Below are 71,752 nucleotides of genomic sequence, written 5' to 3'. Positions count from 1 at the left end.
TGCTGTGCTCCTGAGTTTGGGTTTGGAACTGTAACAATTTCAGACTAATTTTGGAAGCTCACAAGGAACAATGCTAATTGGGATTTACCACCTGTTAGCGTTTGCATGCGGAACGGTCCCTCAAGGCTCCTGTGTTGAAAGGCTGGTCTCCGACTATTTCGGGAATTGTGGAAACTGTGGGAGGAGGGGCCTCCGAGGAGGAAGTTGGTCCCTGTGGAACCCTCTTTGGTTTACTGTAAGCCTGGCTCTCTGTCTCTGTCTCTGTCTCTCTGTCTCTCTCTCTCTGTCTCTCTCTGTCTCTCTGTCTCTCTCTCTGTCTCTCTCTGTCTCTCTGTCTCTCTGTCTCTCTGTCTCTCTCTCTGTCTCTCTCTCTCTCTGTCTCTCTCTCTCTCTTTCTCTCTGGCTGATGCCAACCTTGAACTCTCTTTGTTGCCTGGTCTGAGCTTGACAGCCTAGTACCCAGACTCGTGAGTACTTAAATCACAGGCATGTGCCTCCAAGCCTGGTTTGTGTTAACTATTGATGTTGTGAAATGCTATTTTTCATTTCTCACTTACGTTTTAGAGTCTGCAAATATTTGAACAGTGTGTTCCTAATTCATTCAGAACACACATACGTATATATTATACAGGTACACAAGTACACACACACACACATACACACTTGCGTCTTTAAACTCATCTTGCATCAGCTGTATTCGGAGGAGCCAGATGCTGAGCTGAATTACTTTTGTTGCAGCCTAGTTCGAATCGAAAGACACAGGTGAATTAAACATGATAGAAATATGTGCTCTCACCAAAAACTACACTCCTTAGCCAAAGTCTGTGGTGGATTTCTGCCAAAATAACCTTCAGGGACTGCATGTGGCATTCTGTTCTGTAGCTTTTTTTTGAAACATCTTTATTTAGTTCTAAGTTGGAGCGGTTTATTGTTAAGGACAGCTATGAGGTGAGAGTCTCCCTTTTCTTTTCTGCTGGGCTCTTTCCTTTCTTCTTCCAGACAGGGTCTCACTTTACAGATCAGACTGGCCTCAACCTCAGTTTGAAACCTTTCTGTTTCCGGGAGCTGAGTGCTGGGAGGCACATGCTAACCCACGTGCCTAGTTAGGTACCTCAAGTTTTTTTTTTTCTCTCTGTGTATGTATGTGTGTGTCTGTGTGTCTGTCTGTGTGTCTGTGTGTCTGTCTCTATGAGTGTGGTATATGTACACATGTGTGTCCAAGTGCCCACCCCTCTGAGGAGGCCAGAGGAGATGTCAGGTATTCTGATCTACCATTCTGCCTGTATTCCTCTGAGACCTGAATCTGAGCTAGGCTGGAGGCCTCATTGATCCTCCTGTCTCCAGCACATTGGGTCACATGCTTGTGGAGCCAGTCCTGGCCTTTTCCATCGTTTCATTAAAGGGACAGGTATTCCTCTGATCTCTTCAGATGACTTAATATGACCCACCTCCCTGAGGGGTGGTCCCTTGGCCAGGTAATTGAATGACCCAAATGGACTAACTCTCAAGGAAAGAGACAAGACATGTCTCCACCCAGAGGTGGACTCCATTCTTCACTGTAACGCATCTATAGGACACAGACCTTAAATTCAAAGATGCAAAGGAGTAGAAAGAAAAGAGAGGAGCAAACATGGAACATAATCAGTACCCAAAGGGAAATGGACTAACTCTCTTGAGACAAAATAACAGACTTCATGAAATTGTTAGTACAGATAATGACATTTTATAAAAGATTTTGTTGGGTCCAGGGGGGTTGTGCAAAGATGGGAACAGACCACCAAAGTCTAATAAACCAGAAGCAAACTTTATTCCAGAAACAAGAAACCAAGAAAAAATAAAAAAAAAAAATAAAAAATCTCCATGGGGCACAAAAAGCTTATCAGCTAGCCGAGACCACAGCCAGAGATAGATTTTGTAAGGCTGTGGCAAAGGCCGGTTTCTGAACCCACCTTCTTATATTAGGGGCATCAAGCATTAGGTCTGAACAAAGAAATTTTTGCACTCTTGAGGTAAAACTCAGATACAGATTTCCTTACTTTACAATCTCCATTAACAGAGTTTTTCAGTTAAACTAGTGTTTGCACGTAATCTATTGCCTTCCTTGGTCCTTCCAGGTGGTGTTTACTGAGCCCTGTGCTCTCCCCTTTGACGCTGCCGGTTTCACATAGCAGGGAGAATGCATAACCCACAGGTCACATATCTATTTCCTAAAAGTTGACTCAGCTCATATCCGTAGGCTAGCTCTCAGTTTGCAGAGAGCTGTTTTGGCCTTGTAAATAGAGCTATGGGTTATAAAGCGGAGTAACCCACTGTTAACAGTTAATCCTCAAGCTGCTGAGAAAGCTGCTGAGTCTGTTCTCATCCTCCCAGGCTTACAACTTCATATTTCTTTATTTCTACATTCCTATTTCTGGAATCTACATTTTTATGTTCTTGTTCTTGAACCCTTCAATTTCACAAAGACAAACATAAGCACATACATCTGTAACAACAGGGCCCCTGATTACGTGGAGCACAGATTGGCAGCATTGAAGGCAAACGAGGCAATTCAATTTGTAATCTTGTCCTCTCAACAGTGGAGAGAACAGCTGGCCAGAAGTCTTGAGCATCACTATAACCCAAACGGCACCCAGAATGCTTTGGCAACAACAATACTACGTACTTTTTCTCAAGCCCATTCTCTAGAATATACCGTACCCTGAGCCACAGAACAAGCCATAACAAGCTAAAAGAATTCATACACAGTCTCTTCTGACCACAATGAAATGGAATTAAGATAAATAAATGAACGAAGTTTGGGAAATTCACAAACATGTAGAAATGGAAGAATATACTCTTTCATAAACAATGGGCAAAAATTTAAAGATCACAAGGGAATTTAGAAAGAACTTCGAGACAAACCTCAGCAAATACATAACACGGTAGAATGTAGGGGGTGCAGCTAACACAAGGTTAAAGGGTGGGGGAGGATGATGGACAGAATGGCAGAGGGAGGGGCCAGGGAAGCTGGCTGATAGGAAAGCGCTTGCCAATCAAGGGTGAGGACCTGAGCAAGACCCCCAGAAAGCACATAGAAGCCAGATTTGGTGGCACATACTTTTAAACCTATTGCTGGCAGAGACCAGCATATCTCTAGGGCTTACTGGCTGGTCCATTGAGCCAACTTAGTTAGAACTTGGCCCCAGAGAGAGAGAGACTGACCTAAATAAAATGGAGGGCTTTCAAGGAACCTCTGCCTTACACAGCCAGTGCACGCATACATATGTATTGTCTCTCTCTCTCTCTTTCTCCAAGACAAGGTAAGTTCCAGGACAGCCAGGGCTACACAGAGAAAACAAACAAAAAACAAACAGATGAAGCTGTAAAGGTTCCTATCTGCATTTTTCTGTGGGGAAAGAAGGGCCTTGAGAGCGGAGGCATTTCCGCTGATACACTCACAGGCCCCTCCGACAGAACTCCTTAAAGCTTTCTATGGTGGTTACATGTTTGCTTATGCCGCACAAATCAAGTATTTGGTTTAGATACAGGAAAAAATAATAAAGCAACAAAATATGAATGCCTAATTCTACCGCTAAATAGAAAGAGAGCTCCCCAAATAATTAAAGACATAAGGGTTGGGAAGAAAAACATGGGAACATCATTATTTCTAAGTAGAGGAGGACGGAGCCTCCCACTCCCTCCCTACAGATGTTCAGTCTGAGGTTGGCCTGGGTCTGGGAAGGAGTGCATTCTTAAAGAACTCTGAAGTTCTAATGTTAAATGGGATTAGCTGCCTTCCCATCTAGAAAAGGAGCTGTTGTTTAGCTCTGTAAGTGCCTGGGCTGTGAGCAAGGCCAAACTATCAGGGGTCAGGGTACTGAAGAGGAGATGCTATGGGGCTAAAACCTGCTTTCTGGTTACACCACGAGAAGACAAGCATTGGTCTCCCTGCCTCCCGTCCCAGGAGTCCAGGTCCTGCTCTGGTCATTGCTCTACATCCGTTCACACATCTCTCGGGCTAGAGAAGCTGCAATGGCAGGCCCACCTCAGAGCAAGAAAAGCACCATTTCCCTGGCCATCTGGAGTGGACACCGCCACAATGAGGCATTACCCACGAGAACTGGAATCTCTCAAATGTTAAGGGCATGTGGCTTAAGGGGTCCCTGAAGGAAAAAATGACAGAGTGAAAGAGCTTGGAAGTGTGGGTGGAAAGGGAGACGGGGTGCAGTTATTGGTCTGCACCGATGACACGCAGCTCCGGCTCTTTGTTTTGCTGTTTGACTAGCAATGTTTTCATGCTGTTCACTTCTGTAATCCCGGGCCTTGGCAAGCTTGAAAAGTTTTGTAACTATTTTTTTTAAGCCGTGACTTTACATGTTAGTTTTATGTTAGTTTTAATCAAGTATCCCTAGGCATGTCTTTTTTTTTTTTTTTTTTTTTTTTTTTTTTTTTTTTTTTTTTTTGGTTTTTTGAGACAGGGTTTCTCTGTGGCTTTTGGAGCCTGTCCTGGAACTAGCTCTTGTAGACCAGGCTGGCCTTGAACTCACAGAGATCCGCCTGCCTCTGCCTCCCGAGTGCTGGGATTAAAGGCGTGCGCCATCACCGCCCGGCCCCTAGGCATGTCTTACAGAGAAATTGTTTTCTGATTTCATAGTACAGACAATTTACACCTGTGAACAGAAACCCCTGAAGAGCAGCTGTCTGCAGGGACCTGGAGAGCTTGGAATGTTGCAGGTCCAGAGACTCATTACCGCATGCTAGGGTGCAGGCATTATGCTGGCCCTTGTCACCTGGCAAGATAAACTCAGGCAGTACCCTGGCCAACCCAGGGTCTCAGATGCAAAAGTCCCTTTAAGAGACAAGCTCCACCCACTCCCAGTTAACACTTCTGAAGAGGCAGGTTGGTCTGGTCCTTGTCTCTTCTTCCTCTTTTTCTCTGTATTTCTCTTTCTCTCTTCCTTCCCCCACTCCCTTTATCTTAATAAAACTTCCACATAAGATCTGCCTGCAAGGCACGTCTGTGTCTGTTCCTCACCTAGTGTGGGCTGTCACCCCAGTGTGTTCCCCCTGCCAAGGTCTCTCTCCTACCTCTTTACAACACCTTATCTTGGGCCAGTTCTAGCCCTTGCCCACCTCTGTGTCAGAACTAACATACTGAGACTAATAAATAAAAAAACCTTCCGAGTCTATTGACTCAGCAAATGAACTGGCTTCCACCACCCCCAAAAGCTAAGAATGTCCCAGATAGTATCTTAGTTAGGGTTACTTTTGCGGCAACGAAATGCCATGACCAAAGTAAGTTGGGGAGGAAAGGGTTTATTTCATTCACATATAATAATTAATTATCAAAAGTAGTGAGGCCAGGAACACAAGCAGGGCAGGAACCTGGAGGCAGGAGCTGATGCAGAGGTCATGGAGGCAGACACAGACAGATCTCTGAGTTCAAACCTAGCCTGGTTTATAGATAGATAGTTCCCTGAGAGCCAGAGCTGCATAAAGAAGCCCTGTCTTTGTTTTTGTTTGTTTGTTTGTTTGTTTTTTCTTTTTAGAGACAGAGTTTCTCTGTAGCTATGAAGCCTGTCCTGGAACTGGCTCTGTAGACCATGTTGGCCTTGAACTCACAGAGATCCACCCGCCTCTGCCTTCTGAGTGCTGGGATTAAAGGTGTGTGCCATCAGCATCCAGCTGAAACCCTCTTAAAAAACTTGGGAGAAAAGGCCACAGAGGAGTGGTGCTTACTAACTTGCTCCCATGGCTTGCTCAACCTGTTTTCTTATAGAATCCAGGACAACCTGCTCAAGGATGGCCCCACCCACAATGACCTGGGCCCTCCCCCATCCATCACCTGTTAAAAATAAGCCCTATAGCTTTGCATAGCCTGATCTTATGGAGGCATGTTCTCAATTGAGGCTCCCTCTTCTTTGATGACTATAGCTTATGTCAAGTCGACATAAAAAAAGAATCAGGTTGACAGAGTCAGTGCAGATAGCATCTTGGGCCTGTAGAAAAGCCCCTCCAATCTTACTGTACCCCCTCTCTTATGTACTCATCAATAAACCTTAAAGTTGCCTTGATTTATGACTTTCCTTGTTCTGTGAAACCATGAAACTGCTTCCATGTTGGCATATAGAATTTGGGGGTAACCTATATTCCTGAGCCTCGGTCAGTCAAAATGGCTCCAGAATAAACTATCCTTACTTCTCTTTAAGATGAGAACTGTGGTTTTGGCGTTGACACAGAAACGGTCTCTCCAAAATCTTTCCTGACCGCCTGATGGCTAGTGGAGTTGGGTAGATGTTTAGATAATTTGTTTACATTATTACCAGTCATGCTCTGCCCCAGGTGAAGCCCCCCAAATCTGCCTTGGGAGCAATGGCTACAAACCATGATGCATACATACAATCCCTCATCCTCACAGGGAAAGACCAACCACAGCAATGCACTCCTGCCATCTTAGAAGTCAGGGAGTGGCAGGAGGATCGGAACATCATCCTTGGCTACATGAGATTCTGTCCAACAAAAGAAAGAGAACATCCTGACACCTGAACCACTGAACTGAGTGCACAGGACAAAGGCGGTACGGCTTTACTTATATGAGGTGCTTTTTATCTGTCAGCATCTCATTACCATAACAGATACCCAAGATAGTCAGTTTACAAAGAGATGGGGTTGACTTTGGCTTGTAGTTTTGGAGGTTCAGTCCACGATCAGTCCGTTGTTTGGGCCTGTTCTGGCAATGATGGTTCCTTGCATGGCAGAGTCTTACTAGGCTCTGGTTGGGTTAACTCAGGGGACTAAGATGACAGTCAGCTGCCACCGGGGTGCCCTGAACCACTGGCTCTTGAGTTTGTTGTCTTATGTTAACGAGGCTAATGAAGTATATAACAGAGAAGAGTGGGCAAGTTGAAGTACGTTTCATTAGAGAAAAATTGAGAATTACTGTGTGTGTGTGTGTGTGTGTGTGTAGTGTGGGATGTAATCGGATATACCATCACGCTACCTTTAATGGAACTAGATGGAGAATTGGGTAATTTTTATTTAGATTGGTCATTTGTTGAGCACAGCAAGGGCTGAACCAATGAGTATATCTTAGTTACTGGTCTGTTGCTATGAAGAAACAGACACAAGCATATCTTAGTTACTAGTCTGTTGCTATGACCAAGGCAACTTAAAAGTGAAAGCATTTAATCAGGGCCTTGCTTACAGTTTTCAGCCTTTGGAGGACACGGCTCCATAGACTGAATACTGCCCACAAGGCCTTGCCTCTTAAAGGTCCTGCAACCTCGGTGGTTTCAAGGTAGGGGCTAAGCCTTGAACATGTGCAGCTTTGGAGGATACTTAAGATCTAATTTAGCTTGTGTCAACAAGAAACAGGTACTGCTCCAAAGAGAATAAGAGTTAGTTCCTTCAGCAACCACGGCCCGGAAACTTCAAGTCTCATCTCACCAAGTAAGAAGCTGCACAAACTCTCATAGTCTCAGAACCAAAGTCACCAGTAAATTAATGAGAAGGCAGGCACACCGGTGCGGACATCAGGTGGGTTGGTCACAGGACAGCAGGGATATCTCTGCTCTAGGTCTCGGAGTCTGTCTGACGACATTTTTAGCTTGAGGGTTATAAAAGCTAGTGACCTACTAATTACTAACTAATACATTCCAAGGGTTTTGCATGATAGTCAAAAGGATACTAGGTCAAACGCAGCCACCAGTGATAAATGTCTACTAAAAGAGCTAAAGGTTCTAAGCAGCCAGTTGATCTGCGGAATCTTTAACCTAGATACAGCTTTATTTCAGGAGATCTCGTCTCACATTTCCATAGTCAAACTCGCAGAGGATAAAGCAGAATAGAGGTCACCAGGGGATATGAAAGCGGGAGACACGGGACTTAGTTCCTAATGAGGTCAGAGTTTGAATCTGGAAGGATGAGAAAGACAATGACAATGGCTGCTGGAGTCTGAGCATACTGACTGCCACTGCTATTTAAAGTGATAGCACGGTAAATCTAATACTATTTATGCATACAATGCAAATGTGTGTTTTATAATGGGAAGCTGTATCTCTTTCAGGCATCTGCTTTATCATTAAATATTAATGTCAACAAGGGAAAATAGATAATATCATTAATCTGTTATGAACTACTTCCACAGTTCATCTTTTTGTGATGATTTTTTAAATCCTTTATCCATTGTCTCAGTGCCAGGATCTTTTAGAAGATTTAACATAGTGCACAGGGACCTAGGGAGTGGCTGGGAGGGGCTTTGCTAGTCTTTCATAAACAAAAAGCTTGGTGGTCAAGGAGAAACTGTAATGTGCTGCAGGGTGGGAGCAAAAAGCTACCGAGCAACGGGAGAGGGCTGGTGTGAACTGCAGGGTGGGAACAGAAACACCACAGAGCAACGGGAGGGGGCTGGTGTGAACTGCAGGGTGGGAACAGAAACACCACAGAGCAACGGGAGGGGGCTGGTGTGAACTGCAGGGTGGGAACAGAAACACCACAGAGCAACGGGAGAGGGCTGGTGTGAACTGCAGGGTGGGAACAGAAACACCACAGAGCAACAGATGAATCCTGGTGCTATCATGCCCAGTATAACTTTAAAAAAAAATAATTTATTTTTATTTATGTGTGTGTGTATGCATGCGTGTGTGTGCGTGTACATGCACGTGTGTATGTGTGTATGCATGTCTATCTGTGTGTGTCTCTGTCTGTTTGTGACAGACAAACATATACACCACACAGACAGATACATACATACACACAGACATATACACACACACATACACACAAACACATGCAGACACACAGACACACATACACCACACACAGACAGACACACCACACACACAGAAAGACACACACACACAATACACATATATACACACACCACACCATCAAGTATTCACACATGGGGTATTAAGTGACAAGGGTGGGGACAGGAGGAGTTGGAGGAAAGCTCCTGCAGTCAGTCTTGGAGTTTGTTGGGAAGGGCAGGGTCACATGAGCCAGGGAGGACCAGGGGTTCCACAGTGACAGAGTCTGAGGGACACACGGGTAGTGTGGGGACTGCAGGCCTGACTCCAGAGAGGTGGGAATGGTCCTGGATTTGATCTGTTCACAGGACAGTCAAAGAGTCCTAGCTTCCTTTTCCACGGTAGCAGCTTAGAGCTTGGCAGAGGTAGGAGAGAACAGACTGAACATAGAGACTATGCAGGGGCGGGCAAGTGGTAGCCCTAAGAAGAGGGAGAGGCGATGCCACGATGCCCTGGATAGAACTTTCTACCTGGAGGTGAGGCCAGAGAGGGTCATCCCAGAGCACTTAATCCCAGTGGTGCTCTTCATAACAAAGTCAACTTGAAATAGTTCTCAAAATAGATCAAGGAAAAGGGAGTCTAACAGATTTAGGTTTCTGGTGGTGACAATGTCATTGCTTTTCACGAAATATTCCAAACCAATTATCTAAAATATTTTCAACAAGTCTTTTGTTTTTGTGCTGTCTTTGTTCCCTAAGCTCATGCTGACGATGCTCATTACAAACCCACCAACATATGCTGTCAGAGAGCTGCAAGTGAAAACAGAAAGAGACACCACCCATGGGCACACCAGATGCCAGACTGCTCCCCTCCAAATGCAGCAACTGCTGGGAAGGCAACATGGTACCAAACCAGCCGTGTTCCACTGTGTGATCCCCCATCTCATTTGGGCATTTCACCCAATGAGCTACGAGCGTATACCTACATGGAAATCCTCATGTGGATGCTTGCAGCAGCTTTATTCATAATTTCCAAAACTTAGAAGAAAACAAGAAGATTCACAATAGGCAAGTGTATAAGCTAATCCATCTCCATCATGGAATACTGCTCGATGCTAAAGGAAATGAGGGTTCAAGCCACAAAAAGACATAGAAGAACATGACCACATTGCCAGCTTGAAAAGCTATGTATTGCTTGGTTCCAATAAGAAGATCAGTGGTTGCCAGGAGTTACAGGGGAGGGTAGAATGATTAGACAATCATGCAGTCTCTGAGAACTCTGATCTGCATTTTGGGTTCCAGGGAAATATGTCTTTGTAACACACCCAGAACGGACCTTCAGTGAACCGTGGGCATTGGTAAGTATTGTTATAAGTTCCAGGAGAGAGAGAGAGAGAGAGAGAGAGAGAGAGAGAGAGAGAGAGAGAGAGAGAGAGAGAGAACACCTCTCCTTCTGAAGCATCTTGACAAGGCAAAATTTACTCCTGATGGAGAGGCCACACTGCAAGTAGAAAACACACCAGTGCAGGAAGCACACCAGTGCACACCAGTACAGGGAGCACACCAGTACAGGGAGCACACCAGTACAGGGAGCACACCAGTACAGGGAGCACACCAGTGCACAACAGTACAGGGAGCACACCAGTACAGGGAGCACACCAGTACAGGGAGCACACCGGCGCAGGAAACACACCAACGCAGGAAGTACATGCACTTTTTATTCTGTCTCTTCCCCATTGTCTGCTCATGGTCTTTGGCCACTTTTGGCTTACTTTAAAGAGAATCAGTACTGGGGCTGGAGAGATGGCTCAGCAGTTAAGAGCATTGTCTGTTCTTCCAAAAGTCCTGAGTTCAATTCCCAGCAACCACATGGTGGCTCACAACCATCTGTAATGAGGTCTGGTGCCCTCTTCTGGCCTGTAAACAGAATATTGTATACATAATAAATAAATAAATATTTAAAAAAAAAAAAAAGAGAATCAGTACTAAGGTGTTGAAGGGGAGAAGGGATTGGCCACTTTAATCCAAAAATGTACCAGAGTCTTTGAGCAAGCAAAGGTTTTATGGGGTGGGAGGGATCAAAAGATTTGAATTCTTTGTCATAAAACAGTTCTATAGTGTTTGATAGAAAAGAGTCTTGTTTAACGTGTTTTAGAGTTCAAAGCATCTGTGTATATCCCGGTGTGAGGTGTTGGAGGATGAAGACAACCAGGGGTCATGCCTGTAAGGGTGGGGTATGGGTAGGAAATCATTGCGCCCACTTCTCTTATTGGTACCATGAAGCTAGCCCTTCTCAAAAACAAACAAACAATAAAAACATCCCCTCCAAGTTTGAAATCGTTATACATAAGTGTAAACCCAACCGTTCAGAAGTAGGGATGGGAGAATTGAAAGTCAAGATTATCTTCCCCTAAAAAGTCCAAGGACAGCCTGGGCTACTGGGAGATTTGTCTCAAAACAAACAAAACAAAACAAAAGAACCACCCCCCCAGGACCAAGTTCAGTTTAGAAACAAACAAACAAACAAACAAACAAACAAAAAGAAGCTCTGTTGCGTTCTCAGAGAGGGTAGAAAGGATGCTCTGGGGACCAGGACTCCACTGAGAACATCGTGGTCACCAGGGGCTTCAGGGACCTCAGGAGTGTGCCGCAGTAGCGCAGACCAAAGCCAGGTGAACTTAGGGCGACCCTGGGACCTGATCCTGGGGACCAGGGAAGCACGAAGTTTTCTGGGTAATAAAGCACTCTTTCCTCCCTCATTTATGTGTGCATGTTCAAGACGGTGCGTGCCTCTGGAGGTCAGAGGTCAACTTCCAGTGTCGTTCCTTGGGAGCCAAATGCCTTGTTCTTTGGCTCAGGGTTTCTCACCGACCTGGAGCTTGCTGGGTATGCTGGGCTGGACAGTGAGCCCCAGGAATCTGCTTGTCTATGCTTCCCCGAGACAGGGTGTGTAAGCGCACGTCCCTACTGAGCTTTTTTGAATCCTGGTTTTGGGACTCACACTCAGGGCCACGCTCAGCCTGTGGACAGTGGCTCTTCTGTCGTTGGTCTCAGTTCTGATACAGTCTTTCTCTACCGAGGCCGACAGCATCTCCCAGCAGTGCTGGCGTGACATTGGCTTCTCATGTTGCCATTTAGCAGCCCCTCATCCCTCCGTAAGGACCCAATTCTTTAATTTTGAAGTCCACTTATTTGATGAGGCAGCTTCAGGGCAGATATTTAGGCTTCTCTGATTTCCACATTCTCGGCCCAGAGGGTGCTGGAGGGCCAACTCTCATTAGAAGAGAGTCAGGGCTGCAGACTCCTTCAGGCATGTTTTATGGTTGAGCTCAGACCTTGGCAATGAGTTTCCTGCCATTGCCAAATGAGAAATGACAATTGTGGAGCGTCACTTTTTCCAAAGGATGCTTGCATAAGCATCTCAACGCCAAGTGGCAGGACACATTTTTTCCCCTGTACATCACTCTTGTGTGAACCTGACACATTTTTTCCCCCTGTGCATCACTCTTGTGTGAACCTGGTGGGCTTGATGTGCATCTCTGACAAGTGCTCACAGGAAGACACCCATGCACAGAGGTTAGCATGAGGGTGACATGTGTCTCTGCTTTGCTGGAGGGGAATCCAAAGGAGCAGCTGTGGCTGGGGTGAGCTGGAGATTGCAGCTGGAAGCTGCCACTGAACCTGCCAGGGAGGCCAAGGAAAGGTTACATATTTCCTAAGGTTTAGTTACAGAAATCTCAGTGCAACTGTGGGTGGTTGGAAAACCCCAGAGGCTCATCAAACCAAGCTAAGTCCAAAAGGAGCACAGCGATTCACTTAGTGAAAGGCGTTCCCGTCAAGCTCAGCAAACAAGGAAGGCATCAGCTAAGCAGAATAGCAGAGGCTTCGTGGAGAGATCCCCCTGAGGTCCTCAGCAAGGAGGAAACGGGCAGGAAGAGCTGCATCCTCACAGCTTTTGGACCTTCAGCAGTGTTGTTGGTGTTCTGAGATCACAGGACAACCCCTCGTATTCCCAGGAGATCACCCAACATTCCTGACAGTCCCAAGTCTGGGACCAGCCAATTCTTTTCTTCCCTCACAGACTTCGTCTCTGACAAACTGGGTCCTACAAGGCTTGAGGATTTAAACTGGAATTCCTAAATTCTAATTCTGGCATAGATGGACCTAGCTGTGGGACAATAGAACCAGTTGCTCAAGTTGTAGGGTCACTTCTGCCTCTTGAAAATAGTATTTGTAGGGAAATACAGTTCACAATCCCAGGACATGGCAGTGGATTGCCTCTGGCATGTTATAGCCACTTTCACTAAAGCTTGTCAGCAGGGCTACAAAGAAACTGGTATCCTTGATAAAGCCAACGGGAATGTGAAATGGTGCAATTATTCGGGAAAAATAAATTGTGTTTCTTAGAAAGTTAAGTCTAGCAGATGGAGAGATTGCTCAGTGGATAAAAACACGTGTGCAGCCATGAGGATCTAAACTCGAACCCCGACACCTGCTAATGTGCTGAGCACCATCTTGAGTGTGTCTGTCACGCCAGTCTCATGGAAGAAAGAGACAAGAGAATGGCTGGGACCTGAGAACTGCCATCTTGGATGAAAACCAGGCATTCCAGGTCTAAGGAGAGACCCTGATTCAAAGGAGCAAGTCAGAGAGTGATAGTAGAGGGAGCTGTACACCATCCTCTGACCCAGATTTAAGCATGTGCACCTGCACACACATGTGCACATATTCAGCCCCCACATGTGCACATATACAGTCCCCACATATGTATACATATATAGTTCCCCACATGTAAACACATGCAGCCATCCACATGCACACATATACAGCCCCCCATGTGTGCACATATACAGCCCCTACATGTGAACATATGCAGCCACCCACATGTGCACATATGCAATCCCCACATGCGTACATATACAGCCCCCATGTGAGCACATATACAGCCCCTACATGTGAACACATGCAGTCCCCACATGCACACATATATAGCCCAACATGTGTACATACACAGTTCCCCCCACATGTGCACATATACAGCCCCCACATGTGTGCACATATTCAGTCCCCCCAAGTGTGCACATATATGGCTCCTCATGTGTACATTACAGTCCCCCCATGTGTACATATACAGCCCCATATGTGCACATATACAGCCCAGCATGTGCACATATACAGCCCCCACATGTGTGCACATATACAGCCCCCCACATGTGTACATATTCAGCCCCCACGTGTGCACATATACAGCCCCACACATGTGAACACATGCAGCCACCCACATGTCCATCAGTCCCACAAAGCTTGAGGCTAGTGTCTCCCTGACTCTGACTGGCGTCTTGTGCTGACCCTGCCTTGGCCAGTCATGCGGTTGGGAGATGTGACGCCCTAAGGGCTTGTCACACATTCACCTCACATTTATACAGTGGACAACACCGGGGTGGTCAGTGAACAACTGATTTTTCAGGAAACTTGGGCACAGAAAAAATAAAAAGGACAGTTTTCTCCTGTAATATTCTCCTAGAAACATACTCTGCCAAAATTTTTTATGCCGTATCTTTAGGCAGATGGATGACTAAGGTTTATTTAATCCCTACTGTGCACATTTAGGTTACTTCCGGTGTTGTTGGTGTTATCGGCTATATGTCAAAGAACAGCCCGACACCAAGCCTGGCTATGCTCTCAGTCACTGCAGAGCAGGTACCGGGGTTTATATGGCGTATGGTCCTGGACTCTCACTGCAGAGCAGGTACCAGGGTATTGGGGGGCACTAGACTCCCCTTTCCTTGGCCACATCTCCCCAGTCCTCTCGTCTTCTGGAAATCTGTCCCCTCATATACCAATCTCTCAGCCTCCAGAGCTTGGAACCTCACTGAGCTGTGGACTATCAAACAAAAGTCTCATTTTTGAAAACTGGGTTAATTTCGCTTAAAGGAAAGCAAAGCAAGAATTTGGAAAAGTAATCCCCAAATGACGATGCCATAATGTTTCTAGTGCCCGGGCTGTACCTGGGGTGTAACAGTGTTATCAGCTGATGATGAGAAAGCCGGGCCTTCTCACTCCCTTCAAGGTGGCCAGAAACTCACACCATGTGTTTGTGGTAGCCACTGCTGCTATAACAAAGAGGTCAGAGCAAACTTAGCGTAACTTAAAATCGTGTTCTATCCAAATCCTTTCAAATGTCTGGTAAAAAATGGCAACTGTCGGAAATGTTCTTAGCCTGGGGCACGATACCTGTGTAGACAGCAATGATATGGACGGAGTGTGATTGTTTAGATAATGTGCCTACAACTCCTGTGCTTGGTTCACTGGTGCAATGCTCAGAGGTGGGACATTTTGCAAATGACTGGACCCCAAGGGCTCTGACCTAATCAATGGATTGATTAGGCCAGAGATCCAATAATGGAGTCATAATTTGAAAGTATGATTTGGAAATGGCAGAAACTAAGATGTAGGTCTAGACTGCAGAAGCAAATCACTAGGGGTGTGGTCCTGAAAGGCACGCTTGGTCCCTACTTCTTCCTTTCTCTCTCTGCCTCCTGGCCATATGGAATGAGCAAAGCAACAGCCAGTGACTACAGACTGAAGCCTCTGACACTAGTGGTCAAAATTAGTCTTTCTGTGATGTGTTAACTTGGAGTCCTTCAGAGAAATGCCCAGGAGTGGCAAAGTTGGGTAATACGGTAGATCCAGTTTTAGTTTTCTGAGAAACCTCCGTGCAGAGTTCTACAGTGGGTAGACCAGCAGGTACTCCAAGCTCAGTGTATGAGGGTTCCTCCTTTGCATTGATTTGCTTTGATGTCTTTACCATACAGGTGAAAGGTGGATTGTTCAGAGCATTATCCATGCTCACTTCAACAGCAATATGTGTGTGTGTGTGTACATATATATCATATATTGAGAATATTGAACTGGGCAGTGAGCAAATGGGTTTCTAGTGGTGCTCTTTCTGTTGACAATCATACAGAAACCGGAGGACGTCTTCACCCAGCGTGGGTGGTACTACTTCCTCAGTCTGTGCATCTGGGTCTTCAGTGGCAACGAAAGAGCTCATGAATAAAATTAAATAGAACACTTTGTAGTTGCAAACCAGAGTTCTTGTTGTCAAGAACCTTTTAGAAGTGTTTGTGAGTTCATAAAATTTAGCAGAATGAGAATTAATAGCTTCACGTGTCCAGGAAATTGTAGAACTACAGTTTTTCCAGTAATAGCTTACAAGCAATATATTCATATCCTGCCCTGAGTGACAAGCTCAGCTGTCCAGGGACAAGTTCAGAGCCCAGAAGATATGTTCAAACGGATTCCCCATCCTGCAATGTGTCTGCACTGTTCAACATAGCCTTCAGAAATGAGACAGAAATATTTATGTGTTAGGAGCACTTTGTCAGGAAAAATTCTTCAGGGGGTTTACAGCTTTCTGATCTTCTGGAGAAAATGCTAGCTCCCTGTTCTACTCTCTGATGCATCAGGCACGTCAGAGAGAATTTTGCATTGGGTACCGCATTGAGGATGACAGAACACGGTAAGATTCGGCCCCACCACTGAGGATCTCCAGTTCAGCGACTGGAAGTGCCAAGGCAGTACCATGGATGTTCCACTGAAACAGAACATCTCAGCAGCAGGAGGCTTCTCTGTGCTGAGTGTCAGGGAGCATGGCTTGGGTATGAGGTATCCCCCAAAGGCTCACGTATGGAAGGTTTGGCCCCGAGCTGGTAGTTCTAATCACTGAGAAGTGATTAGGTCATGGGCTAATCCACTGACTGATTGTTGTTCTGATGGAGGCATCGGAAGGTGATAGGAAGTAGGATGTAGGGGCTGATTGGAAGAAGTAGGTCACCAGGGATTAATCTCTATTGCCCCACTTCCCCTCTGGCTTCTGTTTCTTGATGGCCATTGCTGAACAGCCACTAGGTACTGTAATAGTCTGCCTCGTGGAGCCATAGAGCCAGACTGATGTGGACCAACGTCTCTGAAACCACAGACCGGAAGTCCTTCCTTCTCTGAATTGTGGACTGGAAGTTTCTCCTTCTCTTAATTGTTCTTCTCCAGTATTTGTCACTGTCATGAACATAGCAAAATGGTAGAGACTCGGGTGCGGACCATGATCACTGAACTCTAGAATCTGGGGGTGTCTTGGGGGGCTTCTTGTCTGCTCAGAGAACTTTGGACTCTGTGATACGGAGCTAAACCTACATTGCCTTCAAGGCAAAGGAAAACAACTTCATGAAGATCTGCGTAAGGAAATTTGTTATGTGTTGGGAAGAATCACTGTTCCATTTCTCAATATTATGACTCCAGTGTTTACTCTATGGTAAGGGAGTGGGGAAAGTAGCTTAGATTCCAACCTGCTTAAATCAAGTTGATATGCACCCTTATCGTACTGCCTAGATTGTACACTTTTTTAACCCATAGAGCTCCATCCCCTGCCCTCATCAGGTGTACCAGTTATTTTGGGTTATAGAGAATCTACGCTCCCAGGAAAAGGGCACAGTGAAATGAACGCTGCTGGACCTCACCGTTCCTGGCTTTGTGCAGCGTACGAAGTGCACAAAACAGTGTGGCAGTTCTGTGTAGAGCCGTCAGTCGAAGGCTCTAAAGAGCATTCTAATCTCTGTGTTCAAAGAATGTTAAGTGTTAAAGGGATCCCTTTATTGTGGAGTTACATTTTTTTTGTTTTATATACCTCAAAAATGCTAAAACATAGTAATATATTTTAAAAGTCACAAAGTAAAACTTAACCCTAATATTAATTTTAATATCAAGGTTTGCTTCCCATTTTTCATAGGTTTGTCTGTTTTTGTTTCTTGAGACGGTTTTCACTATTTAGCCTTGATTGTCTTGGCTTGCTATGTAGACCAGGCAGGCCTTGAACTCACAAAGATTTGCCTGTTTTTGCCTCCACCACACCTGGCCTACATTCCTCATAGTTTTTATTCCTTAGTTTAAAGAGAGAAAAAAGAGCCGGGCAGTGGTGGTGCACGCCTTTAATCCCAGCACTCATGAGGCAGAGGCAGGCGGATCTCTGTGAGTTTGAGGCCAGCCTGGTCTACAAGAGCTAGTTCCAGGACAGGAACCAAAAGCTACGGAGAAACCCTGTCTCGAAAATAGAGAGAGAGAGAGAGAGAGAGAGAGAGAGAGAGAGAGAGAGAGAGAGAGAGAGAGAGAGAAAAGAAGATTGGTAGAATTGTCTTCCCCCCAAAAGAGCACACCAGTTGGTTACCCAATATGAAATGGTCAGCCCTGAAAACATACATACAAAATAACTATACAGAATAAGCAGGGTATTTAGGAATATATGTGTTTACACACACACAACAACAACAACGATTAATGATAAAGGAGACCATGAATCTGAAAGAGAGGAAGGGAGGGTATATGAAAGGGTTTGGAGGGAGGGAGGAGAAGGGGGGAAAAGATATAATCTCAAAAAAAAGTTTACTTTTAAAAACCGTGTCTTTGTCTCCTCTGTCCCAACAATTGCTTACTGGTGATGTGGTCGCAGGGAGGTGCCTCCTGAGTTTTGTGAGTTTTGGAAACTTTCTGAGTCTTACAATCCGTCGTCCTCCTAAGAAAGGGGTGATACCTTTTTGCTGCTTTTTCTTTGTGGCAGGAGGTGGGGGGTCCTCACTACACGGCCTGCTCCAAAGTTCCCCATCATCCTCCTCATCTTCCTGAAGGTGGCATTCCACACATCCCACCATTTAACCTCAGTCTCTTTCCTATTCTCCTTCCTTCCCTAGCGGGAAAGGGAAGGCACTTCTTACCACTCTGGAGGGGCTGAAGCCTGTACTCTTTTGTTCCTGTGCTCCGGAACCACTGGCGAGAGGAGACCTTTCCACACTACTGCCTCTGAGACCATTCACACAGCCACATGTGCGCTGGGGAAGCAGGAGGTGGTAGGATTCCCTTGGAGGGAGCTTGTGAAAGGATGTTGTGATTGGCTGGGTGGTCCCCCAAACCTCCAGAGCCTGCTGTATTCAGGGAATACTTATTTGTGGTATATCCGAAGTGCATCTTAAAGCCGAATTCACTTTTTTTTTTTTTTTTTTTAAATTCTGGGAGGCAGAGTAGCCCAGAACCAGCCACAAAGCCAAATTTAACTAGAGACTTTAAGAATAGAGTAAGCTGGGACGCTAGTTCTCTAGAGGTCCTTAGAGAATGCTTAAGCCAGAGTGAGAAACAGCCTGAGAAGTTAGGGCACAGGGCAGCATGAGGGTGTCTGGATGGGGCTTCCAGAATCCCGCGGGAAGTGCTTTTGTCTGATGAATGCCTGGGCGAGAGAGGCCCCAGCTTTTTCAGAGCCCTTCAAGGCTGACAATACCCCGCAGGACTCCGGGCACGCCACCCACCGTGCACACTCTTTTTGCTGGAGAAAGGTCTGGAGAGCAGGGTCTCACGCATATACCAAGGGCGCATGCAACACCGACTCTAGCTGGTGAAAACGCTTTGGAGAACCTTTCTCCTGACTGTGTTAACGCTGACAGCTCGTCCCTCTTTACTTGGAGAAGAAAGCCCTCAAGTCCGGCGCAGTCCGGGTGGCTGCAGTTTGATCCCTCGCTCCCTGGAAGGGACAGTCCGGGTATTGCCGACCATGGTCCCTCACTGACCCCATTTCTTCTCCCCACACCTTGAAACCTCTCTCCCGGAAGCTGGGAGGGATCCTAAGCTGAGGTCAGACTTGGTGGAGAGGATGGGGATGAGCAGAGTGCAGCAGCCTAGAGGGTGAATGGGTCCAGTGGGGTCCTGGGAAGGGGCAAATGCTGCGGCTAAACAGGGGGCGGCAGTCTAGGAAAGAGGGAAGAAGTGAGGCCATCCAGAGAAGCGAGAGGCTTAGTCTTGGGGAAGAAAAGTGGAGAATAAAGTGGAAAGGTGGCCAGGGTGGGTAGGTCGTAGAAGCCGGGAGCGGATCCCCACGCAGCACCGGGACTCCGAGGACGCTGTGCCCGGAGGCCAGTTTCCCCTCCCGCAGCCCCTCCCCCTCTCCGCCCCTAGAGCTGCGGAGCGGCGACTGGAGCGCCGGGCTGGCGATGTCGCGGGCCGCGGGCGCGCGGGGCCGGGCTGCACGATGCGGGCGCTGGCGGCGGGGCGCGCTCCTCGCCTTCGCCGCGTGGACCGCCGGCTGGGTGCTGGCGGCCGCGCTGCTGCTCCGCGCGCACCCGAGCGTCCTCTCGGAGCGCTGCACCGACGAGAAGAGCCGGCGCATCCTGGCCGCGCTGGTAGGTCCCGCCGCCGCATTGCCCACTGTCGCGCGTCCGGGTTGGGTTCCCAGCCACCTTCCCCGGGTCCTTGGTCACCGCGTCACCTGTGATGCTGCAGTATCGTAGTGACCAACCCAACCGGGGGATGGGGTGATCAGGGAACACCCGCCAAAGCGAGTGGAGGTCCCTGTGCGTGCGTGAAATACCTAGGCAAAGGACTAGGGGTCTGCTGTGGGGATCCGGAACATCCCTCCCCTCTTCTCCAAAATTACTTTTGAATCCCGGGACAGTATTCCGGCAGGATATCCCGAGCCTCAGCTCCAGAAGAAAGTTTGCGGGCGATTCCTGGTCTCTGGTGCCAACATCCAGTTCAGGTGGCCAGGTTTGGAGGATACGCCTCCTTCCTGGGCTACCTCGTGCGCTAGGCCACCGCCCTTCAGTGTTCCCACCTGGGCTGCCGGATCACACACCCCCCCCCCCCCCCCCCCCGATCAAGCCCTGTGATTACTATTTGGACTTCTCCTGGTGACCTAAAGACAGGGCTTTTGGCTCTTCGGGTCCTGAGGAATGGAGGCAGAATCTTAACAGTCAGGGAAACAGCGTCCCCTGCTTTATCATGATCCCCTAAAGCGAGAGGGTCAGAGAATTTTCTCGTCAAGCTGCTCCTTAACCTGGCCTGGCAGTTGTGGACAGAAAGAAACATCGCATCAGCGGACTGCTGAATGCCTGGGCCTTCCTCCCTGAAGGAAAATGCTCACACCCCCGCCAGCACCCCGCCCCGATGCTGCCTGGTAATCCCTGCATAACTTGAGTTCGGGCAGCCCTGACAGACCTTTAGGAAGGAGGAGAAAGGAGCCTGTACTTGCTTATTACCAGTGATTGTTCACGTCCGAAAATAGTGACCACGTGCTCATTTGGTTTGAAATCTCGAAGAAATGCTTGGGGGCTTTTCAGCACACTTGCTTATAAAGATGTTTTTGGTTTTGTTTTCAGAATGTGAGAATTTCGAAGGGTATTAAGTACTTTTTTCTAAGGCTCTCTCAAAGGAGATTGGAAAAATTAAGCAATCAAAGCATGCTTCCGAACTAAAGGATGCTCCTGTCACCGTGTTAGCCTGCTTCCTTGACAGGAACATGGACTTTCTGTCCATGGCTCACAGCTTAATTGAAGTTTTATCAGGTTTTAAGTTGTAAGATCTCATTGATTTTTGTGGTAGCCATCTAAAAATCCCTTTGCCTGTAGAGATCTTCCCCTGCTATTTTGGTGACGCTGGCTGACTAAGACAACAAAATTTAATAGTTTGGCTAAGACCCAGGTCCCATTTATAAACTTAATATAACCTTTTAGATTAAAATAGGAATCAAGGCCCGTTATTTATTAATTTACCTTTGGTCATGCTGAGAAAGGCCCAATGGAGGTTAAACTGACTGATAGTATTTAAGTAATTGGTAGTCATAATTTTCCCAGCATTCCAGGCTGTAAATTAAGACCAATTTGGTTTAGGAGTTTTACCAGTTTGTCTTTGATGCAGCCATGTGGGATCATTTTTAGTATGACAGACATTTTTAGTATGGCAACTCTCAATCTTAACTCTTGCCAACGCTATTTCTCCAGTTTGCTGGAGTTCACACAGGTGGACTGCTGGGGGGAGCATTATGGATGACGTGTGTGAGTTTTTCACACAGCAAATGCCCTTCTTTACCCTCGCGTCTCCTTTCGTGATGCCTTCATTCTGAATTTGCTGGTGAGAAACTGAGAAAGTCCTCGGACTCAACTTTTACCTAAGACCCTAAATTAGGACAGACTAAACTGCCAGGCAGCTGCCAAGCAGAGGCTGGCACTGTGGCTTCTGAGGACTGCATCTGAATTGGGCCTCTGTGTCCTGGCTCCCCCAACACTTTGCATTTTCCTGGCTTTCATCCTACATAATAAAAGCGGTTGTTATTTTTCTGACTAGCCTCCAGACTCTCATTAGCTTTCACTCCGAGTACCCAGAACACACAAGACATTAGAGCCAAAGGGAGGTTCTCTCTGGCACAGCCGGGAGTCCTGATGAGTCTCCCATGCCTGCAGTCTGTGTTCCCAGGCCCCAGAGTGGCAGGTGGCATTGCTAACTGGTAGGGGAAACATACCTGCAGAATACAGCAACCAGGTGTTAAAAGGCTGACTAGTGGATGGGTGAGGGTCTGCAAGTCCCCCTAGGGTCTCCAACATTCACAAAGACAAGAGCTGCCTTTGGTTTGTTTTGGAAGCTTCAAGCCCTGGGTTCCCTGCGTCTTCCCTGATCCCTTTGTGTGACTTTTCAGTTCTGCTGCAATTGAGGAAGGGGCACTCCTTTTGGGTTGGATGTGAGGGTGTTAAAGCCTTATTTCTCCAGGGAACTGTGTGTTGAGGCTCTGTGGGATTGAGGAATGGCTGGGGGCATAATCACTGACACCCCTAGGTTCTGCAGGCGAGCACCTTACAGAGCAGAAATGAGAGTGGAGATGCTCACAGCCAGTGACTGTTTGTGTCTACTCTGGCCAGCAGCATGATCAACATACAAGCCTTATTACTGCATTCTCTCAACAAACTCTAGGAAGTATTTGCTTTTAGAACCTCCCATTTTGCAGATGGAGAAAAAAAGCCGGGGAAAGCAACATAACACTGTCTTGCTTGATAAAAATTAATATGTTGAGGATCTAAGATGCTATTCTGTGCCTTGGACAGTAGAGCCCCCAAGATGGTAAGAAGCCTCTAAGCTGCAAACTTTGAGAAGCAGTTTAGGGGATTCCTCACCCTCCATAGCTGCTACTTCCAAAGCCTCACAATCTCCCCATAGATTGTTGGTATGGGGAGACAGTTAGGTGCTACGGGATTTAGTACTGTTGTTTCTTTCTTTCTTTCCTTCCTTCCTTCCTTCCTTCCTTCCTTCCTTCCTTCCTTCCTTCCTTCCTTCCTTCTGTTTATCAGTCTTGTAGGTGATCCGATCTCAAGTGGTCAGCCCTGGTCATGTACATACGAGCAATGCCAAATATACTCCATAAGTTGTATATCCATGTATGTTACATAAATACTATGTATGTTGTAGTGTATAGGCTACATAAAGAAGAGGTTATACATTTGGGAAGGGGACATGGCAGGGGTTGGAGGGGGGAAGGATGTGATGGTGTGTGTTTGTGTATGCCCACAAGAAGCACAGCTTTGCTGTGAATTTTGTTACTATAGAACTCTGCCAGCCAAAGAGACAGGGTGCTAGGGAGATGGCTCACTGGTAAAGCACTCTCCTTGCAAGTATGAAGTTCTGAGTTCTGGCAACAGAACTCACGTAAAAAGCCAGACAGGCATGGTGATATAATGCTTGTAATCCTAGAAGTGGGGAGAGAGGGAAATAGTCCAATTTTTAGTACAGACTTAAACAACCTGTATTGAAACAATGGGATATGCTACTAATAAAATATCCCAGTCATTAGCACTCACATAATGAAAGTTTTCAATTCCCCTTTAAACTTGCATTTTGTACGTTGAGTTTATTGGTTTCTGATTTGCTGGACTGTCTTTCTCTGTCTATCCAGTAGACACAAACATGCCAAGCTCCAGAGAATGTGGTTTAGCTCTGGTAATTAGCCAACCACAGGCAAAAGAGTTCCCCATGTGTAGAAAACAGGTGGGAGCTAAGAAACAAAGCATGCATCAGACACAAAGTAACAGAAGCCGCTCTGCAATAAATGCACTGTGTGCAAAGCATGCATCAGACACAAAGTTACAGAAGCTGCTCTGCAATAAATGCGCTGTGTGCATCAGACACAAAGTTACAATGGCCGCTCTGCAGTAAATGCACTCATGTATGCTTCCCAGTGCTCCTTCTAATGTGAATTTCTCTTTCCTGGATATTGAGACGTTGCAGTAGCTGGCAGGTCTGGGGGCCTTTGGTCACCCCACTTCACATCCTGCCCTTTCTGACACTGGACTTCTTAGCAAGCCAGAAAGCAGCAGGCCTTTAGGCTGTTACAAACTCAGTAATGACATCATCTTTCAAAGTATTTTCTGACTCCTGTTTGGAAATTGCCTTCCAAATTTGCTGGGGTGAATATCCCGGACATTTCAATAGTTTTTGGGTTATTTCATTGAGGAAGCAGATTTGTATATAAAGCAATAGGCTGGTGGGCATGACACAGACAACACTCCCATGGTGGTTTAATGAGAGCTGGGAGCAGAGAGAGAGAGAGAGAGAGAGAGAGAGAGAGAGAGAGAGAGAGCAGGATTGAGGACCTTTTCTAAGAGTATGACAGGAGGTTGGGAAGCTCGTCAGTGAGATGCAGACAGAAAATGACTTTTCTGGCAGTGTGGTTGGTTTGAGCTAGCCTCAAACTTATGGAAATCCTTCCATTCCAATTTCTCTATAGCTAGGATCAATATGCCAAGTTTGAAATAGCATTTTAAAGACTTTCTTGTGTGTATGTGTGATAAGTGTGTGTATGTGCATGTATGAGTGTGTGCATAAGTATGTGTGGCATGTGTATGTGTGTGCATGTGTATGTATGAGTGTATGCATGTATATGTGTGTGCATGAGTATGTGTATGAGTGTATGCATGTATATGCATGTCTATGTGTGTGCCTATGAATATATGTGTATGTATGTGTATATGTGTGTATGTGCATGTATGAGTGTGTGCATGAGTATGCATATACCCTACAGAGCATGTGTGGAAATGAGAGTGCAGTCTTGGGTATTGGCCCTCACTTTCCACCTTCTTTGAAACAGGGTCTCTATTGTTTACCCCCATGTATATCAGAGATTCTCCTGGTTCTGCCTCCTTCTTACTATAGGAGCCCCGGGTTACAGATGAGTACTAACACACCCAATGGGAATGTAAACTCGGGTCCTCACGGCTGGGCTTCAACATTTTACTCACAAGTCATCTTCCCAGCCCTGGGACAGTGCTTTGGATAGACTATTCCAGTCTGGCCTCAGGCCGGTGCTTTAACTGCTCTTCATTCTGAAGCACCTTTTCGCTTGGTGCTTCGTCAAAACTTGGCTGTGACAGAACTGCCCTGTGCTTTGTTGCCTGCTGAGCAAGGTCCCTTCACTGCTAGTGCTGAGGTCAGTCCTTGTCCTGCAAGAGAAAGCCCTGACCCTGCTCTTCATAACCAGCTCTGGGAGGCTGGAGAGTGGAGCGTGTAAGGCCCAGGGCCACATCGCTAGGGATGGTGCTTCTGACTGTTGGACCTTGTGACACCTGCGACCCTGGACAATGTCGTCATTGCACATGCTTAGAAACAAGCTGCCCAGCCTGTGAGGGGCAGAGCCAAAACTGCTGTGTTCCCTTCCTGTCCACGCTGTGCACACTCTGACATTGCTCAGGAGTCTCGAAGCTTGTCATGTCTTCTGTGAGCTGAATCTGGGCGCTGTGGTGGGAAGGTGGCCCCATGAGACCTCACTCACAAACGGGCTAATTCCAAAAGGTGTCTATCCTAATTTGACTGTGTCAAGGTGGGGGACAAAGCTTCAAGGCCTTGTTTCATGGATTCACTGTCTCCAAAATCTGCAGGTGTCTAACTCTGGTTTGTGGCAATGATAGCTCAGTTTAGAGGGGAAGAGGGAGGGTCTTGGTAGCCAGGTCCCTTGCCACATACACTTTTTTACTTATAACAGCTCTGTGGCCTGGCTGAGAGCCTATCCAGGACTGTTGCCTGTGATCTTGTCTCCAGGGCCTTAGGTTGCACCAGGGACTGGCTCCTCTGCCCCTTTGCAGCACTGTGAGATTATGCAGTGCCCAGCTCAGGCCTTCTCCTTTACCACACATGGCACTCTTCAATTCTGCCACGTACTTCATGCAAGAGCATTTTTCAATTAAATTACTAATGCAGTAACATCGGAGAAATGCTTGTGGAACTGATCCAAGGCACGTTTGTGTATCACACAGCATCTCTTGTTTAATTTGAAAGAACTCAGGAAGCTATTGCATTTTCTTATCTGGTTCATTATAGTGATTTGAGACTATAAATACCAGATAAAGTGGGGGAAACACACACGCACACATGCGCACACACGTGTGTGCACACACATGCACATACACACACGCACACACGTGTGCACACACACATGCACACATACACACACGTGTGCACACACATGCACATGCACACATACACGCACATACACGCACACACACGCACACACACACGCACGCACACACTCACACTGTTATATGACCACATATCCTCATTTACCGGTTGTCCCAGTACCTTCCTAAGACCATCAGGGAAGGCCTCCAGAAGCCTGACTGGCTGTTCCTTACCAGAGCATTATGGGAACACATAAGCAGAGAGACTGACCCAAAAGTTTCTGACATTTCCATGCCCACTCCCTGCCCCCATGCCGAGGAAAGAGGCCCCAGAGTTAAGGTCAATGGACAGCATTTCTTCTGCATGAAGTTAAGACCCAAGAACATACAGCACACGAGCACAGCTCTAAGAAAGATTGTTTTAAACAACTCTACCTGAGTACCTGTATACAGTTGCATTATGGTTGTTGGTTTTCCAGACATAAAAATCCAGCCAAGAGGCTGGGGAATGTCTCAGCGGGCAAAATGCTTGTCCAAGCATGGGGACCTGAGTGTGTATGCTCACTGAAAGTCAGGCATGGGGGCATGCACCTGTGAACCCAGCACTGGGGGTGAGCAGAGACAGCAGATCCTGGGTATCACTGGCCAGTTGGTGTAGCCAAAATAGTGAGTTACAGTTCATGGAGAGATCCTGAAGAAAAAAAAAGGAAAAAAAACCCACAGTTGATCTCTGGCCTCCACATGCACAGATGCATAGGCATACACACGCCACTGCTACACCATCACTGTCTCCACCATCACCACCACCTCCTCCACCATCAACACCACCACCACCACCTTCACCAAAACTCTGGGCATACGGTGCCATTCTCTAGCTGGGAGATCAAGTCCAGCACTTTTTTCTGTTTTAAATTTTATTTATTTTATTTCATTTCATGTATTTGAGCATTGACTACATTTATGTGTGCACACCCCATGTGTGCCTGATGAGTCAGAAGGGGGTGTGAGACCACCCAGAACTGAAGATGGTTGTGGGTTCTAGAGACTGAACCCTGGTCCTCAGCAGGAACAACATGATGGACGGCTGAGCCACCTCTCCAAGTCCCGGTTCCCAGACTTTCTATCTGTGGAACTCTGGTACACGAAGTCTCGTAGCCTGGTGTCTGACTAGTGTGATCCTCGGTCTCTGTGGTCTAGAGAGTTTCTAAAGGCCCCCATTGCAGGAGGACTTCTCATCAGGAAGCCAGTGGGAAGGGCAGTTCAGACCTTCCTCCAGGCTCCAGGATTTTGGGCAGTTGTGAAGTTACTGTCTTAAGGTGGCCTCACAAATCAGGCACCGAAGCACAGGTGTGTTCTTTGTTAACAGGCATTCAAATACCTCATCTTCAGTGTTCATAAATGCCCACAATTTCTTACCGATTCCTGGGGGTTCCAGAGGGTTTGGAACTCACGTTGTTTGCCTGCTACAGAGATGGGGCAGCAGCACCGCCAGCAGTTCTTACGCGGATGAGCACAGTCGCAGAGTTAAACAGGAACTGTGTATGCTTCATCTTAGCCTAGCTTGACACCACACGTGGCCAGATGAGTCACTAACGCTTGTGGTTTCCACACAGTTTTGGTTTTGATGTTATTTGTGTCTGAGCACCCGAAGTTTATTTTCTTGACTTTCAGGCACATCTTATAATTGACTCAGGAGCAGCAGAGCTGACTAACGTGAAACAGCCCGTCCATCTATGAGAGGGCACGCTGACGTATCTGACGGTGCATCCATCTATGAGAGGGCACGCTGACGTATCTGACGGTGCATCCATCTATGAGAGGGCACGCTGACGTATCTGACGGTGCATCCATCTATGGGAGGGCATGATGATGTATCTGACCATGCGACCATCTATCTGACCACGCATCCGTCTATGGGAGAGCACACTGACATATCTGAGTCCTTGGTTTCTAGATGTGTGATTTTGAAGGCCAGGTCCTCAACTCTGTCTAGTGGCATAATCATCCTGAGAGCCTCCCTAACTGTCACCAAATCAGGGTTGCGGGGAAGTTGTTCTGGAACCTCACTGGGTACCAGCACTCAACCAAGGATTGTGGTCCCTTCTATGATAGCCCAGTGTCTGTATAGTAGCTATGCCCATCTCTCCTCAGGCTTTGGACCACCTCTGTGTTTCTTATGATGCCCACTGCAAAGTCCTTGAACTATTGTAGAGGAGTGATGGCAGATGAAATAGTCTCTACGTGTTCTGTGGGGGTACAATACCTAACCAGAATTTCTAATAGAGGCTTGGCTGGGGATCTCACAGGTCCAGGAGGTTGCTGGAATCCACCGCCCAGGGACTTCCAGCATTCTCATCTGGGCACCCTAATGGCAAAGCCTTTGAGTACAGGATGCCAATACATGTTGTCCCTTGCCTCTTATTCCTGCCCTGTTGTGACCCACTGTTCCCTTCGTTCCAGTGCCAGGACTACCGGGGCGGCTGGCTCACCGGTGCGCTGTGCGAGGACCTGTGCGTGGCCGGGGAACTGCTGTACCAACGCTGCCTGTACTACGAGCGTGGCAAGAAAGTGCTGCAGGCTCAGTGGAGAGGCCGAACTGTGGTCCTTAAATCCAAGAGGGAGTCTTTCTCCAGCTTCCCACCGCTCAACCTGCTGGGGGAAGAAGCGGGGCCAGGTGCTCCTGGCATCCCCGACGCTGAGCTGCTCCTGATGGTGGCTGGCGAAGTGAAGAACACACTAGGTTTGGAGCTGCCCAACAACAGCATAGTTCCTCTGTGGCCCGCCAGGCAGGGCCCTCGCTGGCGGCAACAGCTAGCCAGTGCGTGGTCGCTGCTCCAGCAAGAGGAATACGTGTACTTCAGCCTGCTGCCAGATCTGAGCCGCCACATCCTACCGGTCCTGGGTTCCTGTGGCCACTTTTACGCAGTGGAGTACTTGGCTGCCGGTAGCCCTCACCACAGGGCTCTCTTCCCGCTGGGTGAAGCTGGCCAGGCACAGGCTATTAGCCACATCGCTCTCAGCTTCCTGGATATGGTGCGCCATTTCGACAGTGACTTCTCCCACCGCCTCCACCTCTGTGATGTCAAGCCCGAAAACTTTGCCATCAAGAGGGACTTCACGGTAAGTGGAAGCAGGCTGCCCTGTTTGTTGTGGAGAGAGGCAACTGGTCTGCGTGGGAGGAAATGAAATGTTGGCTTTCAGAAGGAAGGCTGTGTAACTTTGGGCTGCCTCGTGGCTCCTGGTCACTCCCGTTCCAGACCACTTCCTTGCTGCATTGACAAGCGGATTTAAATAGATGTACCTTCTGCTTCTGGAGTAGAAGTTCAGGGAAGGAGCCCAGAGCAGGAAGAGGCCAGGCAGGGCAAAGAGGAAGTGCCTCGTTTTCTTGAGGGCAGCCCTGATGACCAGTTAGTGCTAGCACAGGATCTGTGTGGTCTGCGGCGGGGGTGGGGGGTGGGTGGGGGGTGGCTTCCTGGACTTCAGATGGCTGTGGGAATAGCCTCTAGGGCTCTTCTTCCAGGCCAGCTGTGGGCCTTCTGTGCCCACAGCACCAGAATGCTGAGATAGCCAGTGCTTCAAAATCTCTCTTCTGGAGAGATTCTAGTCAGTTTTAAGCCTGCAATAAGACACCTAGAGAGGCACGTGGAGTTCCATGCCTGCTAGCAGGGAAGACCCCCAGAAGAGCAGGAATGTCTGACCCCACAGCTCCTGCAGATGGAAGGTGCACTTTTATCCTCTTCTCTGGGGCTCTGCAGCGGCACCGGAGGTGGATAAAAGGTGCCAAGAGAGGCTGTATGTTTTATAAGATGGATCAGACTCCCCCCCTCTTGGCTAGAAATAGCTCTAAGCCCTCACCCCCCCCCACCTGTCAGGTGCAAGTGCTGCTCAAACCGGATTGCTCATCGCAGGGACCGTTCATAGTGGAGCAAAGCTCTTCATCCTGGTTAGGACACAGAGGGACAAAATAAGTTCTTGCTGGGCCCTGGGATTTTATGGCGGGCAGCATGGGATTGGCATAGACCTTTAAAAGCAGTTTGAGCCGGGCGGTGTTGGCGGACGCCTTTAATCCCAGCACTCAGGAGGCAGAGGCAGGCGGATCTCTGGGAGTTCGAGGCCAGCCTGGTCTACAGAGCTAGTTCCAGGACAGGCACCAAAGCTACAGAAAAACCCTGTCTCGAAAAACCAAAAAAAAAAAAAAAAAAAAAGCAGTTTGAAATCTAGGGAACTAAATTTGCCGTCGGTGTGTTCTCCTGATGCCCTTTCCAGGGCTGCCCCGGAGGGGATGAAAATCCAGGGGTAGCTTTACGTGGCAAAAGATGGAGCGCACGTGGGGTAGTTCTGGTTGGCTCCAGCAGAGCGTATACTGGGAAGGGCGCTCCGGGGGTGCTCAGTCCTGTGTTATATCCTTGCTGTGAGTTAGCTAGGGCGTCTCAGATGAAGCCCCTCAGACAATGTGCCACCAGCAGCTGTTTCAGAGCAGATGGCCTTTCTAGCCAAGGCTCCCCACCTTAGCAGGATTGTGCAATAGAAAGATGGGTAGTTGCCCGCCACATCCAGAAAGTCTTGTCTCAGTCACTTGAGGTATGGATAAAGCCCTTATGAGCCCTGGGGACACAGGCACCTGAGATGGGGCATATAACCACCTGAGTTGTAGGGGTAGTGGGATATGGAAAGTTGTCCTCTGGGCATGGCATAGCCATTGTCCCCTTGAGACCTCCGCAGTTGTGATTACCTGCCTGAGAGAACAATGTTGAGTCCATTTGTGATCCACAGTGGGAGGGAGGGAGGGAGGAGCTCATGAGGAGTACTGTCACCAGAGTCCCTCTTCTCCCTGAGGACTTATTACCTCATTATGAGAGAGCAATGCAAATTCCATTTTCTGTTACATTTACATACTTATTTTGTGTGTGGAAGTCACGACTATCATAGTATAAGCACCCATGTCAACTGATGATGGGAGTCAGTTCTGTCCTCAATTCCTAGGTTTGGTGACAAGTGTCTTTACCTGCTCAGTCATTTCACCAGCCCCACAATATAAATTCTCACACTGTGCCTCAGACCGAGTCTGAGACTCTAGAGACAGCTGAGGCCACACCTGTGATCCAGTCCAATACTCAGGAAGACAAACAGGAAGACAGTTCAAGGCCAGCCAGGGCTATATGATGAGATGCTGTCTCAAAATTATGCAAGCAAGCTAATAGACCAGGCACCTTCTTGGTGGCTCTGGTCTGTGTTCGAGTTTGAGAACCTCTGCACTCCGACTTCCAGAAGGGGGGTTCTGTTCTTGAGCCCTGGCTGATGCCTGCCCTGAGCAGAGGGAGGGGTCTAACCGCTGAGGCAGGAGAAAGGACGATCCCCAGTCTCCCAGTGCAGGTCCTCGGGCTTTACGAAACACTTGCAACCGAACAGCTGGGAAGTGAAGGTGACCCCAAACCACCCGGCAGGGCTTTCAAGCAGGTGAGACGTTCCTGCTCAGAAGAGAGTTGTCTCCATGTTTCCAGTCTGCTGCCCAGAGGAGGTTTGAGTAGAGGGTACCACTTGGGTCATTTTGTGCAGGATAAAGTCTCTGATTCTCCTGATGTTGAGAAATATTATGAAGGGTTTCCTGTTTGTTTTGTTGCTGTTCTTACTTTAGGTACACAGGAGCTGCAATTCTTTCTAGGCTACAGACTATAAATTAAAATATAAATCTGACTGTCACCAGGAGATGAGAGGAACAGTGTTACAAATGGGGCTGAGGGGCACAGAGGCTGGGGAGAGTGCCAGAAATTAAGAGAGAAAATGGTCCTTGCCCTAATAATAGATTATAAAGACAATATGTTCATTAGCATAGCTCTCATTAATTAAAAAAGTTATTTTATTATTTTATGTGTATGGGTGTTTTGCCTGCATGTATGTGTGTGTACCATGTGTGCCTGGTGCCCATAGAGGTCAGATGAAGGCACCGGATTCCCTGAAACTGGACTTATGGATGTTTGTGAGCCACTATGTGGATGCTGGGAACCAAACCTGGGTCCTCTGACAAGCCATCTCTCCGGCCCTCGGTTCTTGTTAATTTTTAGTGTTTTTAACCAAGTTGAGTGATGAGATTAGTTATTAATTTTGAGACAGGAAAGACTGATAAATTGTATAGGCTTGGGATGTAGCTCAGTGGTAGAGTACAACCTGGCATGCACAAAGTCCTGGGTTCGAAACTTAGCATTGCCAAAGGAAAAAGAAAAAGCAAAACACCCTCTTTTAATTAGGGTTAGGGATGTGGCTCAATGGTAGAATGCTTACCGGCTTCTGTGCTGCCCCTGGGTTTCCCAGTATCTCCTTCCAAATAGAAACAAAAGGACAGGATGTGTGTGTGTGTGTGTGTGTGTGTGTGTGTAGTCTTGTAGGAAGGGAGAAGTGGGGGTAGATACAACCAAGACACATAGTAAATATGTATGAAATCATCAAAGACTAGATGAAAAGATAATTATTAAAAACCAAGAAAAACATCAACTCCCTCAAAACAAACAACAGCAGCGAATTGTTTGTCGTGTCTGAGTTCATTACTAGGTGAAGATCATGAAGAGGGAGAAGTTCTCTGTGCTCTGTTCTCATTATTCTGCACACATTTTAAAATAATTTATGTTCTTCCTGATGTTTTCCTGATAATCCCAGGGAAGCCAGTCCACTCCCAGCATCGATCCTGAGCTGAAAAGAAAAGGAAAGTAGAATCAATGAACAAGCCTTCTGAAGCCAAATGACAACCAGCGAACGAGCCCTCTCTGAGACACTACGGGGCGGGGGGGGGGGGCTCACATCTCATTTTCACATGGCCTGTGAGGGCTTGTGGGACGCAGGTTCCATCAAAGATGTCACATTTCATACTAACTTCTTATCTCGACTTATCTCAAGCTATTAGCTGTTGAACTTGGGGAAACCCTAGATTCTAGCAGATTTGAATTTTTACCTTTTTGGGGGTGGGATTCCAGGTGGTGAAGGGAATTCTGCATAATTTATAAGTTTTTCTTCTTCTTTTTTTCCTGAAACCTGTTTGGTTGGAAGCCAGAAGGATAAATCTGAAATTCCAGCAGTCCCCAGTTCTTACTCTGACAGTGGAATTAGTGGTTGATGTTGTTCTATCTGGGCGTATACAGATTCTAACGCGGATTCTAATGTCAGATGAGGTTTTCCCATGGCTCATCTGACCGGTCAGTTGACTTGGGTACTAGATGTGCCATCAGCAGAGCAGCCTGTGATTGTTCATAGTCTTGGGGCTCAATTATCTGTCTCTCAAGACATTTAAAATCCCCACTCCAAAAGGCCTGAAGATTGTGAAACTTAGTGGGGTCAAATGGAGCTCTCACAACAGAGATAACTAAGTGGAGAGAGGGAAGAGGCTGTGCCTGATGCCTGATGGTGACTCACGCAGACTCTGTCAAATCTGCAGTCTTCCGCAGAAGCCAGCACAGCCTTAAACAGAACAGTCAGCAAGGACTCAAAGATGTCTGTCTCACTACTGTGTGTTTACCCGTGGACAGATGCAATGTTTGTTGTTAATCATTGTGACCAAGGACTGTTGTTTCAAGATCCCTGATGTTACTCTCCTTACTTTTGTTTTATGTGTCAGGTTGTTTGCACACGCGCGCCTGTGTGTGTTTGTGTGTGAATGCTTGTGTGTGTGTAGGACCTCCTTCTAGCCTGAGCCTCACCGAGTAGATTTGACTGGTTGGCCACTGAACCCCAGGATGTATTTGCTTTTGCTTCCACAGCTCAGGAATTACAATCTTTTTAACTTATTTATTTTTAACATAAGTTCTGCGGATTGAACTCAAGTCCCCACACTTTATTGACTGAGCTGTCTCCTCGGCTCCCTCATTTTTGACTTTCAAAGTTTCCCCTTCTCCTGACCTCTTTAAATGAGCCTATCTATATTTTACTTGTGTCTTAACCATGACAACACATCACTGTTTTATACCAGTACTCTCTGGATGAGCTTCTCTGAGTGTTCTTGTTATTTATGTGACAAGTATCATAAACAGTCAAAAAGGAAGCAGAAGAGGGACTGGAGGGACAGCTCAGTGGTTGGCAGTGTTAGCTGTTCTTCTGGAGACCTGATCTGGCTCCCAGAACCCACGCTCAGTGACTTACAACCACCTGTAACCCAGCCCCAGGACAGCCTTGTCCTCTTTCAGCCTCATAGGTGCTTGCACACACGTGGCACATGCATGCACACAAGTGCGCAGTACACTAAATGCAAATCAAAACAAACTTTAAGAAAGCAACAGAAAGAAAATTCATTTTAAGTTATTATGCATATTCTGCATTCAAAAGTCCAGAGAAGGTCCAAAGACGAAGGTGATATGGATGGTTACAGTCCCAAATCCTGGGCTCAAGTTAGTGACATCAAAGGATCTTTTCAGTGAAACATTGGGACATGATCCAGGATACTAACTTGTGCCAAAGGAAGCATTTGTGGGTACTCTGGGGGCGTGGCCTGAGTGTGGTCTCCTGACAGGTGGACGTCGTGGTCACAGTCACACCGCTCTATTCGACCTCAGGATGGGAAAAGGAGCCAGGAACGGGTTTTCCTACAGGGCCCCTACTATTATCTGCTTGCCATCCACGCTATCATTATTGCTACATGCCTCTGATTTCAGGTGGTAGCTATCGATGTGGACATGGCATTCTTTGAGCCTAAGATGAGGGAAATCCTCGAGCAGAACTGCACGGGAGACGAAGACTGTAACTTCTTTGACTGTTTCTCCAAGTGTGATTTGAGAGTGAACAGGTGTGGCGCCCAGCGTGTGAACAGCAACCTGCAGGTAGGTGACTCCAATCCCAGGGCTGAATTTCTCTCCCATCAGTTGGGAACAAGCCCTTCTCTTGGCCAGGATTGTCCCCTTCTACCCTCATCTGATGCTTTCAGAAGTGTGTGTGGACTTGGGTCCCCAGGTGCTGAGTGTAACCGGAGAGATGTCCAAGCTGCTTCCACAGGGGGTTACCTCACTGCCGGCCACATCCAGTGTCTGTTCTGTGCCCTTGCCTAATAAATTCTCCCTACTAATTCTATCACTTCATTCTCCTCACTCTAGTCCATCCTCCCTGGTGCTTGGGGGAGGGGCTTGATGGAACCCTGAGCTGAAGAAAGACAGTTTAGGCCACGTGCTCAGGAAAGCACCGTGTGAGGCCGGGTGGTGGTGGCGCATGCCTTTAATCCCAGCACTCAGAAGGCAGAGGCAGGTGGATCTCTGGGAGTTCGAGGCCAGCCTGGTCTACAAGAACTAGTTCCGGGACAGGCTCCAAAGCTACAGAGAAACCCTGTCTCAAAAAATAAAAAAAAATAAAAATAAAAAAAAAAAAAAAAGGAAAGCACCATGTGGACTTTCATGCCATGAAAGAGAGTCCCGCACAGCGGCACTATCAATCCGGTGGATCTCCTGAGGCCAGGCAAAAGCCCCAATTTTACCACCAGAGTCTACATAAACTGCTGATTCAAGGGCCAGAATTACTGGCTGCTTCCACTTTCAGAAGGTTCATCGATGATGTGGACTTTTGGGGTGCCATCCCAGCCCTTCCATGTGGAGTTACCCCATGATGGGTCTGGGATACCCCATCTTTGAGCCATGTAGACAATATGGTTTTCACCTGAGTCTACACCATCTTTGATCTCATCCACATGTCTTGCGCTAAGAGAAACTAGAGAATGGCAAAACGGCACTGTGGATAAAGTCACTCGCCAAGCTCAACTCTGGTTTAGACTCCAGGAATTAATGCAGTAGAGAGAATTGACTCCTCTGACCTACACACACACACACACACCATCCAGACACACACACACACACACCATCCAGACACACACACACCATCCAGACACACACACACCATCCAGACACACACACACATACACACACACCATCCAGACACATACACACACACACCCCAGACACACACATTGCACATGTTAAATAAATAAATTTGAACAAAGAGAGAGGCACTAAGGTTCCTCAGGACACAGAGGGCTCTTACAGATTCATTGAGAAGCAGGTGGAACTTTGAACCAAAGAAAACTGGCCCAACAGGACAGATACAGATGACAAAATTCAATCAGCTGTAGGGGTTAGCAAATCATTTCATCTCATCAGTTAATGACTAATTAAAATTATGCTAATTAAAACTCAGCAATGACATGCTTTTGCCAGTTGGGAATAGTCACTAAATGCCATTAATTAGCAGTTGAAGCTTCAGGGAGTTGGATGAGTGTCCTCACCAGTGACTACACCGTGGCTCTGGATTGAATGTGGACACATGCATTCCCATACGTCACTATTGTCTTTGGATACAGATCCAGAGGTGAAATGTGCCTTCTTTGTGATGTAGTATAGAACACCACACAGAAAAATTCAGGTTATAAATCAGCATTTATAATATGATCTCATGTTTACTAACTAGTGTTTTATTGGAAAGACAGATGTGCTTTCTCATGTTAGTCAGTGTTCGGCCACTGTGACACAACACTTGATCCAATCAGCTTATCATGGAGAAAATTTAACTTTGGGTCATGATTCCAGAGGCTTTGTTCTATGTTCCGTTGATTACTTTGGGTCAGTGGTGGGTACAGCATCCTGGCTGGGGTGTGTGGCAAAGGACAGCTGTTTGAGTCATGGAGGCAGAGAAGAAAAGAGGGAGAGAGAGAGAGACCTCCATCCCCGGATCCCTTGTAGGGCACACACCTGTGACCTCACTCATTCACATCTCTTCACGACCCCAACACATTCTAAAACACCACAGACTGGAGGCATAGGGCCTTTGAGGCACATTTAACATGTAATCTGTTTACATGTTTGACCAGGTCAGATTCAGTTTCTGAGAACATTCAGAAGTGCCAGGCCCTCTCAGCGGAGCCCAGTGTTGGGGTTAACTTGTTCCTCGGCAGCTCCTGCCTGTGAAGCTGCTGTAGAGCATGGATACTATGTATGGTATGTCTTTCTAGAAATTTAAAATTTTTGCACCTGTAAAGGGTGATTTCTAGTCAAAAGGGAAATAAAACTACTGTTTCAAATGTCACCTTTGGTTTTTGAAACAAAGTTTCTGCATTTAACAGTCCTGGCTTCCCCAGAACTTGCTTTGTATAAAGGTGTTTGGTAAATGAGGTGGACAGAAAGCCTCGTCAAGGAAAGTTAGGCACATTCTCAATGCAGCTCCAGGCAGTCCTCCCCATTGTGGGGTTGGGGACCACATTCTCTATGCAGCTCCCAGGCAGTGCTCCCCACTGTGGGGTTGGGGACTAAGTTCTCTGCTCAGCTCCAGGCAGTGCTCCCCACTGTGGGGTTGGGGATTAAGTTCTCTGCTCAGCTCCAGGCAGTGGTCCCCACTGTGGGGTTGGGGACCTCGAAACTTGTTGGCAGATAATGTGTGGAGAGTCTGAAGAGCTCTTGTTATTCATTGAATTTCATGGCCTATTAGCAGTTAAGCCTATGAAACAGCAGCTTTTTTTTCTTCTTTCCCTAAAGTAAAGCAGTTTGAAGCCTCTTGCACAGCCTTGTGCCTGCACAGCTTTCCCCTGGGTGTCCTAGGACTATAAAGATAAAAGCTCACACTTGCATGCTCTTCTTTACTAATGACCTGTTAGTTATTATTGTTATTATCCCCTGTGAGCAGGACAGTCCATCTAGCTGAGGCACAGAACAGGCACAGCTGCCCTCTGCCCTGCCAGGGGGCAACTCCTTGCTCGACTTGGCTCTGCTCTTTTCTTTGGAAATATGTTTATTCTTGTTTAAGTATAACCCAAGATTTTCTCCCTCTGCTGTGGGGCTGGAAATGGAATTTTCTGCTTCAGAGGGAGGAAGTCTTCTGTGCTCTCAGACATACCCTGTTCCCAGTGCTGAGTGGTTGAAGGCTTAGGAAGGAAACTCCTGCTCAATGTGAAGGCTCTCTCTGTGAGGCTTCCCCAAAGGGGCAAGGAAAGGGTGTCCTTGAGACCTAGGGGATGCCAAGAATGGCTTGTTTCCCTGAATTAACTTCTCACTTTCCCCTCAGGTCATCTGTGACAAAATATTTCGACGCTGGTTCTCCTCAACTCACAGGAGCCCTGCCATCTCCCCCCAGCTTCGGCTGCAGCTACAGCAGGCTGTTCAGGAGTGTGCTCACCAAGGGGGTCCCTCTGGGAACTCCAGGACTGCATCCTCCGGCGTGTTCTGGAAGCTTCGGTGGCTCCTGCAGGCCACTCTGAGAGAGCTGCAGGAGGTGGAGAAGTAGCTGCTTTATTGCCTTAGTCATCAAGAGTGGACGAAGGAAGTGACCTTCAAGTGATGGCTTCTGTTGTTGCAATGCAAATGCTGTCTGCGCCATTGATGGTTCTTCTAGAGAGTGCAACCGATTTTCCCTTCTGCCACTGTGGTGTGGACCACCCTTGCTCCTGCCTAGCTTGGTTCGACTTTATTTGGTGCTGACTTCTATCCTGTCTGCTCCCTCAGAAGTGAGCCAAGGGAGGAGGAGTTTTGGAGTATTTGACCTGTGCAGTTGCAGTGTGCAATTTTCTGATGAGCGCAACCATACCTTGCCATTGGAGACAAAAGGCAGCTGATCCCTGCTGGCCATTAGCAAGCTAAAGTGTGAGTGTGGGCATACAGATGAGTGTGTTTGCAAATAAGTGTGTGTATATGTGCACCCATGAGTATGTGAACGTGTTTGTATAAGTGAATGTGCACTATGTATATATGAGTATGTTAATGTGTGCAAACACATGTGGGTTTGTGTGTACATGAGTGGATGGCACACATAGTGTCACAAATAATGTGTATAAACAGTGCACACATGCATGCAATGCACACTCATGCACATGCACACACACACACACACACACACCTTACCACTGTCTTCCCTTTCCTGACATGTGAAGATGAAGTCTGTGCCAAGCACAGAGGCTGATGAAGCTGGAGGTGATTTTCGTTTGAAAACTGTATCTCAGGTGGGTGTGGTGGTGTGCAGCTGTGATCTTCTTACTTAGGGAGACTGCAGATTTGAGGCCAGAGTGAGCTTCATGGTGAGTGTGAAGCCAGTTCTGTACAGTGAGTTCCGGACTAGCTGAGCTACAGATTCAAACTGTGTCTTAACTGGTACTCCTGTCAGGGCTAAACTGCCGATTGTAAGGCATGAGGATGTAAAGGTATGGCTTTTGCTAGTCCATACAAAAAAACACACAAACCAAACCCCAACAGAACCAAGTTTCCTCTGGAGATTCTCTGCTGACGAGGAAGTGGCGTGAAGACGCCTTCATTGTACCAATGTGTCTGTCTCTTCGGTGGATCTCACGTGCCTAGACTGCACCCATTTCCCGTCGGGCTACCTTTGCTCTGTGAGAATAATCACCAGTGATGGCTGTCTGAGTTGTCAATGCTGTCAACATCCGGAATTAACTAAAACCCAAGTGGCTGGGTACACCTGTGAGAGATTTTTCCTAATTAAATCATTTGAAATGCAGAAACCCACCTTTGTTCTAGATCCTCTGAGGTGGGAAGATGCACAGTTAATCTGGCCCTTGCTTTCTGTAGGATGTCCCATTTTGTCCACCGCTGACTCTGGTCTCAGCTGCAGGTGTGCTGGAGTTTCCATTGGCTAAAGAGATCCCGGAGAGTATGTGTGGCTACAGTTGCCGTTGGGTGATGCAGATCTACTCTCCCACCACCAGCACCCAGCACATATGGAGGGTAGACAATGAGAGGTCACTGTCTGAGTCCCAGACACCCTCTTCCTGAGGATGCCCAGTGTGCATTGAGGTTAGACAGGTGGAGGTCACTGGGTCCCAGACACCCTCTTCCTGAGGATGCCCAGTGTGCATTGAGGTTAGACAGGTGGAGGTCACTGGGTCCCAGACACCCTCTTCCTGAGGATGCCCAGTGTGCATTGAGGGTAGACAAGTACGGATATCTTTTCCTCTCGGAAAACTTGCCCTTCTCATCACAATGATTAAAAATGTTGCTTTTCCTTGCCTCCTCACCAAGACCACAAATTATTAGCTGATCTTGTTATCTATTAGGTAAGGTAAACTCAGGTCTCTAGTTTTTGTTGCAGGATATTTGACCACACCGTGAACCCCAAGACTGAATTAATTAAATAAAATCAACTTTGGGTCAAGAGGTAGAGCCAGCAACTAGCTGACAGGATGTAGCCATAGAGAGTTAGAGAGAGTCTGGAAAACAGACAGAGAAATACACAGGATGCAGTGAGGAGGGACTTTGAGTTTGGCACTCGTTTTTGGTTTGGGATGGTGGAAGGGAACCTCTCTTTCTGAGATGCCAGCTAAGAAGGAAAGTCAGCTGGTTGCTCCTCTGCCTCTCTGAGCTAGCAGGTTTTCACCCCAGCATCTGTCTCCCAGGTCTTTATTGGGAACAGTGTAAGACTGAGATTTAGTTTAAACATGTTTTCTTTCCTACAGCGCTGCTGGACCCAAACTCTCATATAACTGTGTCATTTCTTGTGGTTACCATACCACACATATACTTCACCCATTTTTCATGGAGTTGTCTGTCTGTCTGTCTGCCCCACCGCATGTGTGGTTACTATATCATGCATTCACTTTGACCATTTTTCATGGAGTTGTCTGTCTGTCTGTCTGACCCCCCCCCATGTGTGTATGCTTATGTGTGTCTGTGTTCTCATGTCAAGGCCAGAAAAGTTGACAGTAGGTATTGCTATTGCATTAGGTATTGCTTCTTCGTTTTCCTCCTCCTCTTCTTACTCCTCTTCTTCATCTCTTCTTTTTTTCTAGAGAGGTAAAAATTTATTGATTTCTATGACATATAGTTGACTTCTCAACGCAAAAGATGATTTGGTGTTTTCCATCTCAATTGTTTCTTCTCATTGTTTTTGAGGCAGGGTCTCTTACTGAATCTTGAACTCACTGATTCAGCTGAACTGGCTGACCTGTGAGCTTCAGGGTTCCTTATTCCTTTCCCACATCCCCAGGGCCAGAGTTACAAGCATGCATGGCCATGCCTGGTCTTTATTAGTTGGTAGCAATAGAACCCATGTCCTTAGGCATATACAGCAATAAGTTTATCAGCTGAGCAATCTCCCCAGTACTCCTGAGATCGCCTTTACTAAAGACTAAATAGTATAGTTTGTATTCTGCAGCTACTTTCTTGTGCTTCGCCTTTTGAATAACTTCTGGCCACCTGCTGTCAGCGAGGAAGTGGACATGGATGAAGTGTCTACTCTCAGCTAAAACAAAAACATAAACAAAACCCAGCTACTTTTTATTTCCACTATCTAGTGACTGTTGACCTTCAGGGAACAGCGCTGTCTGCCCATTTCCCCAACCTAAGATGACGATGGTGTGTAGAGGAGATCTTGTGTTGGCGTGTAGTCTCAGAGGTTCTGCCTCATCCAGGCTTGGTGGTTCTGGATGCCTGTTGGGAGTCAGCACATTGAGCACATCATGGGGTGGGAGGGAGCACCTGTGTGAGGGTCAGGATGCCAGAGGGGAGGGGAGGGAAAGGACAGAGCGATGGAAGGAAAGGAGAGAGGAAAAGAAGGTTTCCATATATCCTTCAAGGGTATGTGCTCAGTGCCCTTTCCCCCCAACTGGTTCTACCCGTGGGCATTTTCACCTCCTCTCAATAGCACCATCAGCTGAGAACTAAGCCTCTAACACAAGAGCTTTTGGGGAACATTCCAGATCTAAGACATCAACCTTTGATGACTTCTTTTTGAAATGGTGTAATAAAGGGCCCTCTGCCTCCTAGGCTGTGCCCTTGCCTTGCTTGTCTGGTTTTCAGTTTTTGGGTAAGCGAACACATTCTAAACAATTGTCCCACCCTTTGCACTTAAAGCCCACATGGAAGACATTTTATAGCTGACACTGACCTGGGCCCAGCTCCTTGTACTGTTCAGGGGTTGTGTCTTTTACTCTAACAAATTGCTGAAGCTAAGCTTCACTGAAAACACTACAGAAGAGCTGGCCAGATGGCTCAGCTGGTAAAGGCACATGCTACCAGTTTGCTCACCCGCTTTGCTCCCTGGGACCAGCGAAAACTTGTTCCTCAGGTGGAAACCCATTCAAACGGCAAACCACTTTGAAACAAGGTGAAGGTGGGATTGAAGTATTTCACCTGAAAGCCTCTCAATGTGAGTTTTGTTTTTTTGTTTTGTTTTGTTTTGTTTTGTTTGTTTGTTTGTTTTGTTGGTGGGTTTTATATCCAGAAATAAAGCTACTCACCTTGACTTTTCATGAAAATTGTAGCTTCTTATGGGGTTTGGAGAGATGCCACCGCACTTAAGAGCACTTGCTGCTCTTGCAAAGGAGTCTGGCTAAGTCCTCAGCTCCCACATGGCTGCTCAAAACCACCTATAACTGCAGTTCTAGGGGACATGATACTCTCTTCTGGACTCCATAGTCACTGAACAACACCCAGTGCACATACATACATGAAGAAAACACTGCACATAAAATAAAAATGAATAAAAATCTTTTAAAAAATAGCCTATACATGCACTTTTAATTTTAATTGTGTGTGTGTGTGTGTGTGTGTGTGTGATAGCCCACATGTGGTGTAACTTACCATAATAGAGGATAACTTGTAAGAGTGAGTTCTCTCCTTCCACCATGGTTTCCAGGGATCATAGGCAAATGGGCAGGCTTGGTTGTGTCAGGTCTAAGAAAACTCCATTTCCCCAAATTCCGTCAGTTGAACAACAGCCAGCATCCTCTGCAAGTTGTGAAGTTGGTCCCCCTCTGCCCAAGAAGCCATTTCCCTTATCATGGCAGAAGAGATAATTACAACATTAAAGTGCATGGTGGCCTCCAGGCTCCTTCAGCATCACAAGTACCTGTTACACATTTTGGAGTCAGTGCTGGCATCCTAGCTCTTCTTGAGTTTTCTTGCTTCCCCCTACCCTAAGCTCCCCGCAGATCAGGAGATTTCCTTCCCACAACTTCACTTTCTCCTTATAACCCTGCAATTTCCTCTGTGTGCTTCCTCTTGACTTCCTCTGCTGTGGGACAGTGGTCTTGTACACTGTAAAGATTTGTCACTTGAATTGCTTTAATAAAATGCTGATTGGCAAGTAGCCAGGCAGGAAGTATAGGTGGGGTGACCAGAACAGAAGAATTCTGGGAAGAGGAAAGGCTCAGTCTGCAGTCGTCACCCAGACACAGAGGTAGCAAGATGAGAATGTATTGCTGACACAGACAAGAATTATCTGTTAATGTAAGTTATAAGAGTTAATAAGAAGCCTGAGCTAATAGACCAACCAGTTTATAATTAATGCAGACCTCTGTGTGATTCTTTGGGACTGAATGGCTGTGGGACCAGACAGGACTGAAACCTCGGTCAACATTCCTCTCTTGGTCCTCTCTTGGTCTTGGTCTCTCACCCCTTCCCCATCTGCCTCTACTCTGCCTGTCTCCTGGCCAGGTCCAGTCTGCTGGAAATGCTCAGTCTACTACTTTCTCTTTCTGCTCTGGACTCTTTCAGATGTCCCTGCCTGATCTCTCCCTCATATCTACAATAAAACCCTTCCCCTTAGCTCTACCTTGGAACAGTCCTGTAGACAGTTTACATGGGTAGCAAATGCCTTTACCAGCTGAGCCACCTTTCTAGCTTTTTGGTAGCATTTCTAATGAACCTCAGCTTCAGCAATTTGTTAGAGTAAAAGTACAGGAAGTGGAACCCAGGTCAGTGTCAATGCAAATATTAAATTTATATTAAAAACTATGAGACTTTTTTCTGCATTTTTTGTAACTGGATTGCTTGGCTCTTGAATGTAAAGTTCTAGATGACAGTGTTGTGTCACTGTTGAGCGCTGGGCCCTGCTGTAGGGTTCTGTGGTCTAGGCCACATAGAATTCCAGCACATCCATAAGTCATTAGCTTGTCACACATCCTCATGACACTGCAGGGTCCTTCTAGTGGCTCCAGCGTTTCTTCAGGAAGCTCTGCTCTTCCTCTCGCTTTGTCTCTTCCCTCCCATTGCTGAGGATGCTGGTATTTCCATCTGACCTCAGCAGTGCTGGCAGAATTACTGCACTTTCTCCTGTCTCTGTCTCTGAGGCAGCTATCTATTGGAACTCTGTTCAGGACATTAGAGAAGACCTGGATGTTTTGCTAGAGCAGAGCCACAGTTTCCCCTCTTTAAAAGCACATTTTCCAGGTGTTGAGCTCAACTATGAGAGAACATACAGGAATACAGAGTCAGTGTACCCACAGGCTTGCCTCAGGCTCCCCGGGCCTTCCTTCGGGCTCCTGCAAGGTTCTGAGCTCTCCTGTGGTGCCATTTTCTTCCCTTTAATCACTCTCCCTTTCATCCTGACCAGGTCCTGGCATTTCTTTGAAGACTGAGAGATGAAACCGGAGTGAACAGTATAATAAGAGGTTGCATAATTCTGAGGAAACTACACCATTCTTTAAACTGGCGCTTTTGATCAGGGTTTTTGCTTATTGCAAACATTCCTTTTGCTGAATTGTAAGCTTGTCTATTATTTTTTTTAAAACATTTGCTGAAATCATCTGTAGGCCAATTCTTCACTAGATCTTAGTTATTCCAGGTACAAAGAAACACTCCTTACCCTCACCTAGCAACCAGGTGACTATGTAGGTCTCAAGTTGTGAACCTCTTGGGTGGGTGTCCATGGCAAAGAAGTGACCAGTGCTCTGGGAACTGCACTCCTTCCCCAGCCACCCTGTGGTGGTTTAAATGGCAAGGCCCTCTTAGCCCTCACATATTTGCATGCTTAGTCCCTACCTAAGGAGCTGGTGGGAAGGATTGGGAGGTGTGGCCATGTTGCAGAAGGTCTGCCCCTAGGGGTGATGCTGGAAGGTTTCAAAATCCATATCCAGGCCCAGGGTCTCTCTTTCTCTGCCTACTGCCAACCAGGATGCAAAGCCCCCTGCTACTGCTCCAGTGACTGTCTGCTTCCCACCATGATAATCATGGACTGACCCTCTGAAACTGTAAGCAAGCCCGGTTAAATGCTTTCTTTAAGAGTTGTCTTGGTCATGGTGCAGCTTCACAGAAGTAGGAAACAGTGACTAAGACAGCCTCTGACCCCACCCCCTTCAGGCCCCTCAGGCCTCCAGAGTCCTTTCTCTGTGGAGTGTCTTATATTGTGAGCTTCGTCTTCACTTCAAGATCCAGGGAGGGCAGCAAGGGAACACTTAGAAACAGCCAATGACAGACTGCACTTTATGAGCACTCATTTGGAGAGCACAAAAATCTTGCTGCCTCTGAGAGTTTTGTACACAAGGCCAATTTTTACAGCAAGAGTTGAGATAAAAGAGACAGAGCAAAACAAGTGTTTTAGCTTGCACTTGAAGAATGAAGTCAATAAGCCCGAGTTTTCTTGTCCTGGTGGCAAAGTATACATGATGCAAAGTTTGTCACTTCACCAGAGGATTAATGCTGTGGGAACTCCTTCAGTCAACAGCCTTTAAGATAGCAGCCCACTTGGGCGTGGTCTCTTGTGCTATAAATGCAGATGTAAAACATTGGCTGCTGGATTCAGTTCCTATTCCCCGCTCATGCAGAGGACTGTTGATCTGTGAGTCTACCCCTAAATAAAGCACCCTTCAGTATACTCCACTCTGAGCTAGTGTGGGACAACTTTATTGTAATCATCTATAGATTATGATAGCAGGAGACTGGTGAGACTGCCATTTCCCAGAAGGGAAACCTTACTTAGTGAGAACTTGATGCCATCATAACAAATCATGTCTATAATCTCAGGCAGTGCCAGTGTTGAAATGCTGGGTGTGGAAGCTCACAGAGGATCTGAGGACAGATTGTACTACACGGTGAATTATAGGCCAATCTGGGCTATAGAGCAAGGCTGTCTGAATGAAGCAAAGTAAACCAAAGTGTAACAGGAGACTTTAAGCTTCTAAACCACCAGTTTCTGTCCTAAACAATAGACAGAGATCAAACCAAAAACCTGCATTATCTGTGTTTTCATACTCACATGTGTGTGCACTCATGTGAACACAAGACACAACTCTCTCTCTCCTCATTGGCTGTTTAAAGCAACATTAGGTCAAACTGTGTCTACAATGAGTGGACCCTGGGTCCGAGCCTGCCTCTGACCTTTCTCCCTGGCTCACAATGCTCCTCTTAGGGCAGAGCATCATGGGAGGAACCACCAGAAACCTTCCCAAGGCTCAGGCTGCTTAGAGGTATTCTCTAGAAGCACTGTTGGTGCACATCTTAGCTCCTGGTCGTCAGGAATGCAGGTGTTGGTGCGTGCAGGTATGTGCATAGAGGAGACAGTGACCTGCTGGAGCAGCCTGATGACCAGGTGACATACACTCAGAGGCCTGAGGGCATAGAGGGCAGGCATTCCCCAGCCATGTCTCTGCATGGGTGCCTGCATGTCACTACTCATAGGCTGGGCCAATCTGGGCTATGGCAGGCTACAGTGGGACTTTGCAATTTAGGCCTATACCCCACCCCTAGTTTTTTAAAAGTCAATTTCTACTGAGTCCTTGGTGTCTCCTCCTGGCATCGGAGGTCCTGGTATGTTAGTGCATTGTCTCACATTGCTAATGTGACGGGCATGTGAGCCCGTCATAGGCATGCTGTCATTGGGAACCATAGTTTTGTCCAGGAGAGAGTATTGATTTACACAAGTCTCCAAGGGCATTAGCATCTGTAGCTCTTTACCTGATGTCGTGAGCTCTAAGTGAGAGCTGCCCCTACCCACTCACTCGTCCTTGTGACTTTCTGAGGTTGAGGAACTACTGTTCCTGAAATGGGAATGGCCCCCATCCACTCGTGTGTTTGAGTGCTTGTCCCATAGAGAGTGGCACTATTAGGGAGTGTGGCCTTGGAGGAAGTGTGTTAATGTGGAGGCAGGCTTTGAGGACTCAGAAGTTAGGCTCAGTGAGGCATTCACTTCTGCTGCCTGCAGATCAAGATGTAGACCCCTCAGCTCCGTCTCCAGCACCATGTCTGCCTGCATGCTGCCTTGCTCCCCACCACGGTGATAATGGACTGAAACTCTGAAACTGTAAGTCAGACCCAATTATATGTTTTCCTTTATAAGAGTTGCCATGGGGTCAGCAAGTGTCCAATCCAACCCAGCCTTGCAGAACATGAATTCTATGCAGGCAGGTGTCCAGAGAGCTGGCCTGCCCCAGGAGCAACCCCAGGAACTTCTCCAGTCACACAACAAACCTACCTTCCCACCTCCACCTGAGTTACTGGGCCACTGTTGCTGGTGATATGCCTCTATCTGAGTACACGGCCCACACATCTGGAGAAATGTTTGTCCGTTCTTCATTCTCTTGTCGCCCCAGACAGGTGACTTTCCTAAGCCGCCCAAGACACAGTGAAAGATTCTGCCCAGTGCGTTCCTCCAATCTTGTAGTTTTCCAGGAGGGAAACCCAGAGTTTGGGAAACTGCCCTGATTGGAAACAAGTATTTGGGTTCTGGGTCCTGAACTCGAGAAGCTCAGCTCTGGGTAACTCCTTCACGCTCTTTGGAAGCTCTAACCACTTGGCTCCTCCATCACCTTCCTCTTCAGCAGTCTCTGGCTCCCCCATCACCTTCCTCTTCAGCAGTCTCTGGCTCCCCCATCACCTTCCTCTTCAGCAGTCTCTGGCTCCCCCATCATCACCTTCCTCTTCAGCAGTCTCTGGCTCTGCTCCTGCAGAGGACAGAAAAGGACACCACACAAGCAGGCAGCTGCCCCAACTTCCAGGCACCATGGTTGGGGTACCAGACTGGCATAGCTTGGGAGCACAGGGCATAGAACAAATCCACGGACAACAGGATTTTAAATAGAATCTCTCTGGATAGCAGAGAGTGTGGAGCAGGGTAGTGTTGGAGGAGACCTGTTTTTCCTGGAGGCAAGCAAAGCTTCATCGCTCAAGCAGGGTGTGGGAGATGTCCTTGGAGAGGGCAGGGTCAAGCACATTGACACTTTTGGATTGAAGACCAGCCAGGGAGTAACAATGGGAGGGGTCTCAGGATGCTCCTACCCACTGCTCTCCGTATGCGAACTGAGCAGCCAGGAGCTCATGCTACACAGAGGTGAAGCCCTTCCTAACCAGGAGAGAAACAACCTTCCTCCCTAATTCTACAGTGAGGGATGCTATGAATGTTTAGAACAAGAGAGCATGTGGGGGAAGGGCAAAAGGGCAAAGCTATTAATCAAAAGTTCAAGTCTTGCCTGGGTTGTAAGAACTTCGCATTTCAGTTCAGGTTTGGTGACTCAGACCCCCAGGAGGTGGAGCACATTACAGAAGCCACATCTTCCCGAAGCAGTTTGCAGCCTGGAAACAATCACAATGTTCCTTTTTACAATAATGTAATTTATGCAGGCTCTTGCCGGCAAATGGCCAGATTTAATTCTTGAATAGCATAATGATGAACCACTTTAGCAGCACAGAACTCTGGGCTGTTTGGGAACATTCACAACCAAGATGGCTGAGAGAAAGTGCATCCCAGGCTGGCCTAGGTCCCTGACTTTTCTTGCTCTGAGGGGAAAATTTCTCACTTGCAGGGCTGGGCACCTGGGAGCAGATAATAAATAACATGTATAATGTATAGTGAATTGTGTGTTAGCAGTAGGGGATGCATGAGAAGACATGCTGAGTACTCTGGGAAGAGGCAGAGCAGGACAAATGGGTGGACCCTGGCCAGGAAGCAATTGAGTGTGCTGGAGAGGCTGAAGAGGAGGGTGTCCAGACAGTTAGGCAAAGGTCATGAAGCTGGCCCAGTGTGGCATGAGAGAAAGGGGGAGGGGACCTCATGTGCCTGGCCACAAGCAGAGAGAGGACTGACGGGAACTCAAACGGCTCCTCCGGGGATGGGGCTTTTATGAAATCCCGGGAGACAGGGTTTGGAGCACTGTGGAGAACAGAGTAAACGTACCAGGAAGACAACACGGGGGTTTAGTAGGATTCCCGGGCCCAGTGAATGGAGTGTAGTGACTGGGTAACGGGCAGACAGAAATTCTGGGAACTCTCCAAGCTTTCCAGCCACCAGGGCTGCAAGATGGGGCTGCCATTCCTGAAGCCGTAGACTGTGGGTAGAGCAGCAGAGAGTTAAGTCTTCAACAAGCTAAGTACAGCTGGCTGTCCACGTCCACACATCCAGGAAGTGGGTGTTCCTGGAGACGGACGCTGGGGTTGAATTCTGAGGTGGTCGGCAGAGACACTACGTTAAAACCACAGCAGGGACTTTCTGGTCTCAGTTCTTGGTTTCCCAGGGAAACTTATTTTGAACTGTTCCGTTTAATAAGATTATGGGCCAAAGCCTTGGGGAAAAAGTCCTGGTCTATAAAAATCGAACTTATTTTTGCTCCGGTCATCAGTGCAGAGCTGTTCTGTGTGGGAAGCCATGAACCCTGCCCTACATGTGATTGAGAGCCTCTCCTGGAGTGATCCTTACCTGTGTTCCTGTGAAAAGCCTTGTATGAATGACCCTGGAGAGACAAAGCTTCTATGGCAGGCCATGCGCAGTGCAGGAAGAAACCCCATATTTGAGCCAAGCGTTCATTCTCTGCATGATGTAACATCTGAAGTGTGGCTTGCCCAATCCACCCAAATAAGGCTCAATTTTATATTCCAAATCCAGATCAATTTTAGCTTTTCTTCTGCTATTGCTTTTAAATTAGTTTAAGTAGCTTTCTTTTCTTTTTAAAGAGGACTTTTATGTTTATGTGTTCGATGTGTGTACCTGGGTGTATGTATGTGTACCACATGTATGCGGTGCTCTGAGGCCAGGAGAGAGCATGAGGTTCCACAGAACTGGGGTTCAGGCAGCTGTGAAGCCCATGTGTGTGCCAGGGACTGAATCTGAGTCTCTTGTAAGTACTCTTGAAGGCTGAGCCAGCTCTCAAGTCCCTATAATGCAGTTTTATCATCTCTTGCTTCTTTTTTTCTTTGAGATAAGGAAAAACTGGGTGGCAAAGATGAGCGAGGCTTAGAGCGGATGAGGTAGCTCAGTGGATAAAAGCGCGAGTCACCGTTCCTAATGACCTGAGTTCAGTCCCCAGGACCCACAACGTGGAAGGGGATACTGGCTGGTAAGAGTGTCCTCTGGCCTCCACACACACACTGTGTCATACATATCCCACACATACAACATATCACATATGAATCTATCTGTTCTCACATGCCATATCCTTCAGAACAAATAAACAAACAAACAAGTAAATACTGTAATTTTAAGACAGATTAGTAGGACTGTATCTTAAATATAAGCTAAGCATTAAGTAGAAACACATGACATGGCTTTAAAAATCCCCTCCTCCCTCTTCAAAGATGGAGCAAGCTTGTGGTTGGTGCTTGCTATTACAGAGAGACTAATCATGGACATGGAATTTCCGAAGCCTTTTTCTCAGGCTTTGAAGAAACAAGCAGAAGATGCGGGTGTGTCAAGCAAAGGAAGTGAGAGTTGTTCTTTCTGATGGCCGCCTACTGAGGTTGTTGCTGGGGTCTTTGCTGCTTGTTTTTGGTTTGTTGGTCTGAGGACTACTGAGACAATGTGTCTGTTTCTGAACTCTGAGGTCAGCTGTGACTACAATCTGACCTACATCTTTTCTGTACTAAGGAGAGGTGTGAGCACGCATGCACATTCTTTTGCGTCCAGCCTGAGCTGGTGTGAGGTTTGTTGGATGTGAGCTTCTGCACATCTGTGTGCTGCCTCTACCTTTTGTTCTTGGACCCATCCTCTGCTATGTTCTCAAACCTTCCCAGGGCTCCAAGCTCCCTACCAGGGGCCAAATGGGAGGGACTAGGGAGAACAGGAAGCGCCAGATGGTGACTTGGAAACTTCGTGTGGAGGTAGGGAGGTGGTCAGGAGTGTGCTGGCTTTCGGGTCCTTGGCAAGGGCCTCAGAAGGCAGCAGCTGCTCCCTCTGCTGCTCCTCAGGGTTCAGATGGGACCATAATAAATCCTAGTGTGGATTTTCCTTGGAGCATGCAGGTCTGAGATCCCTAATGAAGCTGTCAGGGAAGCTGTCTCCTCGCTGCTGGAAGAACAGCTGTGTGGGAAGAAAGATGGAAGCAGGAATTCTTGGGCGCCTGCTCTGAGAGAAAGGCTGGAGTTAGGTCAGCTTTGGAGAGAGTAACTATTACTTCTTTATCCATCAGTGGGTCACATACCCACCCATCTATTCTTCACCCATCACTATCTACCCATCCATTTGATTGTCTCTCTATTATATAGATATCATCTACCTTCCGTACACTCCCTTCTCCACCTCTCTGTCCCATGGTAGTAGTTCCTTAAAGAATATATGCTGTAGTTACTTCAGCTTGAAATACGAGGGGAGCTGTGACTGCCCTTTTAAAATTGATTACTAGCGTATAGGGGGGCACACTTGTTTCATGGTGTGTGTGATTATGTGTGTGCAAGCATGTATTTGAATGTGGGTGGTGTTTAGGACTGTGTGTGTGTGTGTGTATAATTGTGTATTCAAGTGTGAAAGTTGATGTGAGTGTGTTTGAATGTGTCTGGATCATGTGTGAATGAGTGAGCAAATGTGAATGTGTGTTTATATTTTCTACCAGTCAGTGCCAGCCTGATGTTTCGATGGAGAGAAGCATCTGAAATAGAGGAAGAGACCACAGTAATATGGGGAGCTCACACAGCCGAGGTCACTCTGCTGCCCAGGCGTGTCCGCTAAGGGGGGTAGAAAACACCTGGCTGTTTCCCGCCTCTTTTTAGGGCCTCGTGAGCCTGCAAAGGTAGCTCTGCCTTGCTCCTGGAAGACACCCTGTACCACTTGCACTAAATTTCTGTTTTCTCCTCCAACTTTTTAGGAAAATCTGCTCATCTCCATGTGCTGGAAGTGGGAGGGTGGCCGGCTATCACCACGAGCCCTGCCATCCTCTGCTGAAGGAGTCTCTAAAGCTAGGAAGGGATTCTAATGTGAGGGGAGAGAAGCACTCACACAGGGGTCTGGGCAGCCCTGAAAGAGTCACCTGGTTTCACATTTGGAGCAGAAGCCGCCTAAGGCTTCTTTGGTCAGCTAAGGTGGGATCCCAACAAGTCAACTAGCAGCTGTGAGTCGCTTCTAAACTGCAGAGGCAGACGGTGAAGCGAGGGAAGTGAAGTGCTGTTACAGGGCTGGCAGGAAGAGGCATTGAGATGCTTCTTGCCCAGTGGACTTCATTAGTTACTGGCAAAGCCATAATGACGTCCACAGCTAATGGGACACAGTGGAAGGGGCAACTTTCTGCTCCTTTAAGCGTTTGCAGTCTCTACATAAAAACCCGGTAGAGGGAAAAATGACTAGTTTTCTATCTGTGTGCTATTGGCTCCTGCTTCTTTGTAGACAAACCCTATCCCAGGTCATTACTAATTGTTCAGTATCAAGCTGAGAGGGACTATTGATCTGAAGAAAGCTCTTTTCTCAACTGCTACCAGCTTTGAAAATCGAAATTGACGTTAAGCCTTTGAATTCCTTGCAAGACATAAATGGGAATCAATAAAAGAAGGTTTATTGGGGATTAAACAAAGAAATTAGTTGGGAAAGAAAAACTAAAAATAAATAATGGACAATGACAAAGACAGAATGGGCAAGAACACACCCTTGGCAGCATCGAACCCTTTCACGAGAGAAGCCTTGTCTTTCCCAGTCACCATGGCGCTGTTGTTGTGGATGGCAACTCTGACCTGAGACCTCATGATCAGCTGCAGTTTCTCAAGAGGGGCTGGTCTATGTGCAGAATCGTGCCCCACCCCCAAGCTTCAGATCTAAAGAGCCCCTGAAGTCTGTTAGGAATAAATTTAGTATCTTAGTTAGGTTTCTATTGCTGTGATAACAACACTGACCAAAACAAACTTGGGAAGGAACGGGTTTATTTGTAGTTTATGGTCCACAGTTGAAGGAAGCCCAGGCAGGAACCTGAGGCAGGAACCCGAGCAGGAACTGACGCAGAGGCTCTGGAGGAGTGCTGCTTACTGGCTTGCTTCCCATGTCTCGCTCAGCTTGCCTTCTTTTGTAGCTCAGGACCACCTAGCCAGGGGTAGTGCCACCACAGTGGGCTGGCCTTTCCACATCAGTAATTAATTAAGGAAATTCCTCCCTGTACTTGCCTACAAGGCAATTTAATGGAGGTACTTTCTCAATTGACTGTAAAAGTACCACAGTCTTGAAAATTTTCAACATTTTAAAAGTCCAAGTTCTCATTCAAAGAGCAACGTCTCACTCTCAACTGTGGGAACAAATAGACTCTCAAACTGTGAGCCAAATCAAACCTTCTTTAAGCTGCGGCTTTAGACACTGCTCACAGCAACAGAAAAGGACCTAATTTGCTTGCTCTGTCTTGGCCCTCTGTCTCAGTTAGAGCTTCTGTGGCTGTGAAGAGACACCACGGCCACGGTAACTCTGACGAGGGAAAACATTTCACTGAGGGGGCAGCTTACAGTGTTAGAGGTTCAGTCCATTATCATCATGGTGGAACACGGTGGCGTGCGGGCAGACATGGTGCTGGAGAAGGAGCTGAGAGTCCTACATCTTGCCGGCAGCAGGAAATGGCCTCTAAGACGGGGAGTCGTTTGAGCAGGAGAACTCAAAGCCCACCTCTACAGTGACACATTTCCTCCCACAAGGCCACACCCACTGCAATGAAGCCGCACCTGTGAGCTAATGGAGGCCAATGGCATCCGAACTACCGCATCTCCCATGACTGATACAATAAATGCCACACATTTAAGAGCTTAAAACAACATCTTACCATTCCGGAGGTCAGAAGTACAAAGTCAGCGTCACTACGTCAGGGTCATAGGTCACAGAATTGTGAGGTAGCAAGGTCAGCCTCTTTCCTTGCCTTCCCCACTTCTGGTAGCATTGGGTGAGTGTTTCTAGGATCGTGGCCCCACTGCTCCAAGGTCTGTTTTCATTACTATATCATTTCCATTTCTGATTGCATTTGCCACACCCACTCTCTCAACCCTGGTATCTAGGATATTCTGTCTGTCTCAAAATCCTTAATCTAATGTAAGGCCCACTCCACAGCATGGAACTCCTGGTACTGTAAACCTTGCTAAGAATTGGTGCCTGGGATGTTGCAGACCAGAGGGGTAAACTTACTATTTGAAATTGACACAGTATCGAAACTGCCTTTAAATACTTATATCTGTACCTGTAGATTAGTGCAGATTTTAACTATCAATAGAGGAGTTTCTCTTCACAATAGACATGAATTAACCCAGAGCATCAGCTGGTCAGGGTTCAGAGAGTGAGTGTGCACTGCTCAGCCCTAGACGGAACACCCGTATCTACCCCTCCTCACACAGCTCCAAGAACATCGAGGAACAGGGGTCAGAAGGACTCAGAGCCGAGGTTGGACAGAATGGTTAGAACTGCCTTCTGGACACAACAGGGTCGCTGCACTCGTGAGTCCACATGGCTCTGGTTGTCCAAACAGGACGTGCAGACCATCAAGCATAGATGAGCGAAGGGCTCATGAACCCAGCCCTCTAGCTGAGAAGGTGACTGAAGGTCGCTGGAGAAGGGAGAGCCAGTTTTCTTCAGGGAAGTGACATCTATTGTTGCCATGCAAAAATGGAGAACCCTGATCGGATCCAGAGGGCTGTGAAAGGAGAACATGGAGTGGGAACAGGGACACGGCAAGGCGGGCTGAGAGGAGAATGTGGCATTGATTTAATCAAAATACATTGCCTACCTGTCTGAAAATCTCAAAGAATGAATATATTTAAAAACCAACCTCCATTGGTTTCTCGGCTCACTGAAATGAGAGAACAAAGATGTCTCAATTGACCAAAAGGCCTTCATACTCCTCTTCCTTCATGACTTCTGTGTTCTATCTTTTCAGTCTCTGGTCACACTGGCCACCTCCTTGTAGCTTCTTGAATGTGCAGATATGGTATATATGCTCGCTCAAGCCCTCTGCCTGCAGGGTCTGTCCCTCCTTGGGATTTCCTTGTATACTTTCCTTCTTCCTTGTGTCTTTATAGAATGATGTCTTCTTAGGTGTGTTGGGGATGTGTGGTGTGTCTTTACGGAATAATGTCTTCTTCGGTGTGTTGGGGGACGTGTGGCGTGTGTTTATGGAATAATGTCTTCTTCAGTGTGTTGGGGGACGTGTGGTGTGTCTTTATGGAATAATGTCTTCTTCAGTGTGTTGGGGACATGTGGCGTGTGTTTATGGAATAATGTCTTCTTCAGTGTGTTGGGGACATGTGGCGTGTGTTTATGGAATAATGTCTTCTTCGGTGTGTTGGGGGAACGTGTGGCGTGTGTTTACAGAATAATGTCTTCTTTGGTGTGTTGGGAGAATGTGTGGCATGTGTTTATGGAATAATGTCTTCTTTGGTGTGTTGGGGGACGTGTGGCGTGCAGTGCTATTTCACTTCTCAGGTCTCCCATTATTCCCACTCCTTTCCCTGCTTGACGTTTCTCTCAGTACTGTCGATATTTTTATTGTCTCTTTTCCCACTCAGAAAGGAGTCTCATCAATGTGGGAATTCATGTTTCTTTGTTCATGGCTGGATATCCAGCCATAGACCAGGACAATATATATTTATTGAACACATGAAAGAAGAATCCATAACCACATCTGATGTGATTATGTCAGACGCACCGAGTCTGAGAAGGCAAAGCCCATGTGACTGTCACCTGGGAGAAAGGCAGAGTCTCCTGCTGACTGATTTACAACCTCTGTGTCTAATCCAGAGGGCCAGCGTCACAGATGTCAAGACCTGTGCCTGTTACTGCTGTCACCCAAGCCCCAAAGGTCATTCCACACTGGGGCATCATGGATTCAAAAAGAAACAATTTTCACCTGCTTAGTTTTCCCCTTAGCCCAGAGCCACACTCTTCTGAGAAATCTTATTCTCCTGTGAAGTGCTCGCTGAGGGGAACCTGGGGGCATTTTTAAGCTTCCACAGCTGCGGATATTACAACACAGGCTCACAGAGCACAAATCACCACACGCCTTGACAAGGGTGGAGAGCAAGGGAAGCCTTCTCAAAGCGCATGGAGACTGTGGATAGAATGGTACATAAACTAGCTCGCTCATACAGACAGTCGTTCTTTTCCTTAAGAAAGGGCTAATAACGCCTTTGTCTATCACACCAAATAAAGTCATTTAAGACGGAACCCCCTTTGAGCGGCCAGGGCTTGCCATGACTTGGAAATGCAGTTCTGGGTTCCCCTGAGTGTGGGAATGTGTTCTCTCCCTCATCAACTTTCCCAAAGGGAAAAGAATCTGTGTGGCTGGGGTAGCTAAGAGGAGGCCCCAGGGAGGACAAAGTCACGCAGGTCCTTGCAAAAAGTCAGGGTCTCAGGGAACGACTCACATTTCTGTTGGAAAGAAAAAGGCTGCACGGTGACATGTGTCAGTGTTCCCCTGGAAGACAGCTCCTGTCCTGGTTGCACCGCTCCTGGTCTGATTTTTCATGTGGGAGACTTGTTGCTGGCTTGGAGTCTTGGGTGTCAGCATGATGTGCTGATGAAAAGACCCAGGGCACAGCTAGCCTTGAAGGCTGCAGCCTGGCAGGTCATACCGGCTATTGCTGGAAAAAAAATAAAAGTACGGATTGGAGCACCCCTTGTCTTCCCTGTCTGAGAGTCAGAGGTGGCTGTCTCTCAGGAACAATTACCGCAGGGTTGTGCTGTCATTGCTCTGCGGTCGCATTCCCATCACTCGGCCTGGGACTCCTGTCTCTAGCATCCAGCGTGGTGCCTGTCTCGTAGCTGCCGCTCACACACGTTTATTGAGTGTGACGGTGTTTCTAACTAGTGAGCTCTGTGAATAGAGTGGAGGGTGATTACAGTCCGTAAAAATTCAGCTAACATTCCCAAGCCTGATTTTCCTACTTGAAATGGCCACTCTAATCTCGTCTCTGTGGCTCTGTTGATAGCTCTCCCTTGTACTGAACATGAGGACATGAGGGTTGTCACCTCAGCCTGGAGTCAAGCAGGAGTGAGAAAAGCACAGCAGAGAGGTGCTGGGTACGGGGTACACAGTGCCATCCCAGCCCTGGGGAGACACAGACAGGAGGGGCTGGGATTTGCTGGCCAGTCAGTCCAGAAAATGTTACAGTTTCAGTGAGAGACCCCGACTGAGGAAGTCACTAACATGTACGCATGCACGTGCGCACACACACACTCTCAGAAGAAGAAGGCTAGGATGTATGTTGAGATTGGTGGAAGCTAAGCCTCAGAACCTTTAGCAAGTGGGTGGGAAGGTCCTGTTTTAAATGCTGCTTGTGTCCCCAAAGTTTTTCCAATCGTGCAAGGCCAATTATTTCCCCAAATCATTCTCCCTGGAAAGAATGTCAGCGCAGTATAGATTCCGCTCCTCCGACGTACAGCTTGGTTTCTTTCCAGTATACACATTACTGTGAGCTCTTCATCATAATGGGGGCCTTGCTGGGTCACTCTGGTTTTCCCTGATAATTTTTGATTGCATTTACACGCTGACTGAGGGGCTAGGAGCTCGCTAGATCCTTGACAGACAGACAGGGAAAGAGACCACAGACAGATAAGAACGGTGACAAACTTCCAGCTTTTTCCCTGCCTTCCTGACCTGAGATAAAGGCCTGGTGGGCATTTCCCAGCAAGGGCTCCTTCTAGCTGATTGGTCCTAGCTGGTCAACCATGTTGAGGTTGGTCCTAAACATGTGACCCTTTCTTTGTTTAAGCTGAACAATCCAGAATTAGGGGAGGGAGTCCCATCCCAGGCCACCAGAGCCACTTAAAACCCTCAGCCCTCTGGGAGGAAATTAGTCTTTGGTTTCCAGGTGCCCTCTCTGCCCCCTGGGGGTGGTCTTCTTCTCTGTGTCTTGCTGTGTATACATCTTCACTTTTAATAAATCTGTTGCCTGTCACTGCCTGCTGTGTCTGAGAATTTTGCTGCTTTCTAATTCTTTAATTGGTAGAAAAGATGAACCTGATGAAGATCTGTAGATGGTAACAGGACCTCACTGCGGAGCTCCGTGTCTGACTTCAGGGGAGAATTCCTTTCTGTCAGGAGCGGATGACATCTGAGAGCTCAGACATAGATTTCTTCTTCGGTTGCTCTTGTCCCTTGCCATATTCTTATGTGCCCCATAGCTGTGCCTGTGTTTTGCCAGTGATTACACCACTTGCCCTGGAAGAACCATGCCTCCTGCCAGAGCCTCCTATCTGTGTTGACTTTGGTGCCCAGCCATGGGCTGCTTTCTAGATAGGCACCCTGGGCACTGCTCCAGAGCATAAATGACCTAGGGCTCAATCACATTCATACTGAGACAAGAGTCCCAGAATACCCCAGCTATGGACCATAGCCACTTACTCTCCAGTGATGCCTGTGCAAATGACTCCAGAGGGCAGACCCACACCAGAGTGGCCAGCACTGGCTGCTAAGTAGAAGGAAGTGACCGACATCCACTCCTGGGTCTCAGAGCTGTTACCAGTGTGCTTTTACTATGGGGATCCTGAGGACTTGGATCAAGGTCCTCATGCTTGCGTAGCAGGCACCTCAGTGACCGAACCAGCTCCACTGCCCAAGATCTGGCCTTCTTAAAGCAGTGTCCTAACCCCAGAGCAAGGCTGCTTTTGCCTCAAGCAGGCTGGTCTCAGAGCTCTGTTAACCTCTGGGCAGAACCAGAAATAATTAACAAACTCTTATACAGTCTGTCTTAGGGTGTAGTGATGCCATTTTTAAAAGTCACATTTATCTAGGTCCAGGAAGGTGAGTAGGAGGACCTTGGTCTTCCCGCAGGACAGAGAATTTGGACTGCTCTTCAGTATCGAGAGGGGGAGGGGAGTGGGGGAGGGGGCAATGTGTGGGAGGAGGGGGAGGGAAATGGGAAACGGGGAGGAGGCAGAAATTTTAATTAAAAAAGAATAAAATAAATAAATAAATAAAAAAGTCACATTTATTATTTACACACACACACACACACACACACACACACACACACACACCCCACACTGGGCATATGGAAGCCAGAGGACACTATGAGGGAGCTGGTTCTCTCTTCCTATCATGTAGATTCTGGGGATGAAATTTAGACCATCAGGTTTGATGGACAAGTACCATTACCCAGTGAGCCATTTTGCCAGTCTAAGAACGACCCTGGAGCAGGCTTTGACCATGAGGACTATAATCTCTGGGTTCCCGAGTTGCCTTTTACAGGAAGCCAGTCCTCCTGCAAAACATTGCTCATAAAAGCAGGGAAATGTCTACCTACCCATGCAGATAGGAGCCACACAAGTGTCTCACGTGGCAATACCTAAACAACCAGGGCACAATGTCACAGAAACACTCCCCGAGCGCCAACATATACGCTCTCTCCCATCAAGTCCCCCTCAGAATGTCTCTGTATAGTTTGCTGCTTATGGCCTCGCATACTCCAGACAGATTGTAGTGTGTTTTGTAAACTCTTGATCTCTGCCTCTCCTTGGTCTGGATGGATCCCTTCCATATCATGCATGGTCCCCTCAAGACTAGAAAGGTACAGAATGACCAGCTCAATGGCTGGGGACCCTGGCAGAGGTGTTCTGCCACCCTGTTGTGTCACTTCTCTTTCTTTGTCTTCCCCTAGCTTGCATGCCTGGGACAGACAGGCCTCTCCCTTCTCCTCTCCAGAGAGGGTATTAGAGGACCGTCTTAATCAGGACACTGCCCCATCCCCTTCGTAGAGCCATATGGGATGGACAAGGTACCTGGTCTGGGCAGCTGTAACTAGACACCCTCCGTAATTAGTTGGCCACCCACTGAGAGCTACTTGAAGCTATTTGGGTCATCGGTTAGATCAAGTGAGCCATTGTAGTCCAATGAATGGGAGGCCTTGAATAGTCGGGGAAAACAGCCCTGCCGGAGTCCCAGAATAGGGCATGGGAAAATCTGCATAGACCTGTTCTGCTAGGCAGGCAGCCTTTCAAAGTGTCCCTAGCCACGACACCCTAACTCCCAGGAACAACTCTGGATGTTTGAATTGGTATTGAACATTCTTTTTAGGAATGTTTTTATTTATTTTTTGACAATATATGTGTGTGCAGCATATCTTGATCATATCCACTCCCAATTTTCTCTTCCACAAAAATATCATATGACTTGAAATCTGTTTCCGTTGAAATTCTCTGTATTTATTTTCCAGATTATGGGGGGTTGGGGTGGAATATGCCTCTCCTCTCCTCCCCCTTCCCTCCCTTCCCCTCCCTTTTCCTCTCCTCCCTCCCTTCCTCCTAAATTCATGTGTTCAGTAGGCAGAATCCATAACACAGCAAGAGCCTCAAAGGCTGGGAAGGACTTCAGGTAGCAGAGGGACTAATTTCTCCCTGGTACCAATCTTTGCATTTCAAAGCTGGAGCTGGAAACACTTCTAGTTAAAGCCGTTATGAGAGACAGAAGTCTGACCATGGTTGCTGGGGCTGGCCATGGGCTAGGGATAAGGAGCTAACCTGTGCTCAGTGGGAATGGAGTCTAAGTTCTGCAGGCAGAGAGAAGATGTGCAGGGACAGGGTCATGAAGGTAGCACCACTTTATGCTGAACTTAATACCATTAAACTACACCTAAGATGCCATGCATATTTTACCACAAGGAAAAGAAGAATAAAAAATAAAAACACTTCCAAAGGTTATACAGATTAGAGAAAATAAGGCATCTCTTTGCAGTTACAGGCAGGGCAGACACAGGCTGGGGAGATTTAAAATTTATCCCTCCATGCAGGAATCAGTAGCAACTTTCAGAATGGAGAATGAACTGTTGGCACAAGTTACACCATAGTGGGCCTTTCCCTTTAAGCCAGACTTGGCTATTGTACCATTAAAAATGCTGATACCATCCACGATAGAGACTTTGGGCAGCACATCACGGTGGTTGGGAGACAGGCTTTCATGTAATAGCCCCTTCCAAGCACATGAAGATACCTGATAAAGACCCAAAACATGCAGAAATTAAGACCTTGCTGAGAATTTTCAGATTAAAAATTAGAGAGGTTCAAAGTCACAGAAGAGAACCAGGAAGGAAAATTCATGGCTCAGGACTCTTGGTTTTGTTTTGTTTTGGCTTGGTTTGGGTTTTTCAAGATAGGGTTTCTCTGTGTAACTTTGGAGTCTGTTCTGGCACTTGCTCCATAGACCAGACTGGTCTCAAACTCACAGAGATCCGCCTGCCTCTGCCTCCCAAGTGCCGGGAATAAAGGCGTGCGCCACCACAACTCAGCCAGGCTCTGTTTTCCCTGCAGGCAGAGAGACGGGGTATCTGAGGATGTTCTCCTCCACTGAACACATTGTGCTTTGCGCAGAGCTGGGGTTTTTAATTCAGCAGTGAGTCAGGGAGGAATTGACTGCTAAGATCCTGAGACTAACAAGTCTTACATAGGGTCAAAACCATGCTGCAGCGAGAAGGCTGCAACCTGCTGTCCGGGATAAGAGCTCTTGCCAAGTAAGAAGTTGCCTTGTGAATAAGGAGTTAACATTTGGAGCTTTGAGAGTTAGAAATGTATGTGGGAACGGAGGCAGGAAAGGAAAGGGGAACTAAAGAAAGTTGAATAACCAAATTTTAAAAATTTAAAGGGAAAGGAGCTAAATAAAAAGCAAGGAAAATAAACAAAATACTATGGTGGGAAGAATCTATTTGGAAGTGGATGCAGACCGTGGCAATGCACAAATATACTACAAAGTTAAAAATGTTTACAAACAAAGGAAGAAAGAAACAAATTTGCTGTTGGTTTTTGAATCATGTGACAGTCTTAAGTAGAATTTGTTATTTTGAACATTGACTGGATGAGCCTGGAGGACATTGTGCTGCATGAAGTTACCCAGGCAAGTGGTCCCACTTACATGTGGCATCTTAATGTGAAATCCAGAAGCAGAGCTAAGTGGTTACAGAGTATCCATCTAAAAGGTGAGGCCCAGAAGCAGGGTTACTTAGTTACAGAGCATCCATCTAAAATGTGAGGCCCAGAAGCAGGGCTAAGTGGTTGCAGAGGTGTCCTGGTTAGTTTTTGTTGTCATCTCGACACAATCTAGAGTTACCTAGTGTGATGGTTTGAAGAAAATGGCTCCCAAAGGGAGCGGCACTATTAGGAGGTGTGGTTTTGTTGGAGTGGGTGTGCCCTTGGCGGAGGAAGTGTGTCACTGTAGAGGTGGGCTTTGAGGCCTTTTGCTTAAGCTATGCTAATTATGGAACACAGTTTACTTCCTGTTGCTGGTGGATCAAGATGTAGGACTCTCAGCTCCTTCCCTAGCACCACGTGGTCCTGAATGCTGCCATGTCCCAGCATGATGATAAAACTCTGAACCGTAAGCTGCTGCAATTCAATGTGTCCCTTTGGAAGAGTTCCTGTGATCACGGTGTTCCTTCACCGCAACAGAGACCCTAACAAAGACACCTAGGAAGAGGGAATTCCAACTGAAGAATTGTGATCAGAGTGGCCCGTGGCCATGTCTCCGAGGAACCGTCTTGGCTGATGATTGATATGGGAGTGCCCGTTCCTCTATGAGTGGCACCGTCCATAGGTGGGTGGGACTAGGCTATGTAAGAAAGCCAGCTGAGCACAAGCCAGGGTGAGACCCAGAGGACAAGCCAGAAAGCAGTGTTCTTCATGGCTTCTGCCTGAGTTCCGCTCGGATTTCCCTCAGTGATGGTCTATGACGTAGAACTATAAACCAAATAAACCTCCCTTTCCCCTAAGTTGCTTTTGACCAGAGTGGTTTTTAATCACAGCAACAGGAAGGAACTAGGACAAGGGTCAAGAGGAAAGGGGATGGAAGATGGTGGTCAGGAGGCACAGTTAGACACAAGGAACCAACAGCAGCAGAAATCTGTGGGCAAGGTTGGGAAGACCAGAGTACGATGACCCTCCTTCTGGTTTGGCCTGGTCAGGTGGGGCAGAGCCCTGCTTTTATGTTGGGTGTCCTTCATCGGATGACTCTTCACCTGTGCTAGCTTGCAACTCCGGCCAGCTGGCACTCATTGGAGCTCCCATCTACAGATCAAATGCCATTGCATCTCCTTAGGTTACAGAGAAAGCACACAAACGCTCTGGGAAATGCACAAATGGCATCAAGCCTTTCTCCTTCCTGGAGACAGACAGTTTAGTTTCCCGCTTAGGGCCTAGAAAGTCCAGATTTGTTGAAAAACTGATTGTTCTTTAGTGAGTGTCTTCCACTTGTCTCTTCTTTAAGATTGGGATAAATGTATACCCCACTTGAGAAAAGGCTCTCAAAAGGAAATTTAACTTCATGCCTTTTAGCAAAAAAGAAAAAAAAAAGCAAACAAACAACCTAGGTTAAATCAGTTTTCCTCCAGTTGATTTCCTATGATGAAACAGTAACTTTAGGCCACTGTTCATGAGACAGCCCACTCATCCCCTCCCCTAGAATCTAAGCCTAATCCTAATTCTTCATAGCTGTGTGGTGTAGAAGGTGTCCTCATCAGGGTTACTATTGCTATGATGAAACACTATGACCAAAGCAAGTCAGGGAGGAAAGGGTTTATTTGACTTGCATTTCCAGATTCATCATTGAAGGAAGTCAGGACAGGAACTCAAATACGACAGGAAGGTGGATATAGGAGCTCATACAGAGACCATGGAGGGGTGCTGCTTGCTGGCTTGCTCAGTCTGCTTTCTTATAAAGCCAGGACCACCAGCCCAGGGATGGCACCATGACAGTGGACTGGGCCCACCCCCATTAGTCACTAATTAAGAAAATACCCTACAGGCTTGTCTACAGCCTGGCCTTTTGGAGGTGTTTTTTCAACTGAAGCTCCTCCCTCTTCTCAGATGACTCTAGTTTGTGTCAAGTTCCTACATAACTAGACAGTACAACAAGCTACTTGCCTATGCTTCAGTTTTATTTATTTTTGTGTGGCATTATGTGTGTGTGCATGTGTGTGTACATGTGCACACATTTGTGTGCAAGCCAGAGTTCCTGGGATCTGAATGTCTCCACCGTTTTCCTTCAATGGGTTACAGGTGCAGGTGTCCATACGTGGCTGCTTATTTGTTTGCTTGGGATTAGAACTCAGGTCTTTATGCTTGTGCAGTGAGTCCACTGAGCCATCTCCCCAGCCTCCTGTGTCTCGGTTTTCTAATCAACAAAAGGAGAAAAAAAAAGTCTAAGATATCTGCAAGAACACAGAGTGCTAGAGCCCAAAACAGAAGGCAATGCATTTTCAGTCCCAATGATGTGAACTCTGCAGCCATAGGAAACAGGAAGCAGACACAAACTGGATTCAGCTTCTCCACTGACCACACCATTAGAGATTTGAAATGTCTTTTGCTAATCTGGACAGATAAAACCCAGTGGGCATTCTAGACAGATCCGAGAAACTTCTCTTACCTGCAGAACTATTCTCTACTCTGTTCCCTACTGGGCCAGCCGACTTCTCAGAACACGAGCAGAAAACTGGGTTAGGGACGAAAAGACTTACTACCAAGAAACCAGCAGTGATGTCGTAAATGCTACAAGCAGACAAGCCCTACATCAAGTATTCAGGACACGAAAACTTGGCTTAAAGCCATTTCTGAATGAGCCAAAAATAATTGCCCAAGAGGCTTGGGTTAAAGCCAAGGAAAACATAGGGCAGAGCCACGGAAACATGAAACCTAGAAATGTGTTTGCCTCGAGGTTGGTCCCTCCTGCCCTGTGCCCTATCCAGAAGGAAAGGAGGTGACAGCTTCTGGCTTTGTGCAGGTCTGAGGTAGAAGGTCTTGGTACGGTCATACCTTAGTTCACGAGAGCTGTGGATTTCATTGACTCCCAATGGGCCAAGGAGAGGGAGGCAATCGGAAAGGGGGTGGGGAATTATGGAGTCAACTTTACCCATCATCCTTCATTCCACAAGTCCCAGGTTCCAGGGAGTCAGGTGCTAGGCTGAATGGCGGACTCAAAGATGCAGCAGTCAGTCACGACACTCATATGAGGTAGAGGGAAGGAGGACGGCCGCTCAAAGCCGTAAGTGAATATAGCCGTTCTCCAGCTAATACTGGGACTGTCTTTATAAACCATCACAGGGTGATTATATCATGAAGTGGAAATGCACTATTTACACCTATCCTACAGAACACTACAGTTTAGTTATTAGACTCTACCTTGAATTTTCTCAAAACACAGCAGCCTACATCCCAGAAAAAATTATCTATCATGAAGCCCTCTTTATGAGAAAACACTGAGTATATTGTGAGATTGGTTGGAGATTCTCCTGAACATGATAGAACACTGGTGTGGCATACTTTAAAACCACCTTAGAGTCAGGAAATCTCGACTCAGAGGGTCTGTAGTATAGACACCTCCCTGAAGCCCGTGAGGGACACACTTGGTGTCTTAGGTTTTCTTTTCTCTTGTGGCTGTGCTAACACATCCCAACAAAAGCAGCTTAGGGAGAGGAGGTCTATTTCAGCTCACAGTTCCCATTCCATCACACTGGGGAAATCCAGAAGGAAGCAGCTTCAAACAGCTGGTCACATCACATCTGTAGTCAGGAAAGAGAGTGATGTGTGCTTGTGAACAACTCCTTCTCCTTCCTGGGTCCCATCCCAAGGAACTGTCCCATCCACAGTGGGTGGGTCTTCCCACCTTGATCGACCTGCAAAGGGTAACCCTTAGAGGGGCAGCCAAGGGCTAAGATGACCCGACAGTCCACTGCAGGAGTGCCTAAGGCTTGTGTCTTAGTTAAGTCTGCATTTGTTAAGCTGCCAATTAGCACTACCACTGGCACCAACACTATCTTCACACTTGGTGGTCTGTCTTCTTCAACAGCCGGTTGGGCTACCGTGCGCAAATTGGCAAAGCTCAGGGTGGAGAGGAATTGAGTGAGCTTCAGAGATTTGAGGAGAAGGGCGGTGAAGAATGGGGATCGATCAACTGCTACCAGGAAATCATCTTGGAGGAAGAAAAATGGTTTTAGGGAAACTTCTGAAATCAATGAGATATATAATATAATATAATATCCACCTTTTCAAGACTATTTAGAAAAACCGACATTTTGCACCCAGGCTTCTTGAATCTGCAGCTGAGTTCTAGGGCACAGCAATAGCTTTGTATCCATTAACATGCTTCTTGGGCTACATAAACATAAAATCCATAGTAATAATAATCACGATAGTGACAATAGTAAAGCAGTAACAGTGCTAATAAAATAGTAATAGCAATCATAATACAACAGTAAGTGAGATATTAACAACAATAAGAATAACGTCCCAGCTGATTTTTTTGCCACCTTGACACATGCCAGAGTCATCTGGGCAGATGGAAACTCAGTTGAGGGATTGTCTCTGTTAGACTGGCCTATGGGCATGTGTAGTATTTTCTCGGTGAAGGGTTGATGTAGGAGGGGCCACCCCACTGGGCAGGTGGCCCTGAGTGACGCAAGGAAACAGGCTGAGCAAGCCATGGGGATCAAGCCAGGAGGCAGTGCTTTCCCACGGCCTCTGCTTCAGTTCCTGTCTTGAGTTCCTGCCCCGGCTTCTTTTTACAATGGACTGTACATGATTGTAAGCTGAAATAAACCCTTTTCTTTTCAAGTTGCTTTAGGTCAAGGTGTTTATCAAAGAAGCAGAAATCTAAGATGTTAATAGTCATAGCGATGGTGGTGGTACTGATGGGGACAGCAACAGTGATAATAATAGTAATAACAGCAGTAACGACGGTGCAGTAGTAATGAAAACAGATAACATAACAGTAGCTTGATAGTAACAACAGCACGGATGGTGATGGTGCCCCCAGGGACGAGTGTGTCCTCTCTTAAGCGAAGGAAATCCACCCGCAGTGCAAGGCAGGTCCTTGACGAGAAGACTTGCCTCCTAAGTGACAGCAGTGCTGGCAGCTGGGCTCACTAATTAGCAGTTTTTATTGCAGTAAAATATACATAGCATAAAATTTACCCGTCACATTGCTATAAGGTATGTAATTCAGTGTGCTGACAAGGCTGGGCAGCCTTCACCACTGCATGCTTCCCGGACTTCCCTTCACCCCCTGCACGGCCACTAGGCAGACACACACTGTCTGCACACCCTCTGCCCAGCCCTCTCTCTCCACACTGACTGCAGATACTAGTCTCCGTATAATTTTTTTAAGTAGTCTTTGTTTGCATAAGAAACATTCTAGAACCTGCTGGAGCAAAGGGATGAGAACTTCAGGAAGAGGGGCAGCCTTTCTCCATCCATCGCTAAGGGAGCAAAGGGATGAGAACTCCAGAAAGGGGGGCAGTCTTTCTCCATCCATCCCTAAGTGCTGCTGTGGGGCAGAGGAGGCAAAGGAGGCAGTGCAGGTCATTTGCATTTTAAGGACAGAAACATGCCACGGCTTTAGATCAAGTCTGCATCTGTTTGGCACTGTCCTCCCTCATGCTGCACAGCATGACATAAACTCATCATGGAGCTGAGGATGCCCCTCAACTCCTGACCTTTCTCCCTCTACCTCTCAGGTGCTGGGCTTATAGACTCTGCCACCCGGACGAGCTTGTGTGGTGTTTGAGGTGGAAGCCAGGGCTTTGTGGATGAGAAACAAGCACTTGACCCACAGACCAACAGCCTCAATGATAGACTGAGTTGTGGTTGGTTTTGATATTTAATGTGTGTGTGTGTGTATGTGGTGTGCTATATGTGTGCAGGTGCCTGAGAAGGCCGGAAGAGGGTGTCTGATCCTCTCAAGCTGGAGTTACAGGCAGTTGTGAGTTACCAGACATGGCGCTGGGAACTGAACACCAGTCCTTTACAGGAGCAGCAAGCACGCTTAGCCACCGAGCCTCCCTCCAGCCCATAGACCAGGTTGTTGGTTTTCTGCTCTTCTCTTGACCAGCAGCAATGCTCACACATGCTCTGGGTGTAGAAGGACACATTGGTTATTTAGCGAATGTGTTCTAGACTGGAGACAGGGAAAGAACAGCACACTGGGTATTTACAGCAGGAGCCCGTGGGCTTTCTGTTTGAAAGGTGACAGTTTCCAAGCCTAGGAGGTTTTGTTTTTCAGTTAATGCTACACTTTTCTCTCTTAAAGCTTTCCTTCTTTCCTCGCGTGATTTTGTTCAGCCACTTTGTTGTTATAAACTGAATTCTTGTGCCTCTGTAAAATTCATATATTGAAATCATTCCCCAAGTGGTGGCATTCTGTGCTTTGTGGGTGACTAGATCAAAGGACGGAGGCTTCTTGGAAGGGATTAGTGCCCTATGAGAAAGGCCGCAGGATGCTCTTCTGTGTTTTCTCTACCATGTGTAAATATAGCAAGGAGGTAACTGCTGCAGCCTTCTGAGCCCTGGTTGGAACCCAGTCCACTTCCTGCTTGTAAAACTCCACACAATAAGTGGTTATTCTTTGAGTCCCAATCTGTGGTTGTCTGTTACAGCTGTCAAGGATGACTGAGCTCTCAGTAACAGAAGATTAAGGAGGCAGCTGGGAGGGTCACACAGGCCATCATTCCCATCCAGTGTCTGACTACAGCTCTCTTCCTGGGGGTCCGCTACCTAGGAAAGACTCCAGCCCAGGGGTGCTTCATGGACCAGTCTTCTATCGGCCATGCCTGGGAAGTTAGAAGGCCTGGGACGTCTGGGTCAAGATCAGTCCTGAAGCAGCACAGACTCGAGAACCATGTCCTGGTGGGCATAAGGCAACTTTGGGCCATGAGAAACAATAACCTTTACTGGACAATAAAAAATTATCATTTCATAAAAAGAGCACCAGAGAGCATCATGACTTCGGGACAGTTTACGACGTTACAAAGTTGGTGTCAGCCTAAGAATGGCAGGCACATTGATTGAGTGCAGGGAACAATTTATAAACCTAGCACATGGCTTCTCTTCCCTTTTTTAATAATCAGGAGGGGCAATCTTACAGGTTATCTAGAGGTGGCCTTTCTCTATCAAGTTTGCCGTTTTTGTCTTTTCAATAAGAGCCATCCATGTATAGAGGCCTCATCTCTCCAGTTTACAGCCTCTTTATTTTAAAGACCCTTGATCTTGCAGGCAAGTCTGGCTGCTCGTACTTTTCTGCAAACCTGTTTGTGTGTGTGTGTACGGTAGCTTAGAGTTTGAATGGGTTGGACTGTGAGCTAGACCAGCAGCCATTCGCAGAGGCCTAGTCTTTCTCTTCATTTGTAGTTGGATCTAAGCTGCTTCAAGGCACCCTTGGAAATGCCCCATCAGAATTTATTTCTAAGAAGGGCCCATCGCAGAAGCTATGACTCCATCTGGATCTCACTTCCTGCCCCACCCTAACTCCTGTGTGTCCATCCACGAACTTCATCCATCAGCGCAGGCAGCAGTGCTCTCCCAGTGAAACTGACCCTTCTCTTTTCCAAACTAGGGGAGCTGAGAAGCACTTTTACTCACCTAGTCCTCGTCACGGGGCTCCTCTGGCAGTTCCTACACCATCAGCTAGTCGACCGCACAGCCAAAGATTTGTGGTCCCTCACATGCCTTGCTTCAGAGAACCATGGCCTTTAACAGCTACCACAGGCGTGCGATACGATGAGACACAGACGTGCGAGGACACAGGGGCTCCCCGGTGTAAACATCACAGGTGATGGGGACACTCCGGCAGTCGAGCTGCAGGGGTAGCAGCCCCTTTCTCATGGGAGGGTGACAGGCTGCAGCAAGCACATCTTGGCACGGTCACAGACACACCATGACTCTGTGGCCTTGAACTGTTATGCATGTCCATGTTACACAAATTTGGAAGTGGCCTACCTTAACTTTCCCAGGCCACAGCTGCCTTTTCATAGGTGAGGTGCTGAGCAATAAAATACCTTAAAAGCATTTCAAAGTGCTTAGGTAGGAACAGGCTACCCAAGGCACACACACTTGCTCCGCCTCTTTTCCTCCTGGCTCCCAATTTCTGTAGGTGCCAGGGAAAGAGCAGATTAAATCTGACATTGGTGAGTACCGGGGGTTGCACTGTAATGCCGATAAGTTCACTGTGGTATTTCAAGTCGGGAAACATGAGACCATAATATATGAAGTGGAATTCGAAGTACTGACCACGCTCTCCAGGGAGCTTTTAATAGATGTGAGTAGCAGTACTTCTTGAGAACGTGCCCAGAGGTCTGGCTCCAGACACATGCTTTCTGAGTCTGAGAAGTGGAGCCTACGGAGGCGCTATGGTCTGGAATAGTGTTTCTTTGTTTTCCCAGGGCTGGGGTCAGTCTTTTTACTTTCCCAGTCTAGGGTCTGATAGGGCCCGGGTTGGTCGCAATGCTTCTTCCTGGTGTAGGCTGGATGATAGGGTCTCAGCTTATCTCCAAGTGGTCATGTCAGCCTTCAGGCCTTGTTTTTCTGCTGTGCAGATGAGCAGTGCACTTTACCTTTCCGGCTCTCACTGTTCATTACTAGCTTCTTTCGCTAGCGACAGGCCAGGTGCTCCCACGGGTTTGTACACAGGGTTAGGGCGGAGGACTGGCATGAACCTGGGAGCTTAAGGGTGCTTGTCATATGAGAAAGCTCAGGACATATATGCAAAATGAGGAAATGTGCTCTCCACCGACTGTCTAATGTGGGGACATGAATCTACTTCTAGCTAAGCGAATGCTGTTCTGTTTTTTTCCCATGTGAATTGGGTATTGTTATTTCAAGAATTGTGTTGGAATTTGGATTGCGATTGCACTGAATCCGTAGATTGCTTTCAGTAAGATTTTTTTTTTTACTATGTTAATCTTACTGATCCATGAGCATGGGACATCTTTCCATCTTCTCTCCATCTTCTGATACCTTATCCAATTTCTTTCTTCAAAGACTTGAAGTTTTTCCCATACAGGCCTTTCACTCGCTTGGTTACCCCAAGACATTTTATGTTCTTTGTGAATATTGTGAAGGGTGATGTTTCCTTGATTTCTTTCTCAGCCCACTTTTTGTTTGTATATAGTAGGGTTACCATTTTTTTTTTAGTACATCTTGTATTCATCTACTTTGCTAAAGGTGTTTATCAGTTGTAGGAACTCCCTGGTAGTATTTCTTGGATTGCTAAAGTATACTACATGTCATTTGTAAACAGTGATACATTGACTTCTTCTTTTCCAATTTGTACCCCCTTGATCGCTCTCTCTTTTCTTTCTTTCTTTTTTTTTCTTTTGTCTTATTGCTCTAGCTAGAACTTCAAGTACTTATATTGAATAGATATGGAGAGTGTGGACAGGCTTGTTTTGATCATGACGATGAGGTGGGTGTGACTGCACAGCACAGTAGGACTTAGAGGAGCAGAATCTAGTAGGTGTTGGCAGTCAGGTCACTCCACAAATTCTCTCTCTCTCTCTCTGTGGTTTTGGTTTTTCAAGACAGGTTTCTCTGTGTAGCTTTGGTACCTGTTCTGAAACCAGCTCTTGTACACCAGGCTGACCTTGAACTCACAGAGATCTGGCTGCTTCTGCTTCCCTAGTGCTGGGATTAATGGCATGCCCACCAGCACCTGGCCCAAATTTAGTTTCTTAAAGTAAAACTGTATACTTCAGTGCATGGTAATTCTCCTAGAACCTGTCTATGAGGACTGGGTAGAACTTCATGATGAGTGCTTACTTAGGAAGTTCAGGGCCCTTGGTATGATCTCTAGCACTGAAAAAAAATCTGTACATGTAGAATGAAATACAGTATCAAGGATTAGATCCTAGAACAAGAAAAGAGCTAAGAACAAACTAGTCCAGTGGGGTGAACATGGGCTATGATGAGTAAAAGAGAAAGAACTGATGATGTCTAGCCGATGGTCTGGACACCTGTGTTAGATGCAAATGAACATTCTGAAGGCTTTGGAGTCTTTACAAATGAGGACACAGGTGCAGAGGCCTTGAGAGAGGCCAAGACCACGTGGACATAGACATGGGCACTGCTCCCCTGTGCTCCACTGCACTCCCCTGTGCTCTCCTGTGCTCCACTGTGCTTTCCTGTGCTCCCCTGTGCTCCACTATGCTCCCCT

The 71,752-nt window shown here is 47.1% G+C and overlaps 1 protein-coding gene across 1 annotated transcript; it reads left to right on the top strand.

Moving 5' to 3' along the window:
* The first annotated feature begins 19,420 nt into the window (after window positions 1-19,420).
* Dipk1c (divergent protein kinase domain 1C) lies at window positions 19,421-43,565 on the top strand. Its single transcript, XM_057789355.1, has 4 exons — window positions 19,421-19,941; window positions 28,432-29,091; window positions 34,605-34,769; window positions 37,984-43,565. Exons 1-4 carry the CDS (start codon window positions 19,753-19,755, stop codon window positions 38,200-38,202), a joined length of 1,233 nt encoding a protein of 410 aa, XP_057645338.1. The 5' UTR covers window positions 19,421-19,752; the 3' UTR covers window positions 38,203-43,565.
* Window positions 43,566-71,752: the final 28,187 nt, after the last annotated feature.

This window comes from Chionomys nivalis, chromosome 14 (genome assembly GCF_950005125.1).
Source record: "Chionomys nivalis chromosome 14, mChiNiv1.1, whole genome shotgun sequence".
NCBI lineage: Eukaryota > Metazoa > Chordata > Mammalia > Rodentia > Cricetidae > Chionomys > Chionomys nivalis.
This window is presented reverse-complemented; position numbering and strand designations above follow the sequence as displayed.

Coding starts and splice junctions, on each gene's coding strand:
- Dipk1c (XM_057789355.1), top strand. CDS start 19,753: ATGTCGCGGGCCGCGGGCGCGCGGGGCCGGGCTGCACGATGCGGGCGC. Junction 19,942..28,431: donor GGCGCATCCTGGCCGCGCTG/GTAGGTCCCGCC, acceptor CCTTCGTTCCAG/TGCCAGGACTACCGGGGCGG. Junction 29,092..34,604: donor CCATCAAGAGGGACTTCACG/GTAAGTGGAAGC, acceptor CTCTGATTTCAG/GTGGTAGCTATCGATGTGGA.